We start from the raw sequence: 52,817 nt of genomic DNA on the forward strand, positions 1-52,817 counted from the left end.
TACAGGGCTTGACACGGGGGAGTGTTCCCAGTGCAGGAACGCTAGCCTATCCATGTTACCCTGTCATTATTAACATGAGACTGACACAGAGGAGTGTTCCCAGTGCAGGAACGCTAGCCTATCCATGTTACCCTGTCATTATTAACATGAGACTGACACAGAGGAGTGTTCCCAGTGCAGGAACGCTAGCCTATCCATGTTACCCTGTCATTATTAACATGAGACTGACACAGAGGAGTGTTCCCAGTGCAGGAACGCTAGCCTATCCATGTTACCCTGTCATTATTAACATGAGACTGACACAGAGGAGTGTTCCCAGTGCAGGAACGCTAGCCTATCCATGTTACCCTGTCATTATTAACATGAGACTGACACAGAGGAGTGTTCCCAGTGCAGGAACGCTAGCCTATCCATGTTACCCTGTCATTATTAACATGAGACTGACACAGAGGAGTGTTCCCAGTGCAGGAACGCTAGCCTATCCATGTTACCCTGTCATTATTAACATGAGACTGACACAGAGGAGTGTTCCCAGTGCAGGAACGCTAGCCTATCCATGTTACCCTGTCATTATTAACATGAGACTGACACAGAGGAGTGTTCCCAGTGCAGGAACGCTAGCCTATCCATGTTACCCTGTCATTATTAACATGAGACTGACACAGAGGAGTGTTCCCAGTGCAGGAACGCTAGCCTATCCATGTTACCCTGTCATTATTAACATGAGACTGACACAGAGGAGTGTTCCCAGTGCAGGAACGCTAGCCTATCCATGTTACCCTGTCATTATTAACATGAGACTGACACAGAGGAGTGTTCCCAGTGCAGGAACGCTAGCCTATCCATGTTACTCTGTCATTATTAACATGAGACTGGCACAGAGGAGTGTTCCCAGTGCAGGAACGCTAGCCTATCCATGTTACCCTGTCATTATTAACATGAGACTGACACGGGGGAGTGTTCCCAGTGCAGGAACGCTAGCCTATCCATGTTACCCTGTCATTATTAACATGAGACTGACACAGAGGAGTGTTCCCAGTGCAGGAACGCTAGCCTATCCATGTTACCCTGTCATTATTAACATGAGACTGACAGGAAACTGTTAGCCATTTGTCCATTGAAAACTGTTGGCCCAGTTAGCATGTATTAGCCTCATAAACTAGCTAAAAGTGTCGATACCGACCTTGCTGGAGACCAGTTTGACGTTCCCTGAGGCCAGAGCCACAGCCGTGTCAGCCATGACCTCAGCCTTGATGGAGCCCAGGCCTCCTGTAGCGCTGGTCTTGATGAAGCTGTCCAACACCACGTCCAGCAGGTCTGTTATCTGAGGGCAGAGGTCACAGGTCGCATACAATCTAAGTTGCATTCAGTGGGGCTAAACGTTAGGGACAGTTGAGAAATAAATACATTATGTAGAGTTGACAGGTCACAAAATCAGACACAAGGAACTGCCTTTCTCCCCACCGTGCTCACTTGCTCACCACCCCAAAAATATTTTCAAAAATGGGTTGAGTGTGAAAGATACTCTACCATGAGTCTACATGTTGTTTGTTTTCTATGGAGATAGCTATATTCAGATGCCTATATTGGAGTCATCTGAGACAAGCAACAAAACTTTTAGAACGTAGATAAATGATATTTAGGAAGAACACTTTCAACCCCAGAGTTGTCATTTCGATACCTTCAATAAAAAAATCTATAAAATGTTTATATTGACAAACACTGGCTATGATTCGGCATGTTGGATTCATAAACCATTTCCTGTGCCTATAAAAATGCAAAAGGTTCCACCCTATCTTCTACCTGACTGCCTCCCATCTCTGTCAGCCTACATTTCTGAGAAAGCCAACAGGTTTTATGGGCAGTTTTTATTGGGCTTGGAGACATTTAACAGTACATTAAGCAAACATGTGCCCTCTAAGATAAGAATGTTTGACTAAAAGGTAACTAAGTGTCAAACAACTGGTGTGTATGCATACGTGAGTGTTTGAGAGCGAGTGTGTGTGTGGTGACTCACCTGGCCGAGGCTGCCCCAGATCTTGGCTTGTATAGAGGGGTACATTTGCTTCTCGTTGATGGTCATGGTGATGAGCTTATCCAAGATGGCGCTGACACGCTGGCGTTTGGCGTCGTCATTGTGCTTACAGAACCTCACCAGGTTGAGCAGCCAGGGGGTCATGTATTCTAGACACAGGTGCTTCAGCTCTATACCTAAACACAGACACAGAATCAGAGGTTGGATAACACCAGCTCCTCTGTTGTTGCTACAGTGTTGAGGAACAGAGGTTGGATAACACCAGCTCCTCTGTTGTTGCTACAGTGTTGAGGAACAGAGGTTGGATAACACCAGCTCCTCTGTTGTTGCTACAGTGTTGAGGAACAGAGGTTTGATAACACCAGCTCCTCTGTTGTTGCTACAGTATTGAGGAACAGAGGTTGGATAACACCAGCTCCTCTGTTGTTGCTACAGTGTTGAGGAAAAGAGGTTGGATAACACCAGCTCCTCTGTTGTTGCTACAGTGTTGAGGAACAGAGGTTGGATAACACCAGCTCCTCTGTTGTTGCTACAGTGTTGAGGAACAGAGGTTGGATAACACCAGCTCCTCTGTTGTTGCTACAGTATTGAGGAACAGAGGTTGGATAACACCAGCTCCTCTGTTGTTGCTACAGTGTTGAGGAACAGAGGTTGGATAACACCAGCTCCTCTGTTGTTGCTACAGTGTTGAGGAACAGAGGTTGGAGTGTGGATGAATGACACCCACACTGAAAGCTCCAGAACCATGGCTCAATACACACTGATGGATAAGGCAATCAAACAGTTCCCCCACAAATGCATTTGTGTGTTGAGAGAAAGTAAGAGTTTCAGTCTGTAAAAGAGAAAGTGGGCGAGTGTATGTGACTGAGAAAAGTGAGAACGAGTAAGAGGGCATCTTCTGGAATGAATTTCAGTCAATGCATTTGTGAGTATGTGTGTTTCTGTGCATTTGTGTTCTAGACTCACTAGACTTGCTGAAGCCGGAGATGCACTCCTCCAGGAACTCCAGGGTGAGGTGTGGTTCGTTGGCGGCTAGCGTCTTGCTGATGGAGACTATAAAGAGAGTGTTGTTGGCAGGGATACACAGGCCTGAGGTCTCCAGCAGCTGGCCCTCGATCTTCAGGTTGAAGGTGCAGGTTAAGGCACACAGCAGGTTGTAGGCTGCAGACCTGTAGAGGGGACAGTTAGCTATTATATTCCATTTCCAATCAGGAAGTTGGTTGAAGAAGTTGTAAATCAATTGTTGTGTTTAGCTACTGCTCATATTTAAGAGATCACGCTACACCAAGACCTGCTCTGATTGACCCGTCCCCCCCGAGATATCAATGGGACTACATTTCCCAGAATCCACTAGAAGCTAGGGTGTTTAGCCATGTTGAATGTCTGACCTGAGGCTGGGGTCGGAGCTGCCCAGGTTGAGCAGGGCGAGGTTCAGCAGGGTACCCGGCACATCTTTGGGCCTGATCTTGGTGTGCTGGGGGATGGAGTCTGGCTGTGAGAGCTCCCAGCGCGTCCTGATGTGGATGATGGACTGGACGATGGCATCACACTCCTGGTGCATGAAGGTGAGGGGTGTGCCCTGGTTGGCCATGGTCAGGGTGAACTGGGTCTCGTCCACTAGGCAGATCTCCTCGATTTCAGAGGCATAGTACACATCATTGAGGAACACCGACTGACCCAGGACACGGGTACGCTCTGCTGATGTCACCTGGACGGCCGTGGAGCCCACCTGGGATAATAGGGAGGGTTGTTGTTGAGATAAGTGTGTACATGTCAACAATGACAACACAGACCAGTTGTCTCATGTTGCTACACAAAGCAGGACTCAACAGCCAATCAATTCAACCTACTTTCCCTTCGGCAACAAAATAATCTATATAAATTGAGTGAGGCCCAGAGAAGTAAAAAACGTGATTTTCCTGTGTTATATATAAACTCAGCAAAAAAATAAACAACCTCTCACTGTCAACTGCGTTTATTTTCAGCAAACTTAACATGTGTAAATATTTGTATGATCATATGATTCAACAACTGAAACGTAAACTGAACAAGTTCCACAGACATGTGACTAACAGAAATTGAATAATGTGTCCCTGAACAAATGGGGAGAGGTCAAAATCAAAAGTAACAGTCAATGCAGCTGGTGGCCACACCAGATACTAAATACTGCATTGCATCTCCTCATCATCATCATGGACTGCACCAGATTTGCCAGTTCTTGCTGTGAGATGTTACCCCACTCTTCCACCAAGGCACCTGCAAGTTCCCGGACATTTCTGGGGGGAATGGCCCTAGCCCTCACCCTCCGATCCAACAGGTCCCAGACGTGCTCAGTGGGATTGAGATCCGGGCTCTTCGCTGGCCATGGCAGAACACTGACATTCCTGTCTTGCAGGAAACCACGCACAGAATGAGCAGTATGGCTGGTGGCATTGTCATGCTGGAGGATCATGTTAGGATGACCCTGCAGGAAGGGTACCACATGAGGAAGGAGGATGTCTTCCCTGTAGCGCACAACATTGAGATTGCCTGCAATGACAACAAGCTCAGTCCGATGATGCTGTGACACACCGCCCCAGACTATGACGGACCCTCCACCTCCTTGCAGCATGCCTAAGGCACGTTCACGCAGATGAGCAGGGACCCTGGGCATCTTTCTTTTGGTGTCAGTAGAAAGGCCTCTTTAGCGTCCTAAGTTTTCATAACTGACCTTAATTGCCTACCGTCTGTAAGTTGTTAATGTCTTAACGACCGTTCCACAGGTGCATGTTAATGAATTGTTTATGGTTCACTGAACAAGCATGGGAAACAGTGTTTAAACTCTTTACAATAAAGATCTGTGAAGTTATTTGGATTTTTACAAATGATCTTTGAAAGACCAGGTCCTGAAAAGGGGCTGTTTCTTTTTTTTGCTGAGTTTATATAAATATGTATATTTCTACACTGAGGTTGGAATAACACTGTCAAATTGTGAAAATGATGAAGCCCTTTGAATGTAAGAGCTGTTTGAAAAGACTACCTGAAATTTCAGCCTGTTTTGGTGCGACAGAGATGTGACCTGTCCATGCTGTAAATGAGTTAATAGACCAACAATAATTTCAGTTGTTTTCCCCTGCCCACTTGGACCACTCCCAGACAGTTCTATCAAAATGAATGCTGAGAAGTTGCCCTTTGCTAAGATTTTTTTTTAAACAATATATATATATATATATTTTTTTTTTAAACTTTTACCCCTTTTCTTCCCAATTTCGTGGTATCCAATTGGTAGTTACAGTCTTGTCCCATCCCTGCACCTCCGGTTAGGACTCTGGAGAAGCGAAGGCCGAGAGCCATGCGTCCTCCGAAACACGACCCTATCAAGCTGCACTGCTTCTTGACATACTGCTTGCTTAACCCGGAAGCCAGCCTCACCAATGTGTCAGAGGAAACACAGTACAACTGGAGACCGAAGTCAGCTTGCAGGTGGTTAGCCCGCCACAAGGAGTCGCTAGAGCGTGATGGGACAAGGACATCCTGGTCGGCCAAACCCTCCCCTAACCCGGACGACAATGGGCCAATTGTGCGCCGCCTCATGGGTTTCCCGGTCACAGCTGGCTGTTACACAGCCTGTGTAGTGACGCTTCAAGCACTGCCATGCAGTGCCTTAGACCGCTGTGCCACTCGGGGGGCCCTTTTTGACCCTTTTAGTTAAAAACAATCACAGTAAGGTACTTAATTATTACCCAGAAATGATTTGATAGAGATTAAAATAAACAGCTCCATTGGACCTTTGAGTAAACAATTCTCCCTGTTCCCACGTGCCCTTCATACTACCCAGTTGTCCTTGTAGGCCAGTTTGAAAGTTAGGGTTACACAAGGACCACTGTGCTACTGACCTTGATGGAGACCTTGGTGTCCTTGTGGGCCAGTTTGAGGGCGTTGTGGAACACCTTTAGGTCCTCTTCCAGGGCCAGCGTGGCCGCTGGGAGTTTCTGCTGCTCTGCCTCTACGTGCTCCGCCAACCGTGCTGGCGAGTCGATGAACTGCACCCGCTTGCTGCCCTTCAGGCCTGTCAGCAGCCTCTCATGGTATTTGGTGTACTCCCTCACCCATGTGTTGCAGTTGTACACGTAGACCGCCGTCACGTTCTTGTATGCGAAGCCCGGGAACACAACAAACCACTTGGACAAGAAGTCTGTCTTGAAGCGGTTGCTGGGACCCACGTGGGTCAGGTCCACTATGATATCGTAGGGCTTGGCGTAGTAAGGCTTCAGGGTAAGCAGCACATGGTAGATTAGAAGATCTCCGTTGATCTGGCCTGTCTTAAACCTGCGGGAAGAGAAGGGAAAGAGAAGTTGAGGATAGGTCTGATGGAAGAGGAGGTGGTGGATGCTGAGGATAGGTCTGATGGAAGAGGAGGTGGTAGATGTTGAGGATAGGTCTGATGGAAGAGGAGGAGGTTAGAAGTTGAGGATAGGTCTGATGGAAGAGGAGGTGGTAGATGTTGAGGATAGGTCTGATGGAAGAGGTGGTGGTAGATGTTGAGGATAGGTCTGGTGGAAGAGGAGGTGGTAGAGGTTGAGGATAGGTCTGATGGAAGAGGAGGTGGTAGAGGTTAGGTCTGATGGAAGAGGAGGTGGTAGACGTTAGGTCTGATGGAAGAGGAGGTGGTAGAGGTTGAGGATAGGTCTGATGGAAGAGGAGGTGGTAGATGTTGAGGATAGGTCTGATGGAAGAGGAGGTGGTAGAGGTTGAGGATAGGTCTGATGGAAGAGGAGGTGGTTAGAAGTTAAGGATAGGTCTGATGGAAGAGGAGGTGGTTAGAAGTTAAGGATAGGTCTGATGGAAGAGGAGGTGGTAGAGGTAGAGGTTAGGTCTGATGGAAGAGGAGGTGGTAGAGGTTAGGTCTGATGGAAGAGGAGGTGGTAGAGGTTAGGTCTGATGGAAGAGGAGGTGGTAGAGGTTGAGGATAGGTCTAAAGGAAGAGGAGGTAGAAAGTGCACTTCTCTGCCAGTCAGGTCAACCTCTAAAAAGAAAGACCTTTACCGGTTAAATACATCCAAAAAGATTTAGATAGAACAGTCTGACGGTGGAGTCATACAGGTAAGAATAGAAATTCATCCCATTCTGAAAGCACTTCATACACAATGTTCGTTTTTGTTACAGGCTCGACTGAAATAGAGATCTTGGTCTCAGCATAACCATGTCAAAATAGCAACAACAAAAAAGTGAATCAACAGCAGTATTATACATGTCATTTACTGGTAGCTGGCAGTCTCAGACTGAATTGTAGGCCTAAACTACTTTACATACACCCTTCTCTGTCTCTTTCCTCTTGCAGCATATGAGACATCTGTATGCTGTAGCGGTGGAGGTCCAAGGAGCCTAGAAATAACTAAGTCAGAAAAAGACCCGAGGGGGGATAGGAAGTGTGTGCATCTCAAGAGGCTGGGTCGCAGCAGGTGCTTCCTCTGACAAACACTCACGACAGACCGCTCCTTATCATCTTCCTAGTCCAGTTAACCTTGTCACTCTCGCTCTTTCTCTCACACAGAAGCGCTCTAAGGCTGTGCCCTTGTCCAGGTAAGAGATGCCCATACAATCTCCAACATACATTGTATAAAAAAAAGGAATGACCAAATAATGTGTTTTTGTGATAAGATTCAGTTTATTTTAGTGGAAACGACAAAACCATGAAAACGACAAAACCATGATTTGTAAAAATGTTTACTAAAATAGGTCTAGCTTATTCTGACATATATTGTATGCATCACCTTCCTGAAAGGTATTGCATAGAACTAACTTGCTAGAAGTTATTATTTATGGTAAAGCAAGTGTATTGATCTACTTCAGTAACACATTGATTAATTCATTTTGAGTAAACTGTACTGTGACAGTGAGTGATAGACTTAACTGGGCTAGTTAGATATTGTTTAAATAAATCACGTCTTGTTTTATCAGGTTAAATGATAATGGCAGGGAGAAGTAATCTTTTTATAAATGAATAGATTTGCTAGACAGTTTTCCATTATTTTTTACCTCCCCACATTATAATTGGAAGAGAAAGTGTGAACTATAACATAGCCTATTGCTAGAAAGGTAACTCCAAACACATTTTCACTAATAGCAGCTGCTTATCTGGTTAAACAAAAGTCAGCCATGTGTTGGCAAAAATGTCCAAGTCAAGAAAGCCTACCAGCAGCTACGACTGGTACTCGCGGGTGCTTTTTCAAAGCCTATGTCATAGACTCCAATGAGTGTAATTTGCTCAATATTAGGAGTTGAGAAATAAAGTTATTAGAAAGAAGATATTCTCCTCTTTTTTACAGAACAAAAGAAAAAAAGAAAACGGCACCCTGCAGGAACTCTGCGGACCCCAAGCAAATGTAACTAACCATTTCTAGAATTATATTCCAACATTAACAAACCGTCACAATACAGAGACTGTTAACTGGCATGAACAACAAAAGCTATTCTCTTCCTATCCTACCATTTCAGAGAAACTGAAGAATGGAAGGCTCCAGAATCTCTCTCCATCTTCTCTTCTTCCTTCTGATTGGACAAGCTTCACACACCAGCATTACTCAGCCTCAGACCACTAATGCCATATATCCAACTGACATAACCTCAATTACCCAAGAGGAAAACGACACCTCCAGCTCTCCCACAAAGGCCACCACGGGCTGCCTCATCAAGCCCCAGTTGGGCTTCATAGTGGTGACCTGCGCCGGGGGCCTGGTCCTGTTTCTGCTCGTCTCTACTGTGGTCCTGGCCTCCCAGGTGTGCAGTCTTAGGCGCCAGGCCCGTGCCCCTCGCCCCGCCCGCAGTAACGTGGACCTGGTGAGTGGCGCGGGCTACTGGGACACGGAGCACTCTGAGGGGGGCATAGTGGGGCCCTGTGATACCAGTGTCATGTTGGAGGAGGTCCGTTTGGATGGAGAAGAGGATGAAGAGCAGGGGGAAGAAGAGAAGGAAGAAAGGGAGGAGGAGCAGGCAGAAGGGGTCAGAGGCCAAACAGAGGATGCGAGAACAACTGGCGAAATAGCCATGCAGATGCAGAGTTCCAGCTCCAGGGATTTGTGTCTGGAAATCCCCCAGGATCTAGAGAACATGCCCCTAGTGGTGTGAGTAGAGCATTGCATGCACTCCCTCTCCAGCCTCAGAGCTGAACTTCACTCAGGCATAGATATCAACAGGCCAGATCAGCTCCAGTCTTGTGCCTCAAGTCAAAACAAAGAGTATTTGTTATTTTTTTTATAAGTACTCCAGCTATATGTAATCAATTTTAGGAGCTTTTACATATTTGCTTTGTAAACTGCATTAATCTGATTTGGAATGATTTTGTCTCAAATGTATTTCTATAGAGAACATTTGAATAGGCTGTTGGGAGCAGCAAGACATTAATTTGAAATAATGTGCTACGAACAGCACACTACTGCCAACTGCCCAAGTTAATTACGCTTACAGCTTACTACGAAGGTTCAGGATCTTTGTCACTTATATTTTACATTTGAGTAATTTAGCAGACGCTCTTATCCAGAGTGACTTACAGGAGCAACTAGGATAAAGTACCTTGCTCAAGGGCATATTGACAAATTAAAAACAGTGACCTTTCGGTTACTGGCCCAAAGCTCTTAACTGCCAAATTCAATCATATTAGCAGTACACTATGCCAACTTGTCTTAATGGCAGAGGTACTGAGAATATTTGATTAACTAAGTGTAACAAAAGGGTATTAAGCTTACGTAGAAAGTATATTTTGTTGAAGATTGAAATGATAGAAACTCAACTCCAATATGTAATAGAATGGAAGCCCCCCCACCCATCTCTATTGACACTGTTGGCTAAAAGATTCCTTCTCAGCAAACAAGCACTCAAACATTGTCTACCATATATATAACTGAATGTGGTCGCTTCTCCCCAAGACATTAAATGTCAAACATTTTATAATATATGTTGTCCAATCTAAACTGTCTGTATTAAAAAAATATAATAATAAAACACTCAAATATGCCAACATGCTTGCTGGTCAGATGTGAGTTCAGTTAAAATGATTACTTTCCACCAACTTGATGTGAACTTCCTTTCCTTCATCTGAAGTGATTCCATGCACAAATACTATACCAAGGGTAAACTTTGAACATATTGTTGCCATCGGTGGCTGGGCACAGAGATAGCATTGGGCCTGCTAAGCCTACTTGTTACATCAATAAGTCTTCCCCTCAACCTTCATGTGTCAGTCGAGCAGTCACAGAACTCCTAACTCATTTGTTTCCACTCCTCTCTACTAAGTCTAACTTCTTTTCTCTTTTCTGTAAAAATACAATTTTTGTTTAAATGCCACAACCCAAATAAATTGAGGTTTTGTGAACAGGTGTGAATGAATGGCATTCTTGTTTTGAATCGATGGAGTAAGAACACAAGTGTTTAGACAACAGTTCAGAAACGGTGGACCGCAATAAATACAGGGGGTTGCATGAGTACAACGACAGCAGTGAATTTGATGTGAAATTATTCAATTACTGTAAACAAATATCCTGGCACTAGTTTAACAGGTTATATTATTATTAGGACCAAGTGTTTTAATATAGTTTATTACAGAAGTGGATGTCTATCAGGAAAATAGCCCCTTGGGTAGTTAAAAAAAACAATTGTTTAATTAATATATTAACAAAATCTGTGCCCTAGATTAGGTTGACTGAAGATGCTTTATGTTGACACAAACTTTACTGAAGAACAAAGACCTGATGAAGAACCAAGGGTAAAGTCATACATTGCAATAAGGGATACTAGCTTTCACCTGGATTCACCTTGTCAGTCTACAGTGCATTCAGAAAGTATTCATACTCCTTTTCCCACATTTTGTGTTACAGCCACAACTTAAAATAGATTAAATGTAGATATTTTGTCATTGGCCGACACAATACACCCCATTATGTCAAAGTGGAAATATTCTTGCAGATTTTTTAAAACAAATTAATTAAAAATGAAACGCTGAAATGTCTTGAGGCAATAACTATGGCAAAATGACCATGCAGATGCAGAGTTCCAGCTCCAGGGATTCGTGTCTGGAAGTACCACAGGATCTAGAGAACATGCCCCTAGTGGTGTGAGGAAAGTGAAAAGCTACCCCTTTGTTATGGAAAGCTTAAATAAGTTCAGGAGTAAAAAATTGCATAACAAGTCACATTATAAGATGCCTGGACTCACTCCTTGTGCAATAATAGTGTTTAACATGATTTTCGATTGACTACCTCATCTCTGTAGCCCACACATACAATTATCTGTACGGTCCCTCAGTCGAGCTGTGAATTTCAAAACACAGATTCAACCACAAAAACCAGGGAGGTTTTCCAATGCCTCAAAGAAGGGTACCTATTGGTACATGGATAAAAAATTTGAAAATTAGTTTATTAATTAGGCTTTGGATGGTGTATCAATACACCCAGTCACTACAAAGATAAAAGGTGTCCTTCCTAACTCAGTTGCCGGAGAGGAAGGAAAGTTTTCAAGGATTTTACCATGAGGCCAATGGTGACTTTAAAACAGTTATAGAGTTTAATGGATGTGATAGGAAAAAACTGAGGATGGATCAACATCATTGTAGTTACTCCACAATATTAACCTTATTGGCAGAGTGAAAAGAAGGAAGCAAAGAAGGAAGCAATTAACTTTTTTATCCTAAATACAAAGTGTTATGTTTGGGGCAAATCCAATACATGCATCCTGTTATGGGTATGCTTGTAATTGTTAAGGACTGAGGAGTTTTTCGGGACAAAAAAGCACTGGAATGTAGCTAAGCACAGGCAAAATCCTAGTCTGCTTTCCACCAGACACTGGGAGATGAATTCACCTCTCAGCAGGACAATAATCTAAAACGAGCCCAAATCTACATTGTAGTTGCTAACCAAGAAGACTGTGAATATTCCTGAGTGGCCGATCTTAGTTTGAACTTACATCTGCTAGAAAATCTATGGCAAGACTTGAACATGGTTGTCATGTAACGATCAACAACCAATTTGACAGAGCATTTCAAAATTGTAAAACAATTTTTTAAATAATAAAAAATGGGCAAATATTGTACAATCCAAGTGTGCAAAGCTCTTAGAAATGCATGGCTGTAACATAACAAAATCTAGAATAAGTCAAGAGGTACGAATACTTTCTGAAGGCACTGTATGTGATGGAAAGAGCAGGTGCCCTTAATGGTTTTGTACACTCAGTATATAAACCTGAGCACACAATAAAAAAAAATGTGGACTTTATATTGTTGGCATGTGAAAAAAAGGAGAGCAAAACTGAAGCATCAACCACAATGTACACAGAAAGACATGTTCAACAATTCAACTCAAAATAAACACTGTACAAACCACCGCTCGTCTTTGACAGAACCAATAGCAAAAAGACACCAAACAAACACAACGGTATAATTGAACTGAATGAGTGGTAGCGACAACTGAACAATTTCCCATGTAACATGCTTCAGCAGCAAGACAACAAGGTGGCCAACTACTTTCACACCATCATTGAAAAATGATAGTTAACTATTTATTCAACAGCAACTTCACAAAACACAACATTCAGTACCGCCAAACAAATTACAGTGCATTTGGAAAATTCAGACCCCTTTCTTTTTCCACATTATGTTACGTTACAGCCTAATTCTAAAATTGATAAAATACAATGCTTCCCTAATCAATCTACACACAATACCCCATAATGACAAAGCAAAAACAGATTTTTAGAAATGTTTGCAAATATATAAAAAATAAGATTAAAAAGGAAATACTTTATTTACGTAAATATTCAGACCCTTTGCGATGACACTGGAAGTCCTTTGATCATTCTTGAGATGGTTCAACAACTTGACTGGAGTGATAAATTTAATTGATTAGACATGATTTGGAAAAGCACACACCCGTCTATATAAGATCCCACAGTTGACAGTGCATGTCAGAGCAAAAACTAAGCCATGGGGTCGAAGGAATTGTACATAGAGATCAGAGACAGGATTGTGATGAGGCACAGATCTGGGGAAGGGTACCAAAACATTTCTGCAGCATTGAAGGCCTCAATTCTTAAATAGAAGAAGTTTGGAACCACAAAGAATCTTCCTAGAGCTGGCTGCCCAGCCACACTGAGCAAGTGGGGGAGAAGGGCCTTGGTCAAGGAGATGACCAAGAACCCAAAGGGCGCCAGAGTTCCTCCGTGGCGATTGGAGAATATTCCAGAAGGACAACTATCTCCACAGAACTTCACCAATTAGGTTTTCATGATAATGTGGCCAGATGGAAGCCACTCCTCAGTAAGGCAAGACAGCCCCCTTGGAGTTTGCCAAAAGGCACCTCAAGACTCTTAGACCATGAGAAACAAGATTCTCTGGTCTGATGAAACCAAGATTGAGCTCTTTGGCCAGAATGCCAAGCATCAAGTCTGGAGGTAACCTGGCACCATCCTGACAGAGAAGCATGGTGGTGGGAGCATCATTCCTTGAGGATGTTTTTCAGCGACAGGGACTGAGAGACTAGTCAGGATCGAGGCAAAGATGAACAGAGCAAAGTACAGAGAGATCCTTGATGAAAACCTGCTCCATAGAACTCAGGACCTCAGACTGGGGTGAAGGTTGACCTTCCAACAGTACAACGACCCTAAGCACACAGCCAAGACAACGCAGGAGTGGCTTCGGGACAAGTCTATGAATGTCCGTGAGTGGGCCCAGCCAGAGCTCAGACTTGAACCCGATCAATCATCTCTGGAGAGACCTGAAAAAGGCTATGCATCGACACTCCCTATCCAACCTGACAGAGCTTGACAGGATCTGCAGAGATGAATGGGAGAATCTCCCCAAATACAGGTGTGCCAAGCTTGTAGCTTCATACCCAAGAAGATGAGGCTGTAATCACTGCCTGTAAAGGGTCTGAATACTTATAAATTAGAGGTCGGCCGATACCGATTATTGGAGGACCAAAAAAAGCCGATACCGATTAAAATCGGCCAATTTTCTTTTATTTTATTTGTAATAATGACAATTACAACAATACTGAATGAACACTTATTTTAACTTAATATAATACATCAATAAAATCAATTTAGCCTCAAATAAATAATGAAACACGTTCAATTTGGTTTAAATAATGCAAAAACAAAGTGTTGGAGAAGAAAGTAAAAGTGCAATATGTGCACTTTAGTATTGCCAGTGTAACAGTATAGCTTCCGTCCCTCCAGTTAGCGCGCACTAACTAGCTAGCCATTTCACTTCGGTTACACCAGCCTCATCTCGGGAGTTGATAGGCTTGAAGTCATAAACAGCACAATGCTTGACGCACAACAAAGAGCTGCTGGCAAAACGCACAAAAGTGCTGTTTGAATGAATGTTTATGCGCCTGCATCTGCCTACCACCGCTCAGTCAGATACTTGTATGCACAGTCAGATTATATGCAACACAGGACACGCTAGATAATATCATCAACCATGTGTAGTAAACTAGTGATTATGATTGATTGTTTTTTATAAGAAGTTTAAATGCTAGCTAGCAACTTACCTTGGCTTACAGCATTCGCGTAACAGGCAGTCTCCTTGTGGAGTGCAACGAGAGAGAGGCAGGTCGTTATTGCGTTGGACTAGTTAACTGTAAGGTTCCAAGATTGGATCCCCCGAGCCGACAAGGTGAAAATCTGTCGTTCAGCCCCTTAACAAGGCAGTTAATCTCGTTAAGTTCTTAACCGACTTGCCAAGTTAAATAAAGGTATAAAAAAATAAAATATAAAAATCGGATAATCGGCGCCCAAAAATACAGATTGTTATGAAAACGGCCCTAATTAAAATCGGCCATTCCGATTAATCGGTCAACCTCTATTATAAAAACATAAACATACAGTTGAAGTCAGAAGTTTACATACACTTTAGCCAAATACATTTAAACTCAGTTTCACAATTCTTGACATTTAATCCTAGTAAAAATTCACTGTCTTAGGTCAGTTGGGATCACCACATTATTTTAAGAATTTGAAATGTCAGAATAATAGTAGAGAGAATGATTTATTTCAGAGTTTATTCCTTTCATCACATTCCCAGTGGGTCAGAAGTTTACATGCACTCAATTAGTATTTGGTAGCGTTGCCTTCAAATTGTTTAACTTGGGGCAAACGTTTTGGGTAGCCTTCCACAAGCTTCCCACAATATGTTGGGTTAATTTTGTCCCATTCCTCCTGACAGAGCTGGTGTAACTGAGTCAGGTTTATAGGCCTCCTTGCTCGCACACGCTGTTTCAGTTCCGCCCACAAATTTACTGTAGGATTGAGGTCATGGCTTTGTCATGGCCACTCCAATACTTTGAGTTTGTTGTCCTTAAGGCATTTTGCCACAACTTTGGAAGTATACTTGGGGTCATTGTCCATTTGGAAGACCCATTTGCACTAGACCCATTTGCATTATACTTGCGTACTATTGCAGATGAACGTGATAGCCTTCAGGCATTTGGAAATTGCTCCCAACGATGAACCAGACTTGTGGAGGCCTACAATTTTTTTTCTGTGGACTTTGCTGATTAGTTTTGATTTTCCCATAATGTCAAGCAAAGAGGTACTGAGTTTGAAGGTAGGCCTTGAAATACATCCACAGGTACACCTCCAATTGGCTCAGATGTCAATTAGCCTATCAGAAGCTTCTGAAGCCATGACATTTACTGGAATTATTCCAAGCTGTTTAAAGGCACTGTCAACTTAGTGTATGTAAACTTCTGACCCACTGGAATTGTGAAACAGTGAATTATAAGTGAAATAATCTGTCTGTAAACAATTGTTGGAAAAATGACATGCAAAGTTGATGTCCTAGCGGACTTGCAAAAACCATAGTTTGTTAACAAGAAATTTGTGGAGTGGTTGAAAAACGAGTTTTAATGACTCCAACCTAAGTGTATGTAAACTTCCGACTTCATAAAGTCAGCAAAAAAAGAAACGTCCCCTTTTCAGGACCCTGTCTTTCAAAGATAATTTTAAAAAATCCAAATAACTTCACAGGTCTTCATTGTAAAGTGTTTAAACACCGTTTCCCATGCTTGTTCAATGAACCATAAACAAGTAACATGCACCTGTGGAACGGTCATTAAGACACTAACAGCTTACAGACGGTAGGCAATTAATGTCACAGTTTTGAAAACTTAGGACACTAAAGAGGCCTTTCTACTGACACTGAAAAACACCAAAAGAAAGACGCCCAGGGCCCCTGCTCATCTGCGTGAATGTGCCTTAGGCATGCTGCAAGGAGGCATGAGGACTGCAGATGTGGCCAGGGCAATAAAGTGCAATGTCTGTACCAGGAACGCACAATCCCTCCATCAGTGCTCAGACTATCCGCAATAGGCTGAGAGAGGCTGGACTGAGGGCCTGTTGTAAGGCAGGTCCTCACCAGACATCACCGGCAACACCGTCGCCTATGGGCCCAAACCCACAGTCGCTGGACCAGACAGGACTGGCAAAAAGTGCTCTTCACTGGAGAGTCGCGGTTTTGTCTCACCAGGGATGACGGTTGGATTCTCGTTTATTGTAGAAGGAATGAACGTTACACCGAGGCCTGTCCTCTGGAGCAGGATCGATTTGGAGGTGGAGGGTCCGTCATGGTCTGGGGCGGTGTGTCACAGCATCATCGGACTGAGCTTGTTGTCATTGCAGGCAATCTCAACGCTGTGCATTACAGGGAAGACATCCTCTTCCCTCATGTGGTACCCTTCCTGCAGGCTCATCCTGACATCACCCTCCAGCATGACAATGCCACCAGCCATACTGCTCGTTCTGTGCGTGATTTCCTGCAAGACAGGAATGTCAGTGTTCTGCCATGGCCAGCGAAGAGCCCGGACCTCAATCCCATTGAGCCGTCTGGGACCTGCTGGATCTGAGAAATGTCCGGGAACTTGCAGGTGCCTTGGTGGAAGAGCGGGGCAACATCTCACAGCAAGAACTGGTGCAGTCCATGTTGAGGAGATGCACTGCAGTACTTAACGCAGCTGGTGGCCACACCAGATACTGACTGTTAGTTTTCATGTTGACCACCCCCCCTTTTTTCTGTGACACATTATTCCATTTTTGTTAGTTACATGTCTGTGGAACTTGTTCATTTTATGTCTCAGTTGTTAAATCTTGTTATGTTCATACAAATATTTACACATGTTAAGTCTGCTGAAAATAAACACAGTTGATAGTGAGGACGTTTCTTTTTTTTTTGCTAAGTTTACACACACACACACACACACACACACACACACACACACACATTTTATTTGCAAAACAAATCTAAAAACATGATTTTTCTTTGTCATTATGGGGTGTGCAAATTGATGAGGGGGAAAAAAAACAAATTAATACATTTTATAATAAGGCTGTAACGTAAAAAAAATGTGGAAAACGTCAAGGGGTCTATCCCAGAGTGCATATTAAAATTACAAGTGTACATTTGTTTTGCATGAAAACACCCACTGTGTATTTGTCTGTGTTAAAAAGAACAGGGTGTCATTTGTAATCAGACCTCAGTTTCACAGCTCTCACTTCCTGTCAAGTGAGGCAAGAGAAGGTTCTGTATAATACCAGACTAGGGCCTCGCAGCCTTATACAGCGGCTGCTTTCTGGGCTTCACGTACAGCAAACTAAGGGGACCTCTTCCAGCTGAGACACACCAACTCATATAGGCATTCTGCTTTTTGTGAACTTGGAGCAGGTTAATGAAGGCCAGGATTCTAGGGTTAAATCCTGCGTAGACTCTGGTGAGTACAACATACTTTAAGGGTGGGTGACGTAAATATAAAAGGGATATAGTGAGATCTGTTGCTCTAATGACGACATGTGTGATTTGCCAGAGAATGTGCAAGCAGTTGAAAACAAATACCTTTGAAACACATACTTTCAAAATAGTTGTTTGTGGGAGGTGTAATACACATTACACACACCATCACGAATGTTAGCTAATCAATAATGTTTAGACAAAGACATCCTAATGTGTAACATATGACCTTATATGGCCTTAATTCTTACAAAGAAATAAGACAAAAACAGAATATAGTTAGATTCCCCAGAAAACAGTCAAAAAATCTTCTGCGCCTACTTTGAATTGTAGTTTGAGGAAGGAAATGCCAAAAGTAGCCACGTTGCCCTTCATGGTGAAATGTTCCTTGTTTCCTCATGATAAATCATGCTTACAGATACAGTAATGACGCGTTTGCTTTTCTTCTTTTCATCAGTCAGTCATCAGGACACACCAGATTTCAGAGGATAACAGGAAACAGCAATGGAGGGAAAGAGTCTTGTTTTTGTGTTGTTTTTGTGGATGCTGCCACTGGGACTGAATAGCACAGTGACACTTCAGCCTAACAGCCACTCCACCGACTTCAGGAGCAGTGAGGTTACTGCAACTTCAGACAAAGTTTCACCTTTAGAAATGGCACAAGAGCACCTCAACAATGCACCAGATAAAGGAAACTATAGCACCGTAGCACCTTCAGTTGAGTTGAAGTTCACAGTGAAGAGTAAACCACAGACTCCAGATCAGGTGTCCACCAAATATATCAGCTCTTATCTGCCTGCAATCCACCCTTTGAGTACGACAACAAAGAAGAACTCCCAGTCACCTCAGGACCGCCAAACAACCAAATATAAAAACGACTCCACGGTGGAGATCACAGCAGATGGAGCCGAGGAAACTTCGCCCACTATGGGGAATCAGCCTCCGGTAAGCCGAGTTACACCCTCCGGCCAGGGCAAAGTAAGTCCAACAGCATCACCTAGACCTTCTGAGTTATCCTCTCAAACAACCTCACCGACAACAAATCAACCAACAGAGATCCAAACAGGGCCTGGTCCAACCAATCTTCCGATGTCGCAGTCCAACGACTCCACAGAGAGGATCCGATCCACGCCAACTGGTGTTGGATTTGGAGTGACACCGACTAGAGCCGAATTTACTTTGAACACAGGTAGGAAGGCTCAATTTCCCAGCACCCCCTCCCAGGCCCCAGTCACAAGCAGGAAATCAACCCCTTCACACCCCACTGAAAGAGGTCCAACAGGCCCATCTGAGCTGCCTAGCGCTGCCACTTTACCCGCCACCCTACCTCCCTCTATAGCCATGACCAAATCTTTAACCCGCATCTCCACTCCATGGACATCGACCCAGCCCGCCAAGACCCTTGCCACCACTGCAGCCTCTGTTACTGCTAGTATTGCCGTTACCAGCACCAAGGGCCAATCCCCACTAATGGTCCCCACTACAAAACATGCCGCTGCTGCCACCACCACCACGACAAAAAACAAACCAAAGCCACCTCCGTCAAAAACGGCAAACAAAGACAAGAGCAAAACAACGGGGAACCATGGCACAGTGGTGGCTGTACTGATTGGTGTGACACTGGTTCTGATGTTGGTCAGTTTTGGGGTCATCTTCGTGAGGAAGCGCAGACATCAGAGGATGCAGCTGCAGAACACAGCCTGGGCCGGCCCCTCTCCGTTTCTGGACAGTGGAGTCCAGTCTCGACTGGATAATAACGATAGCAGTGACGTCCACCTGAGGGGCTCCAATCGAATCTCCTTCTCTGGCTTCCTGTCTCAGCGACTCTCCAAGAGGCTGTCTCTGCTCCAGGGGACTGACGAGGAATTCCGGATGGGTGAGATTCCGACAGGAAGTACATTCGGAAGAGAGACTGTTTCAGATGATGTTCAACCGAGTAACGGGACTGCTGCAGTTCACAAAGAAAAGACCCAGATTGAGGTGGTGCAACCTCTGGACAACTCTTTATCTCCTCCTCCACCGACATCTTCAGAGACCACTGCCACAGCACACACCCATGACCATCAGCCTCCTACCTCCTTGCAGGTTGTTGATCTGGGGCCAGACAATGTTCCAAATTCCTCTCCCTCTCATACACCACCAGATATCCCAGAAGCTATTCCTCCACCACTGTTGGACGTTTACCTGGGTCCCCCCTCAGACCATGCCAGCCCCCCTCCACCAGAGAGCACAGACCTTCCAACCCCACCCCATGACCTGCCTTAACCAGTCTCCATGCAGATAGTAACACACAGGAAACCCATTCTCCTACCCCTCTACCCAACAAAGCAAACCTATCCCGCCAAAAAACAACTCAAACTGATGCTCATCAGTGTCCGCTTACTTCATCTATACCTCTTTCTGATGAAACATTACATGAATTGGACATTCAACTAGGCCTATAGCCAGTTTATTGTCAAAACCATTTCCCTATTTAACGGTAGAACTTTGACAGTGGCCACAATAATGTGATTTTTAACACATGATCCCTGTGGTCTTTCTTTGGTATTAAGACATCCAAATGTACACTGAGAAAGCTTTCCCAAATGTTTTGATTCATGTCAGATCCATATTCATTCAGCCTGACAAATCTGTAGCAGTGAGATTGATTTGATGCTACAACAATTGCTTTTTCTCCTGTGTACTTTTTGGAGGAAAACACAGTGACGTAAGGGCCTAAACATCAGCATCATACCCAGTGGTGAGATAATTCAGAGAAGGATGCACTGCTGAAGTAATGTAATTCTGTGTGAGCACACGTGGCAAGTAAACATTTCCAGTCACTGCAAAAAAAATGTTTTTTTTTTTAAAAATAAACATCGACCCAGGCTGAGACATGCATTGGGCAAAATGGTGAGAGAGGAAGTTCTAAAAGGAAATGAAACGAAGGGGTGAATTATATAATTAAACTGAGAAACGATAGATAGAAAGGGATAAAATGAATGTGAAAATTAGAGAAAGAGTGAGCAGGGAGTTAAGTCTCTCAGTGGGGCTGGCCCGACACCGTTAGTGAGTGCGTTACTGCAGTGTTGCAGTCACTCCTAGCGTATTTCAGAGCTGTACATCAGTACACTAACCGTAGAGAGAGCGGACAGGCCACAGAGACAGAAAGAGGGAAATGTCAGACCCACAAATAGCGCCTCAATGTCTCATCTGAAGAGAAACCACAGAAACAATAAGATGGGAGACGGAAAGCAACAACCACACACAATTATTTCCATCTACACATATTCTTACCGGTTGACAAATGAGAGTTGTGAAATGCTCATTGTTCATCAATCATGTATTTATGCAGTAAATCCGCTGACATGCAATACAACCGCCGATGTTAAATAGTGGTTTGTGTTTGTGTACTACATCAGCATCATACAGCGAGGCAGACTACAGGCTCATTTGTTTAGGCCAGGCTATATTTCACTACTGCGTGGTGATTGAGGAGAGAGCATCATCCGCCCACACCACAAGCCCTGCTGACCAGATGGCAGCCACGGCACCTGCTTTATCCCACCCTATAAAGAACGATGCCTGAAAGATACAGCCATCATAAATCCAAAACCCTCTCTGCCTTCCCTTCCCTCTCTCCACCCTCCCCACTACTCTAATTCACAGCTCATTCCAGACACATTCTCCAGCTGAGTACTAAAAGGGAAATGTTTCTATTGAAAAATGATTGCAGAACTCCCTGTGTTGATACTGCGGCAGATATGAAAGAAAAATGAGAGGTTGAGGGAGAAAGCAGCATGAGAAGTAGCTAAACTTGGGTAAGAGACTATTTTCAGTCCTGTTTCACTCTTACTGTTTTCACATCTGCAGTTCCAGGTCTTGACGTAGTTTTCAAACCACCAACTCAATCTATCATATCAATCTTTCTACAGAATCCATGCCATGTTCATCTCAACACAGGTCTATTCGTTCTACTATCATGACAAGCTATTGTAAGAGTATGATTTTTAGTATGACTACAAATCAGACTTTTATCAGTCCTTCCTTATCATTCTAAAACAATTGCATGTGCTGTGACTACAGTTGGTTTTCACACAAGTAGGTTGCAAGGTGGGAAACCTTTTGTTAAAACACCTTTTCACTCGTGCAAACACATGTGGTTTGTGTATCAATTCTCTTGATGCTTCAAATTATTAACAAACCTGTCAACATGACAGAATTATAGCAATCAGATCTTAGTCAATTTCAGAGAATGCATTTTTTTATTTAATGACCTGAGGCGAATAGCACACATTAGTTTCGCATCACAAACTCTCACAGCTTATTGGTTGAACTCCCGAAACTAACACAGCTGATTGGTGTTGCCATGCAGAGTTTCACACTTTTGACTGGTCTGGTGTTACCGTGCTAGCACCAGGCACTGCACTATGGAGGGACTTTCTTACTAGGTTGCATTTGCTGATACTTTTTCTGGAGAATTGTGATTACTGCCAGCAATTCATTCTGGCTCGTCGCTGAATGATGTTGCCAGCAGTAGCAGGGCAGCTTGCTTCGGCTGAAGTACAGAATTAAATATTCACTGCTTGCATACGGCTAGTTGCAGAACAGAGCAGTTCTGTGGTGCTAAGTTCTGAGTGCCTAGCACAATAAGCATGATGTTGTGTGTGTGTGTGTGTGTGTGTGCGCGCGTGTGTGCGTGTGTATTTCCATGAGAGAAGCCCCAAACCTATGTTTTATTGGCCAGACAATCTGCCAAACTATGACTCCTTCTCAGAGAGAGAGGAGAGGGAGAGTGGAAAGAGGATAGGAGAGAGAAGGGAGAGTGGAAAGAGGATAGGAGAGAGAAAGGAGAGATAAGGGAGAGTGGAAAGAGGATAGGAGAGAGAAGGGAGAGTGGAAAGAGGATAGGAGAGAGAAGGGAGAGTGGAAAGAGGATAGGAGAGAGAAGGGAGAGTGGAAAGAGGATAGGAGAGAGAAAGGAGAGGGAGAGTGGAAAGAGGATAGGAGAGAGAAAGGAGAGGGAGAGTGGAAAGAGGATAGGAGAGAGAAAGGAGAGGGAGAGTGGAAAGAGGATAGGAGAGAGAAAGGAGAGGGAGAGTGGAAAGAGGATAGGAGAGAGAAAGGAGAGGGAGAGTGGAAAGAGGATAGGAGAGAGAAAGGAGAGGGAGAGTGGAAAGAGGATAGGAGAGAGAAAGGAGAGGGAGAGTGGAAAGAGGATAGGAGAGAGAAAGGAGAGGGAGAGTGGACAGAGGATAGGAGAGAGAAAGGAGAGGGAGAGAGATAGGAGAGAGAAAGGAGGGAGAGTGGAAAGAGGATAGGAGAGAGAGAGAAAGGAGAGGGAGAGTGGAAAGAGGATAGGAGAGAGAGAGAAAGGAGAGGGAGAGTGGAAAGAGGATAGGAGAGAGAGAGAAAGGAGAGGGAGAGTAGGAGAGAGAAAGGAGAAAGGATAGGAGAGAGAGAAAGGAGAGGGAGAGGTAGGAGAGAGAGAGAAAGGAGAGGGAGAGTGGAAAGGATAGGAGAGAGAGAGAGGAAGGGAGAGTGGAAAGAAGATAGGAGAGAGAGAGAAAGGAGAGGGAGAGTGGAAAGAAGATAGGAGAGAGAGAAAGGAGAGGGAGAGTAGAAAGAGGATAGAGAGAGAGAGAAAGGAGAGGGAGAGTGGAAAGAGGATAGGAGAGAGAGAGAAAGGAGAGGGAGAGTGGAAAGAGGATAGGAGAGAGAGAGAAAGGAGAGAGTGGATAGGAGAGAGAGAAAGGAGAGGGAGAGTGGAAAGAGGATAGGAGAGAGAGAGAAAGGAGAGGGAGAGTGGAAAGAGGATAGGAGAGAGAGAGAAAGGAGAGGGAGAGTGGAAAGAGGATAGGAGAGAGAGAGAAAGGAGAGGGAGAGTGAAAAAAGGATAGGAGAGAGAGAGAAAGGAGAGGGAGAGTGGAAAAAGGATAGGAGAGAGAAAGGAGAGGGAGAGTGGAAAAAGGATAGGAGAGAGAAAGGAGAGGGAGAGTGGAAAGAGGATATGAGAGAGAGAGAAAGGAGAGGGAGAGTGGAAAGAGGATAGGAGAGAGAGAGAAAGGAGAGGGAGAGTGGAAAAAGGATAGGAGAGAGAAAGGAGAGGGAGAGTGGAAAAAGGATAGGAGAGAGAAAGGAGAGGGAGAGTGGAAAAAGGATAGGAGAGAGAAAGGAGAGGGAGAGTGGAAAAAGGATAGGAGAGAGAAAGGAGAAGGAGAGTGGAAAAAGGATAGGAGAGAGAAAGGAGAGGGAGAGTGGAAAGAGGATAGGAGAGAGAAAGCGGTAGACAGGACCACATAACTACTTTCACACAAGTCCTCTAAAACCAAACAGGGAACGGACATGTGAGCATAGAGAGTAATTCATGAAATGCGTTTTTCAAAACATCATTACAATCACCCCCCAGCAATACAAACCCACTTAAAACGAGGATTGTATTAACATGGCCGCAGCAACGTTGGCCGTAAAACAAAGCCACTAGTCACAGAACACCTATTCATGGATCAGCACATTTGCAAAAAGCTGTTCTTATTGCAGACTGCCAGGGTGCTTCCTGAAGGCAGCTGAAATGGAGGAAGACCAGGAGGATGGCGAGACAAAAACTGTACCGTTAATACAAAAACAGTGTTAATTTGCTGCTGAGAGCGGTGGAGGCAGCCAGTCGTTGTAGGTGCCAGTTGTGATGTGAGATAGCGCTGCCATCAGGGGGCAGTGTGTGTGTGTGTGTGTGTGTGTGTGTGTGTGTGTGTGTGTGTAATGCATCCCATAAGCGTTCAGCCAGAACAATGTCACCCTGCCAGATCTGTACAGTACTAAAGGGAATTCAGGGGAACTGTGTGTGTGTTAAAACACTGTGAGCATGAGTACAAAATGCTGTGAGAGCAAGAGAGAGTGCGAGAGTGAAGGGGAAATGGAACATACTGTGACTATGAGAATGTGAAAGTTGAACACACGAGGCACTAATGTCCAATGAACAGCCCACATTAGAATGAGTTAGCGTGTTTGTATGTACACTGAACAAAAATAGAAATGCAACATGCAAAATACCCCAGAAATGATCCATAAGCACAAAATGCTTCATTCTCTCAAATTTTGTGCACAAATTTGTTTATATCTCTGTTAGTGGGCATTTATCTTTTGTCAAGAGAATGACGTAGTCAGTGACATCACTTCTGGTTTAATAAAATAACATGGGACCTTTTCTTTGATGCAGAACTTACTCAGAAACATGTGTGCTATGTTCCTGAATGTCAACTTCTGTCTGCAACTGCACTAATAAAGGTTTTTTAATGATTTAATTAAAGATATTGTCATAATGCTAATTTCACATATGAGCCAATGATTGACAAGTACCAAGGAACGAACCCTAACAGGGTGAGCGGTTTGCTGATTTCAACGTTGTGAACGGAGTATCCCATGGTGGTGGTGGGGTTATGATATGGGCAGGCATAAGCTATGGACAAGGAACACAATTGTATTTTATCGGTGGCAATTTGAATGCACAGAGATACCGTGAGGAGATCCTGAGGCCCATTGTCGTGCCATTCATCCGCCGCCATCACCTCATGTTTCAGCATGATAATGCACGGCCCCAATTCGCAAGGATCTGACAAGTATCCATTCCTCCCTGGCCTGCATACTCACCAGTCATGTCACCCATTGAACATGTTGGGATGCTCTAGATCGACGTGTACGACAGCATGTTACAGTTACAGCAACTTCATACAGCCATTAAAGAGTGTGACAACATTCCACAGACCACAATTAACAGCCTGATCAACTCTGTGAAGGAGATGTGTCACATGGCATGAGGCAAATTGTGGTCACACCAGATACGGACTGGTTTTCTGATCCACACTCCTACCTTTTTTTAAGGTATCTGTGACCAACAGATGGATATCTGTATTCCCAGTCATGTGAAATACATAGATTATGGCCTAATTCATTTATTTCAAATGGACTGGTTTCCTAATATGAACTAACTCAGTAAAATCTTTGAAATTGTTGTTTATATTTTTGTTCAGTATACTGTATGTGTATAAAAAAGAGAAAGAGGGGAAGGGATAATGGAGAAATAATTGCTTTTATCAAGTGAGCGGGATCCTGATTCTGAAAAGATTTGAGTCAGCACAGTCTCCACACCCCCTGCTCTCCCCCGTCTCATCATCAGCAGAGGGGGCAGGCACTGTGCTGCAATCCTCCTCTCTCTCTCTCCTTCAGACCGCTCTTTCCCTGAGTGCATCAGGAGCCTGCAGAGGAGTTGTGGAGGATGACTGGCGCTATCAGGGGCACCCTGCTCTGGCATGCTTGGAGGATGCCACAAACCAGGAGAGGATTTTGAGACGGAGCGAGAGAGCCTGTCAACCACTGGCCAACGCCAACACAGCACGAGAGAGAGAGACAGCGAGAGGAGGGGGGAGGTCCACCTTTACCAGAGAAGGAAGAAGAGCAAGGGAGAAAAAATTAAGTGAGAGAGAGGAAGAATGTGAAAGAAAGGAAAAATACCAGCCAGCGCAAAAAACAGAGAGAGCCAAAAAAGAAAATGGTGCATGAATAATAAGGGCAACTTAACACCCCCCAGATTTGACTTGACAATCACTCTCTCCAGCCAGCTGCTCTGAAAAAAAGAGGGGGGAGCAAGTGAGAGGGCTGGCCGAGGGAAGGAGAGAGGACGAAAAGAGCAAGATGACGGAGTGAAGCGATGGAGAGGATCAGGTGAGTGACTAATGGCATGGAGAGAAAAACAGTAGGAGACGGGTGTACATGCTAACACATGTGCACAAGACTGGACACACACACACACACACACACACACACACACACACACACACACACACACACACACAGTGCTTCACAAAGCAGTGATGTATTTGATTCTGTACCACACTAGCTCAGTGGACTGCAGCAGGGTGATTTGTCTATGTCAGTCTATGGCTTCTCATTAAATCTCTCCAACGGTGCTGAAATCTCCATTAGATAGTACAGCTATCTCCATTAGATAGTACAGCTATTTATGGAGCAATGCAGTATATCATAACCTGATGAAGTTTCTAGAGCACTCAGCTTACTATGTAATGCAAAAAAAAAGCCACACTGATGTGTTTGGCAAGCTCTTCTTAATACAACCACACACTCACACACAGTCCCCAGATACTAAGTCATTTGTGCCAGAGGACAGGGTGAGAGAGGACAGGACACAATCATGTGTGTGTGTGTGTGCGTGTGTGTGTGGGATCGAGAGTGTGTGTGTGTGTGTGCCACTCTAAAGGAATTCACCCGGCTTTCACTGCAGTATTTCTAAGCTCCTACCCGCTGGCAAGGCTTCAAGCTTGCCGGCACACAGACTGACTGGGGCCCTTGTAAACCGCAACACAGCTATTAGATAGTAGTTTCCAAAACTCGGTTCTGTGGACTTCAAGGGATGCCCGTTTTGTTTTTCACCCTAGTACTACACAACTGATTCAAATAATCAAAGCTTGATGATTAGTTGATTATTTGAATCAGCTGTGTTGTGCTAAGGCAAAAACCAAAACGTGCACCTCTTGGGGTCCTGAGGACAGAGTTTACATTACAATGTTATAATGTCAGAGGGGTGTCAATGACGTGAATGGGAACTATATGGAGGAGAGGGGATGAAGGGGAGAGGGCTCTGGGTATAGTGAGGTTCAATCTACCCAGTTAGTTGTATAGTCACATTATGTGCTTGAAGTATGATAGATGGTTCACAGTCATGACTTTCTTACAGGCTGGATGCAGAACCAGTGTGGAGTGTTTTACTGCTGTCTCCTGGTGTTTATTACTGCCCCTCTCCCATCTGTGAGGCTGTTGCTATGCATCAAAGGCTATCTCAAAACAGCAGTAGCTCCAGACAAGGCTCTTATATCATTTCTACAGAGATTCCATTGTGGGGAAACTAGGCCGTTTATGAATAAGGGTGATACTGTAGCTAATACTCCACCAACTAAAGTTGTCTAGCAATCTGTTGGAATACTAGCATGCTAGCAGATACACATTGGCTTCCCGTCATTGCGCTATTGCTAGATAGCATTGGCTCTCGAAACTACTGCAACGCTAACTTTCTTCATACTGGACACAGAGGCATAAACATGGTATCCACTAGTTCATCTGACTCTAGGGAAGTGGATAAAGGGCCTCATTGCCAAAATCCCAAAGTATCCCTTTAAGCTCCTGGTAAATGCAGCTTGGAAAAGATAGCAAGGATTGGACTTAAATGAGCTATTGCTAATCAATATGCAAATGCTAATGGGGTCGGAAGCTAATTTAACTGTCAGTATTATTATTCTGCAGATGTGTGTGAATGAGTGATGGTCTTGACGAAGATCCATACAGGATCAAAACTGTGTCCTTCCGTTTGTGAGTATATAAATTGTGGAAAAAAGAAGTGTTGCAGATCTATGTCCTTGGGTACAGTCCAGTGTCTCCTCTCACTGTGTCTCTCCCTCTCTAAGAGCCCTCATTATGCTCCCCCACGCCCCGTTGGCCTGCCTCTTCCTGCTCCTCCTGTTGGGGGTGCTGGGGGGGCTGGTCCTGTCCATCTGCCCCGCCGTGTGCTCCTGCAGCCGGGGCCACCGTGTGGTGGACTGCTCCTCACGGCACCTCTCACAGCTGCCCCCAGGCCTGCAGCACAACATCCGCTTCCTCAACCTCTCACACAACAGGTAGGAAGACACTTCTTCCTTCTCATCATACTAGTCTTCGGCAGGTTGGGTCCTAACTTCTAAAATGAGAACTCCCCTCTCTCCCAACAGCCTTTGTGGTCTGGACGACCAGCTCAGCCACTACGCCCACCTGCGTACCCTGGACCTGTCCTATAACCTCCTGGGTCGCTTCCCCTCCGGCCTGCCCAGAGCCCTCTGGGACATCCGGGCCGCTGGCAACCAGCTCCGAGCCCTGGACAAGAACGACACGGCCTACCATTGGAACCTGCGGGTACTGGACCTGTCAGCCAACGAGCTGGAGAGGGTGGTCTTCATCAACAACACCCTACCCAGCCTACACGCCCTAAACTTGAGTCACAACCGGTTCTGGACCGTGCCCACCAACATGCCTCATAATCTAGAGATGGTGGATTTGGCCCACAACTACCTAGTTCAGATACTCCTGGGATCATTGGACCGGCTGCCCAGGCTGAGGAGGTTCTACCTGCATGCTAATCGCTTCTCCTGGGTGCCGGAGGGGGTATTTGACCGGTTGGAGGGGCTCGAGTTCTTGACACTTGGGGATAACCCTTGGGCTTGTGAAGAGGAGGAGAACATCACACGGCTCTTGCTCTGGGCCAAACACACCCGTGCCGCAGTGTTGGGCTGCCCCTGCTACACTAGGCCAACATGTGGGCAAGCCCATCTGGCCACTCCAGGAGGAGAGTGGCACTTTACGTCCCACACAGAGCCTCCGCTGGGGGCTGATGCCAGAGAGCTGGGCCGTGGAGGCCTCACACCGGATAGAGCTGCAGTCGTCACTTCTGGGTACTTGGCTAAGTCTGCGTTGTTGGAGCCTGGGACGCATGGAGACAGAGGGTCTGCCAACAGCTCGGGGGATCAGACATTGTTTGTGTTCATCTCCACCCCCTTGCACGGCCTCTCCACACGCACAAGCACTACAGGGCAGCCGCACTCTGCCGCCAAGAAGAAAAACACAGGAAGCACACAGAGCAGAAGCCACGGAGTCCACACACCAATCCAGTATTCTGTAGTCACCTGGAACCTTCTAGTCACGGTGACTGCCTTCAAAGCCTTCTAAACCCACCCGTTGTCAGTACTAGAGTCAAGTCTTTTGGAGAGGGCTAACCCTATGTACGTATGACCCAGAATGTAAAAGGGAGAAGTGTGTTATTGTTTTCATTTTAAAGAACAACTTTCAACTGTTACTGCCTAAATGTGTATCCTCTCTCATCTTCCAACCATTTGACCACCATCTACAGAGTGATGTTGTGCTGTATGGCTATATCTTTCAAACTTGTATACAAATAATATCTAGGCAAATGTATACACATACAGTGCATTTGGAAAGTATTCAGACCCCTTCCCTTTTTACACATTTTGTTACGTTTTAGCCTTATTATAAAAATGTATTAAATATCTTTTTTTCCTCATCAATCTACACAAAATACCCCATAATGACAAAGCAAAAACAGGTTTTTAGAAAAACAGAAATACCTTATTTACATAAGTTTTCAGACCCTTGGCTATGAGAATGGAAATTGAGCTCAGGTGCATCCTGTTTCCATTGATCGTCCTGGAGACTGGAATCTTACTGGGGTCAATTCAATTGATTGGACTATATAAGGTTGATCCAGATCAGTTGACAGTGCATGTCAGAAAAAAGAAAAAAAACATGAAGTCGAAGGAATTGTCAATAGAGCTCCGAGACAGGATTGTGTCGAGGCACAGATCTGGAGATGGGTACCCAAACATTTCTGCAGCATTGAAGGTCCCCAAAAACACAGTGGCCTCCATCATTCTTAAATGGAAGAAATTTGGAATCACCAAGACTCTCTGAAGCACTCGACCAATCAGGCTTTTATGGTAGAGTGGCCAGACGGAAGCCACTCCTCAGTAAAAAAGGGACATGAAAGCCCTCTGGGAGTTTACCATAAAGCACCTAAGGGACTCTTAGACCATGAGAAACAAGGTTCTCTGGTCTGATGGAACTAAGATTGCGTCACGTCTGGAGGAAACCTGGCACCATCCCTACGGAACATGGTGGTGGCAGTATCATGCTGTGGGGATGTTTTTCAGCAGCAGGAGACGAGTCAGGATCGAGGGAAAGATGGAGCAAAGTAAAGAGAGATCCTTGATGAAAACCTGCTCCAGAGCACTCAGGACCTCAGACTGGGGGGGGGGGGGGGGGGTTCACCTTCCAACAGGACAACGAACCTAACCGTACAGTCAAGACAACGAAGGAGTGGCTTCGGGACAAGTCTCTAGATGTCCTCAAGTGGCCCAGCCAGAGCCCGGATTTGAACCAGATCAAACATGTCAGAGACCTGAAAACAGATGTGCAGCAACACTCCCCATCCAACCTGACAGAGCTTGAGAGGATCTGCAGAGAGGAATCGGGAAAAACTCCCCAAATACAGGTGTGCCAAGCTTGTACCGTCAAACCCAAGAAGACTCAAGGCTGTAATCGCTTCCAAAGGTGCTTCAACAAAGTACTGAGTAAAGGGTCTGAATACTTACGTAAATGTGAGATCCACACAAACCGGTTTTTGCTTGCCTTGTCATTATGGGGTAGTGTGTGTAGAATGATGAAACAATTTAATACATTTTAGAATAAGGCTGTAAACTAACTAACTAAATGTGGAAAAAGTAAAAGGGGTCTGAATACATCTCGAATGCATTGTACATGACTAATAATACTCTATCGGTGCGGAAACATGAATGCTCTACTCTATGTAGTCTATACTGCTTGTCCGTTCTGATGACAGATGCTGCGTTTTCTGGTTACTATGATATAAAGAAAAGGAAAACATTTAGAACGCATTTAATGTACGTGTTGTTTGAAAGAGTCAGTGTATGACGTGAGAAATCATCTTTAAACCTTGGCATCAGCTTGGTTTGGGGGTTATCTTAGAGGGCCTGCAAGTTCTTAAAGTGGAATTGACAGATAATCTACTTTGCAGATATGAAACAGACAATCATAATGCCATTCAAAAATATACAATTCTTATTTTATGCAACAAAACCAACTTTATAACTAGTTTTGAAAATAGGTTCTATTTGACTCAATTCCATGACGTTGAGTAAGGCTTTGTTGGTAGAATAGACGGATGCAGTTCAATGCATGATTAATACAGCTAATTCTCTAATACATTTCTTGGTAGTCCAACAAATATTGCTATCAAGTTGTAAATCACACCTGGCCTGGTACATTGTTTGCTGCCTCCAGCCCAGCGGGATGCACCGTTTCAGTTTCAATAACTCAATATTTTAGACAAATGTACAGACGATTGTAACTAAGGCTGGGAACAGCTAGAGATGCAGGTGTCATTTGGATAGCTTGCAAGAAATGTGAATCACTTTGCTAGCTAGCTATGCTAAACTTGAACAACTGTTTTCCACAGTTAGCATATATCCTAGTTGTCAATCAAATGTATTTGGCATCGATCATGAAGATCAAATGGGAGGGCAGGCAGGCAAGTTCCCAAGGGTTGGGAAAGCATGCATTGGCAGGTAATCTGCAGAAGGACGAGCAGGCTACTATTCCCCATTGCTTATCAGTGCAAATTTGACGGCCAACTACTAAACAAGTTGAAGGGTTTATCTACTTTTCCCTTGTTACATGTTTAGCTCATCTTGCTTTTGCTAACATTAGTTGTTGATCTTGTTGATGTGCATAGGCAACTGAGGGAGATCAGGCCTACCTGTTGTTTGATCAATAGGACTCTAAAGTTTCCAAATGTAAGAGGACTCCCGTGGAACACAATATATACAAAATTATGTGGACACCCCTTGAAATTAGTGGATTCGGCTATTTCAGCCACACCCATTTCTGACAGGTGTATAAAACTGAGCCGACAGCCATGCAATCTCCATAGACAAACATTGGAAGTAGAATGGCCTTACTGAAGAGCTCAAACGTTCAACCTGGTTTTGTCACAGGAGGCCAGTTCATCAAATTTCTGCCTTGCTAGAGCTGCTCCGGTCATCTGCAAGTGATGTTATTGTGAAGAGGAAATGTCAAGGAGCAACAACATCTCAGTCGCGAAGTGGTAGGTCACACAAGCTCACAGAACAGGACTGCCGAGCTCTGAAGCGTGAAGCCCGTAAAAATTCTCTGGCCTTGATTGCAACACTCACTACCGAGTTCCAAACTGCCTGTGGAAGCAACGTCAGCACAAGAACTGTTCATCAGGAGCTTCATGAAATGGGTTTCCATGGCCAAGCAGCCACACACAAGCCTAAGATCAAAATGCACAATGCCAAGTGTCGGCTGGAATGGTGTAAAGCTCGCCGCCATTGGACTCTGAAGCAATGAAAACGCAGTCTCTGGAGTGATGTATCAGGCTTCACCATCTAGCAGTCCGACTGATGAATCTGGGTTTGGCGGATGCCAGGAGAACGCTACCTGCCGCAATGCATAGTGCCAACTGTACAGTTTGGTGTAGGAGGAATAATGGTCTGGGGCTATTTTTCATGGTTCGGGCTTGGCCCCTTACGATTCGATCACACCGACAGCATCATTGCAATTTTTGGTAAACCAGAAGTACATTCACTTCCAGTAGAACGCTGCGTGTGCCTTGCAGCATTGTGTTGCAGAGGCAGTTGCAGGGCGTTCTGTGTGGTGCATACGTTGGATTTATCGAACGCATGCGTCAAACTGTATGCATATACGGCTTGACAGAAATGGTAGCAGAAGGTGAATGTGGAACATTTGTAGCACACATATCCAGATAATCTGCATACTATTTTGCGCAATGACACTATCGGTGTGATCAGGGCATTAGTTCCAGTGAAGACAAATCTTAACGCTACAGCATATAATGCCATTCTAGACAATTCTGTACTACCAAATTTGTTGCAAAGGTTTGGTGAAGGCCTTTTACTGTTTCAGCATTACAATGCCCCTGCGCAAAAAGTGAGGTCCATATAAACTCAGCAAAAAAAGAAACGTCCTCTGACCGTCAATTGCGTTTATTTTCAGCAAACTTAACATGTGTAAATATTTGTATGAACATAATTCAACAACTGAGACGTAAACTGAACAAGTTCCACAGAAGTTCCACAGCCACCAGCTGCATTAACCTCTCTGGGATATGTGGGACGGTTGCGTCCCACCCTCGCCAACACCCAGTGAAAGTGCAGGGCGCCAAATTCAAAACAAAAATCTCATAATTTAAATTCCTCAAGCATTCAAGTATTTTACACAATTTTAAAGATAAAATTCTCATTAATCCAGCCACAGTGTCTGATTTCAAAAAGGCTTTACAGCGAAAGCACCACAAACGATTATGTTAGGTCATCACCAACTCACAGAAAAACACAGCCATTTTTCCAGCCAAAGAGATGAGTCACAAAAAGCACAAATAGAGATACAATTAATCACAAACCTTTGAGGATCGTCATCAGATTACACTCATAGGACTTCATGTTACACAATACATGTATGTTTTGTTCGATAAAGTGCATATTGATATCAAAAAATCTAAAATTTTATATTAGCGCGTTACGTTCAGTAGGTCTAAAACATGAAGTGATTTTGCAGAGAGCCACATCAATTTACAGAAATACTCATCATAAATGTTAATGAAAATACAAGTGTTATACATGGAATTAGAGATATACTTCTCCTTAACCTCCCTGCGCACGGAACCCGCTAGCGGGCTGAAATTCCACAACATACGGTGATCGCTACATAAATAGTCATATTAAACATTCATGAAAATACAAGTGTTTCACATGTATCGAAAGCCTAGAATCTTGCTAATCCAACTGCGTTGTCAGATTCAAAAAAGGATTTACTGCGAAAGAATACGATGTGATTATCTGAGCATAGAGCTCCATAAAAAACAACTATTTCAACCAGCACAGGCGCAACAACATCACAAACTGCAATAAAATAAATTGTTTACCTTTGACGATATTCGTCTGTTTGCAATTCCAATGCTCATTGTTACACAATTAATGATATTTTGTTTGATAAAATCTGTTTTTATAGCCTAACACGAAACATTTTGTGAACCGCTTGTGTAGTGAATTCCGTCTCATTCCATTTAAGACGACACATTCCAGGTAAATAACCCACACAGAACGTGACTTTTCCAGTCATGTTTGGTTTCACTGCAATCAACTGGTTTGTTTGTAACACAATCAAACCTGATGGGTCATTTCACGGGACGTATTGACAGAAAGAAACCGATTTGAAGACAACAAGTAATGACATCATTGTGCACCAATGATTTGCCCGCTGTTTCGTTGATTGACTGTCTTTTAACCCAATGACCACTGATCGTCTTGAAATCTAGCTGGGTAGATAGCCAATGAGCTGAGGTAAACGGCAATATGTAAATGGTTATGTGCTGGAAGACCAACCCATGTAGTAAGCTCCAGCGTAAAGAGAGTCATGCGCTATTGAATTTTCATACCGGAAGGAGAAACACATATTGCGCATTGCATTGTTTTGTGAACGCGCAGATCAAGTCTAGATATACAGATGAACACACAACTTTAGAATAAATTGATTGGGAAGGTGAGACAGAGATTGTTGGAGGACGCTTCATTTAGCGATTGTGGAGGAATATTTTTTGAAAGGGAGAGGACATCGTTTTGGACTGGTAAGTTCTTATCATGCTAATGCCCTTGTTTGAAATTAATAATATAAAATATTATTTGTGATTTTTATTTTAGAAGCAATATATAAACATTTAATGTCATGAAATGTGAGATGCGTGTCTGCCACCCCAACCCACATGAAATCACATCAATGGCCAAAGTGAAATGGAGACAGTAGATACAGCTGGTCTGTTGTAATATAATAAAGACAGTAGATCTAGCTGGTCTGTCATAATATAATACGGACAGTAGATCTAGCTGAAATGTCATAATATAAAAGAGACAGTAGATCTAGCAGGTAATAATAATATAATAATATATTCAACCTTCAACTCTCTATATATATCTGTTTATTATACCTGTTGATACAGGGCTCATATGTGAAACTATTCTAACTGAACATTTTCTTTCACAGTGACACTGACTCCGAATGGGAGTCTTATCCGGTGTCCTGTGTGAATTTAAGTATGCGCTCTCCAATTCTCTCTTTCTCTCTCTCGGAGGACCTGAGCCCTAGGACCATGCGTCAGGACTACCTGGCATGATGACACCTTGCTGTCCCCAGTCTACCTGGCCTTGCCGCTGTTCCAGTTTCAATTGTTCTGCCTGCGGCTATGGAACCCTAAAAACTGTTCATTTTTACTCTTGAGGTGCTGTCCTGTTGCACCCTCTACAACCACGGTGATCTCCACCCGGCACAGCCAGAAGAGGACTGGCCACCCCTCATAGCCTGGTTCATAGCCCCTCATAGAGGACTGAGGGTCTTCCAAATATTGAAAGTGTGTAAATAGTTATCCATGTTATTTTGTAAATGTGTATATATATATATATATATATATTTTTTTTTCAATCAATAATTATTTTTTTTCCAATTTTAATTATTATTATTTTTTTAATTTTTAAATGTATTTTTCTCAATTTTTTGGGGTGTTAGAATACCATTTTGGTATTTTGTTTATAGTTATTTGTTTCGAAATGTATACCTTCACCAATTTGGCCACTTGGGTAGATTTGGGCTACTTGTGTGGGACACCTGGGTGACTTCATGATAAATGTCATGTAGCACACTCCTTTTGGAAGTGATCATTCTGAAACTGTTGTAGTACTGTTGCCCTCTTATATTTTTCACTGAAATAGTCCCCATCATCCTATCTGAATGTTTGTTTTATCTTGTTCATTTTAAAGATGATACAAAAATAAAAAACATATGTTTTTTTCATTGTTTTATCTAAACCAGATCTATTGTGTGTTATTCTCCTACATTCAATTCACATTTATACAAACTTCAGAGTGTTTTCTTTCAAATGGTACCAAGAATATGCATATCCTTGGTTCTGTGCCTGAGCTACAGGCTGTTAGATTTGGGTATGTCTTCAGGCGGAAATTGCACAAAGTAGGGGGGGGGGGGGGGGCTGCAAGAGGTTATTAAGGCCTGATTGTTAGAGTGCTGCAGAGATGGTTGTTCTTCTGGAAGGTTCTCCCATCTCCACAGAGAAACTCTGGAGCTCTGTCCGAGGTACCATCGGGTTCTTGGTCACCTCCCTGACCAAAGCCCTTCTCCCACGATTGCTCAGTTTGGCCGGGCGGCCAGCTCTAGGAAGAGTCTTGGTGGTTCCAAACTTCTTCCATTTTATGAATGATGGATGCCACTGTGTTTTTGGGGACCTTCAATGCTGCAGAAATGTTTTGGTACCCTTCCCCAGATCTGTGCCTCGACACAATCCTGTCTCGAAGCTTTATGGACAATTCCTTCGACCTCATGGTTTGGTTTTTTCTCTGACATGCACTGTCAACTGTGGGACCTTATATAGACAGGTGTGGGCCTTTCCAAATCATGTCCAATCAAATGAATTTACCACAGGTGGACTGCAATCAAGTTGTAGAAACATCAAGGATAATCAATGGAAACAGGATGCACCGGAGGTCAATTTCGAGAATACTTACGTAAATAAAATATTAGTTTTTTATTTTTAATACATTTTCAAACATTTCTAAAAACCTATTTTTGCTGTGTCATTATGGGATATTGTGTGTCGATTGGTGAGGATGTTTTTATTTATTTAATCCATTTTAGAATAATGCTGTAACAATAAAATGTGGAAAAAGGGAAGAGGTCTGAATACTTTCCCAATGCACTGTATGTAGACAGCAACACTAACATACAGTACACTCCTTGGCCAGGTCTTACCTGCGAGCAATATAGTAGAAGACAGGGTTGCCATTCTTGGAGGTTCCAGCCTGGTAGAAGATGTTGAGGGTCTTCAGGGCTTTAAACTCGTCTTTTTCATGGACCTGGTGCCTAGAAATCAGGGACAAACGGACAATAGAATGCTTCTGAATCAACTCCACTCACCAACTGCTGGCATCCCGAGTGTCTTAGAACATTTTACAGACTAACTCTACACTAGGAGAGTGTTACCTGGTCATAAACTCCTCAAACTTGGAGCTGGTGAGGTTAAGGCTGGACCAGTGGGTGTCGGCAACAGGTTTGTGTTCGGGGGGCCCCAGATAGGCCAGAAGGGTGGCCATCTTGTCAAACGGCCGCCGGCCCACTGCCTTGTGGTCCCTATGGAATGGGAAGAGAGAGACCGCTGTCAGACTGAGGGCTATACTGGTAGTGCACATAACATGATGATTGGTGACTCATTGTGTGTGTGTGTGTGTGTGTGTGTGTGTGTGTGTGTGTGTGTGTGTGTGTGTGTGTGTGTTACTGACCTGTTGCTGGAGAGGTACTGTCCGATCCTCTCCTGGTTGTTCCACAGCAGCCTATGGAGGGCCAGAACGTTGCCATCACTGATGAAGGACAGGCTGTGGTTGACTGAGTCACTGGGAGGAGAGTCAGAAGCTATGTCCAAGAAGAACCTACAGGGCAATATAGAGGGATCACAGAGTGAATGTTAATTACAGAACTGGAAATCTATTACAAATATCTATAAAATATTAGAAAATGAGTCCAGGTACGTAATTCTCAGCTTCATAAGAGAAAGCCGAGACTCCGATAATTTCCTTCTTTTCAGGATACTGAGAGAGCAGTTTGTGATTTTTTGTCAGAAGTTTTGCTGGTATTAAAATTCTTCTGACTTACTATGTAAAAATCTACAGTTCAAGACGTCGTCACAAATCTGGTAACTGCGCCGTTGCTAACTAGCATAGCTGGTCCCATTGTTGCACAGAGTTATATAAGAATCCCGTTGTCATCTTCAACCTAACTTACCGCCTGGCTGCATCAAAGTTGCTTTTCACAAAGTCGTTAAAAGGCCTCATGTGCTCCTCTTTAGTAAACAACACGTGGTTGGCAATGCTCTGGAGGATCTGCGAACCAAACAGAGCGCAACTTAACTAAAATCAAAGGTAATAAATATAATATTTTTTACAATTATTTTATCAAACTATTTTGGTCAAAGCCACGACTGTCATTTTCACACAAGATGCTTATTTTTGGAAGATGGAATCTCCCAACCCATACCTTGGACATGAGCTTTAGTCCTCTCTCTATGCTGGGTGGGGGCTTCTCATCCAGGATGCCTGCCTCGTAGGGTGACACGATGGCAGGGTTGATGAAGCGCAGGAACATGGCACTGCCCACCGCCCCGATACTGTTCTGGGGGAAACGCTGGCTCACCACCTGAAGGAAAAGGTGGGCGGAAAAGGGGGAGGGAGGAGAGCAGGATGAGGAGTTGGAACAGAGTGGAGAGAAAACACGAAAGGAAATGAGAAAGTTTGATGCTTGTACGACATGACAGAGAAGATCTCACACCACCCTTCTCAAAGCCAGCCAGAGCACAAGCAAGAGAGAAAGAGTTAGAGAGAAAAGAGTGCAAGAGAGGGGGAGGGCGACAGAGGAAGAAGGAAAGAGCTAAGTACGGAAAAAAATGCCTCGTTATGGCGAGATCACAACTTATTTATCTCATGATCACTATAACAAAAGTTGTTAAAAATAAATAGACGTATTGATTTATCTATTTTTATTTAACCTTTAACTTGGCAATTCAGTTAAGAACCAATTCTTATTTACAATGACAACCTAGGAACAGTGATCAGGGGCAGAACGACAGATTTTTACCGTGTCAGCTTTGGGATTCGATCTAGCAACCTTTCGGTGACTGGCCCAACACTCTAACCACTATTGGCTGTGTGGCTGAGGCGGCAAAGCCCTCAGTGGAACAGTGCACAAGTTTTTATTGATTGCTACACTAAGCAATAATAAAACTCATGCTAACATCATGCTTTCATTTGTGTTTGGAGATCATTATCAGTGTGTTAGTTAGAATGTTAGCAAGCTAAATGTCCCTTACCTTAAGCTATGAGCTTGTGAGGAAGCTAAGCCCGGGTGGGGCATTTAAGCCCTCAACGATGTCTTACAGGATGCTCTAAATGTCCCTTACCTCCCTTACAATGCTGCTAACTTGCCTAGTCTTGTGAGCTAGCGAGTTAGCTCGGTAGTCTTGTTAGCTAGATTGTTTTTAGCTGGCATAACTGAAGTGTATGACATGCATAAGGAACACTTCACGTAAATATTATCCATTTAAACATTTACTGAGTGGGTGAGCTCCATTCCGAACAGGCTGATCAGATTTATTTTCAGCCTCAGAGCTTGATCTGATTCAACAGCAGCATCAGAGGCTGATAAATCAGGATTGTGCCTCGTAGGCTGTTTCATAGGTAAAGATCCTTGCAGGCAGATTAGCAGTCAGGCTGCTGCCTTGTAGGCTGTCTGCAAGGAGTCCACTGTGAATTTCAATATTATGCACAAAACATGAAGTGTCCCTTATAATTATACAAGTGTCAGTTATGCAAGCTAACAACCAACATGGGTAATAAGCTAGCTAACAAGACTACATAGCTAATTAGCATGCAATTGGCTGTGGTCTTGGGGAAGCATGCAGCCTGGAGACAGTGCTGCCTGTCAGGCATCATTGAAGTCTTACAAGCCCCATGAAGGCATTGCGATCAACACAGCCACAAGGCTCCTTAATGAGGTGGATGTGCATCTGAACAAAAATGAATGGGATGATGAATGGTACTTTTGATTATCTCTTAACCACATTCATATAGGGGGCGCTCTTTTAATTTTTGGATGAAAAACGTTCCCGTTTTAAACAAGATATTTTGTAACGAAAAGATGCTCGACTATGCATATAATTGACAGCTTTGGAAAGAAAACACTCTGACGTTTCCAAAACTGCAAAGATATTGTCTGTGAGTCCACAGAACTGATGTTACAGAAAAAACCCAGATAAAAATCCAATCAGGAAGTGCCGCATTTTTTGAAACCGCCTCATGGCAAAGACTCCTTATATGGCTGTGGAGGAGCTAGGAGTCAGCTTACGTTTTCCATGTTTTCCCCAAGGTGTCTGCAGCATTATGACGTATTTGTAGGCATATCATTGGAAGATTGACCATAAGAGACTACATCTGCTTGGTGTCCTGCGTCGCAATTATTGCGTAATCTCCAGCTGCAGTATTTTTCCGTTTGCTTTTGATGAGAAGCCAGCTGCCACGAATGATAGATTATCGAATAGATATGTGAAAAACACCTTGAGGATTGATTCTAAACGTTTGCCATGTTTCTGTAGACATTATGGAGCTAATTTGGAAAAACGTTTGCCGTTGTAAGTGACTGCATTTTCCGGTATTTTTCTTAGCCAAACGTGATGAACAAAACTGAGCTATTTCGTCTACACAAATAATCTTTTTGGAAAAAATTAACATTTGCTATCTAACTAAGAGTCTCATCATTGAAAACATACGAAGTTCTTCAAAGGTAAATTATTTTATTTGAATGCTTTTCTTGTTTTTGTGAAAATGTTGCCTGCTGAATGCTAGGCTTAATGCAATGCTAGGCTATCAATACTCTTACACAAATGCTTGTGTAGCTTTGGTTGAAAAGCATATTTTGAAAATCTGAGATGACAATGTTGTTAACAAAAGGCTAAGCTTGTGTTTCAATATATTTATTTCATTTGCGATTTTCATGAATAGGAAACGTTGCGTTATGGTAATGAGCTTGAGGCTATGATTACGCTCCCAGATACGGGATTGCTCGTCGCTAGAGCTTAATCTCGACAAAACATATTTTTTTTTTACCTTTATTTAACCAGCCAAGTCAGTTAAGAACAAATTCTTATTTTCAATGGCAGCCTAGGAACAGTGGGTTAACTGCCTGTTCAGGGGCAGAACGACAGATTTGTACCTCGTCAGCTCTGGGATTTGAACTTGCAACCTTTCGGTGACTAGTCCAACGCTCTAACCACTAGGCTACCCTACCACATGTAGTGATCAAGAGATAAGTTGTGATCTCGAACATAAGATAATTATTAGTTGTATTCCTATGTCTTCCTCTCTGGACTTGCGTAGCTAAGAGAGGACATTTTAAAATAAAGCTTTGATGGAAATTAAGCCTTTGAAAAATAAATGCCAGCAAGAGTGGACAAGCTTGATTTTAAAGTGGAACTGACTACATTTTATCAACATAAAATCTTATTAAAATGTGTTCATTTACACCCCCAGGATGAATGACAATACTTATTTTACATTTTCTGACAAGTGAGCACTTAGAAATGGTAATTTTCACGTTTTCATACAATGTTTGGGAATAACGTATAGTAGCGTACATGAAAATTATATAGCAATATAGAGTGGGAAAGCAGCCATGTGTTTGGAAAATTAATAGACACTGCAGTAAATAAAACCTAATATAAACATCGGTCTTGTCCAGGACCGGCGTCTAGGCAGACCGGTGCGCCATAGCCAATCAGAGCTACAGTAGGTCTATATGAAAAGAAGCCATTTTCCACAGAAGCCTGCCAACATTCACTTTGAACTGGACTGGGTGTTTACAGGCAGTAGCAACAGCGCAACTATAGAACGTTATTCGCCAAATGCCACAAAATACACCTGAATGGATTTCTGCAAATAAGTAAATACCATGGGCATCTTCTTACATTTGGGAACTTAGTTATACTAAGCAAACAACCATGAAAAGGCTTGCCCTCAGTTGCCTATGCACATAAACAACAAGATCGTCAATTTACGCTAGCCAGAGCGAGATGAGCTCAAATCTGAAGAGGGAACATTAGATAAATCCTCTCAAACTTGCTAATTGGCTGTCAAAATCGCACTGATAAACGATTGGGAATAGTAGCCTGTTCATCCTTCTGCAGCTTGCCTGCCAGTGCATTCTTGACCCAACCTACATTTTGACAACTGAATGGGAACCACACGCACTACCCTCTGTAGTGCCTTACGGTCAGAAGCCGAGCAGTTGCTATACCAGGCGGTGATGCAACCGGTCAGGATTACAGCTGTAGAACTTTGAGGATCTGGGTATCATTGCCAAATCTCTTCAGTCTCCTGAGGGGGAAAAGGTTTTGTCGTGCCCTCTTCACGACGGTCTTGGTGTGTTTGGACCATGACAGATCATTGGTGACAGATCATTGGTGATGTGGACACCAAGGAACTTGAAACTCGACTGGCTCCACTTCAGCCGGGTCGTTGTTTGTGGGGGCCTATTCGGCCCTCCTTTTCCTGTAGTCCGCGATCAGCTCCTTTGTCTTGCTCACATTGGGGGGGGGGGGGGGGGGGGGGGGGGGGTTGTTGTCCTGGCACCACATGGCCAGGTCTCTGACCTCCTCCCGATAGGCTCTCTCTTCGTTGTAGGTGATCAGGCTGTTGTGTCGTCAGCAAACGTAATGGTGTTGGAGTTGTGCTTGGCCACGCAGTTGTGGGTGAATGGAATACAGGAGGGGACTAAGCACGCACCCCTGCTAACTGTGGATAACAGTCGTTCATTTTCAGCATAGCTAGCAAAGCAATTCACATTTTTTGAAAATTAACTAAAAATGGCACCTGCATCTCTAGCTGTAGCCATCGAAAAACGATGAGTGGTAAAAGTCGGTCGCTCACCCCACTCTTCCAATGACATGACATCCTCCCAAGCAGCTAGCTAGCTAACGCTATGCTCTGTGTTTTAAGCTAAATAAATAGCTACATACATAAATAGGTATGCTAGCCCAGGGTGTCAAACTCAAATCAGCGCACGGCCATATTGACAAAACAACAAATTTGCGGGCCAGACATATCCTTTTTGCTTATACAAAAAACGACCCAAACTGGCCATTGTTTTCTCATAAAAAAATGTGTCCCTTTATAAATATCCACGTATGTACAGAGGATACTGTATATAGCATTTGAACATATCAAAACAAAGATATAAATCATATTTGTCCAACCTTCGCTGCTATGCTTGTAGATGTGCATAATATGCTGTGGAGTGTCTGTACACTTCCCCTCGGCTGAGCGCTGTAACCGGGGCACACGAAAGCAGCGCAATTGAAGTTAAATTCAATTGAAGTTAAATTGACTGATGCGAGACTCAGGCTATAATTTCATAAAGTAGATGACTCAAAAGTTTAATCATTTATACTCGCTTGTGTGTCCTATTGAGTTTGACACGTGCGCTAGCCTATTGGCCCCGTTATGGCAGACTTCTGATCATCGCCGTTGCTAGTTTGATTGTGTTGACATTCTCAGGCTTCGTTACAGTCGTCCATTTTTGTTCAAAATATTGAGTCATTGAAACATCTCGAATGGGTGGAGGCAGCAAACAATGTACCCGGCCAGATGTGATTTCCAACCTGATAGCAATATTTTTTGGACTACCAAGAAATGTATTGGTAATTTATATTAAATCCTGCAAAGAACTGCTTCCATCTATTCTGCCAACAATGCGTAAATCATGGACTTTTGAGTTAAATATAACCTATTTTTAACAGCTCTTATAAAGTTGGTTTTGGAACATAAATTGGGATTTTGATATTTTTGACTGATATGATTGCACTTTAAAGCGCGACAGAAAAAAGGGGTTAAAAATGACATTGAATTTCACCAGCCAGAAAACAACAGCGAATACATGGAGATATGACTCCCAGAGCAAAGCAGAAAAATGTCTCACAGGTGATCAGCCAGACACACAGTGTTTTACAGAGCAATAAATTATAACCATAGTCCACAAGACAGACACCAACATGCATGTCCACAAGACAGACACCAACATGCATGTACACAAGACAGACACCAACATGCATGTACACAAGACAGACACCAACATGCATGTACACAAGACAGACACCAACATGCATGTACACAAGACAGACAATCCTCACTTCACCTAGGCCTTTAGATTCAAATATTTGGTGCAAGTGCAATAAACCAATTTCAAATAGGCCCTATACAGTATATGGCCCAAATACAACAGACATAAAACCACCGCAATCACTAAGCAAGATGACTGTGTCATTGTAAATAAGAATTTGTTCTAAACCGGCTTGCCTAGTTAAATAAAAAGATTAACAAATGTAAAGAAAGAAATAAAAACACACACAATACTTTACTACGTAACATTCCACTGTATATGCACTGCAGCAACACAGAAAGAAGTGCACCATAGAAAACTGTCCCCCTGGTGATGTGTTTATGTCAACTGCAGCCAAATTCAGCCTCTAGAAACATTCTGAGAAACACTGTTCCACCCATTCCAATCCCAAAACCCATCTGGAGGAGAGAAAGAGAGGAACGCACGTGTCAAACTCATTTCACAGAGGGCCGAGTGTGTTGGTTTTCACTCCTCCCTTGTACTTGATTGACTAATTAAGATCAGTAATTAGTAAATAACTACCCTCACCTGGTTGTCTAGGTCTTAACTGAAAGGAAAAACCAAAAAGCCGCAGACACCAGGCCCTCCAGAGAATAAGTTTGACACCCCTGCTGTAACCGAATGCACTGGTTTCTTGGAGTTAATAGAAAATGGAAGCAAGTAAGTTGGCGCTACTATTTGTAGAATGTCTTTATTTTTTATTTTTTAATAAAAGGCAAAGTTATTTTTGTTTTTGAAAAGAAAAGGGGCTGAGGAAAAAGTTCTCTGAACTTACTGCTTCTTTGTTTAACTTTCTGTCTTTAACTGTGGCTTTAGTCAGTAGAGAGTGGCAAGTAGCCAACAGAACAGAGTAGAGCACAAACAGGTCACAGCACCACACACACAAGAGCATCCGCCGGCACAGCCCAACTACTGACCAGCATTGTGTGCGCGTGCTGATGTTTTTTTACAGGCAGATTTTCGCACAATGGTAGTAGTATAGGATTGTATCGAGCGAAGGGAGATCGATATGCGTCAGGTTCATGTTCTGTGCTATTTTGGTGTTGTGTCCAACAAAATAACATTAGTGGTTCCAAAGCACCCCGCCCCGCGTTCATCTCATTGAGATATCGAAACATTTGATGTGTTGCTTTAAGTCAGTATAGAGAGAAAGTCCGTTTTTGTGGAAGCAGAGGGGAGCGGTCTCGGCTCATCAGACATGCAGATGGAAACAGGAAATAGGCGAGTGGAGTGTGTGTCCATACAGAGGTGTTCTTTCATGGAAAAGTTAGGCTTAATGGAAACAGTGTGTGTGTAAACAGTTTGACAGTAGGGACACTAGCTGCTTTGTGGTGTCTTGATGTTGCTGTAGTCAGTTAATTCATCTGCATATGTTCCCCCTTTTCCAACCACCACCATTGAAGGGACAGTCCTTAATCTGTTCTGTCACAGTACATGAAGGGCGAACACATAGAAGAGGGCAGAGGACGTATAGCAGCAACGTTAGTGAAAAGTCAGAGAAAAGTAAGAAGGTTGTGCCTGTGTGTATTAGAGAGAGTGAGAGATGTGACCTAGTGCCATTATTAGCACAGTATGGAAGAAAGCCAGTGGCATGTAAGGGTGTAGGCGACAGTAACACACTCCACCCACCCAGAGAGCAGCGTGAGGCCAGAGGTGGGGAATGAACCTACTTGGTAGAGACAGTGACACACACTGCGTAGCTGTGGCGGGAACTCGCTGGAGGAGTTGATAATGGCCAGGAAGAACCGGTCTGTGATCTGAAGAAGGTTCCGCTGGTTCTCGTCAAGGTTCTCTGACTGTTCTAGTCTACAAAGAGGGAGGGAGGGTGGAGACGGGGAAGAGAGAGAGGAAGGGGAAAGTCCGACAACTGTCATTCACGATTGAAATAAAGTCAATCATTATGGTAAGAGATTTTAACAAAGTGTTAAGTACCTCAATGGACCGTAAAGGTAATCACTCTACAAACTATCACCACCATGCCCTTAAAGAAATCACAAATATTATGGACACATTAGAAATAGTGGCTATTTGGAGACTAAAAAACCCTGACCTAGTGAGATATACATGGAGGAGACTTGATCAAGCTAGTCGTCTTGACTACTTTGTATCTTTCTCTCGTGCATCAAAAGTTTTAAGTTTTAAATAGGAGACAGAATGCGATCGGATCATCTAATTGGCGTTCACAGAACTCTTATAGATTTTCCACGTAGACGGGATATTGGAAACTTAATCAAAGTTTACTGGAGGACAACTATTTTTAACTGAGAGAAAATCATTTATAACTGAATTTTCCCCTTAAATCCCCTTATTGTTTCAGATACCTTTAAAATGTACCTTCAGAGGTCATTCAATTCATTATTCATCAATAATGAAAAAGCAGTTTCTGGCTAGAGTCAAGACTAACAAGGGTATTCAATGAACTAACAGTACAGTTTTTTTTTTTTTTTGCAGAAACTCGTTACTGAAGACGGGAGTCATCTATGATTCTCCAAATAATATTTCAAAAGAGGAAGCTAATTATTTTAGGCAGACGTTCTCTTTTTCGTCTCATCTTCTCCCACTGAATGAAGATTACGGTAAGGAATTCTTTACAAATAATATAAAAAATAGAAAATTAACAAAATCAGATCAGTCCGAAGGCCAAATTACAGAGGAAGAACTTTGAGGCTTTTAAATCCTTTCAGTCTGGAAAAACCCCAGGGCTTGATAGCATACCGGTAGAGGTATGTCGAACCGTTTTTGAGATACAAAAAGCGCCATTGTTAGATTGTTTTAACTACTCCTATAGAAATGGTAGTATGTCAGGTACTCAGCAGGAAGGTCTGATTTCTATATTATTAAAACAAGTCCCAGATGGCAAATATAAAGACCCAGTATATCTAAAAAACTGGAGGCCCCTTGCACTTAAATGTTGTGATGCAAAAATACTAGCGAAATGCAATTAAATTTCGACAATTCTCCTATAAAATGGGTAAAAGAAATGTATAGCAACCCCAGGTGTAAAATAGTAAATAACGGCTACTTCTCAGAGAGTTTTGAATTGTCAAGAGGAGTTAAACAAGGGAGTCCGCTGTCAACATATCTATTCGTTATGGCCATCGAAATGCTAGCTATTAAAATCAGATCCAATAACAACAGAGGATTAGAAATCCAAGGCTTAAAAACAAAGGTGTCCATGTATGGCGATGACTCAAGTTTTATATCAAGTCCGCGAGCTAGATCCCTGCAATGTCTCATTGAAGATCTAGATAACTTTTCTGGACTAAAACCTAATTATGATAAATGTACAATATTACGTATTGGATCTTTAAAAATACAACTCTTACATTACCCTGCAGTTTACCTCTAAAATGGGCTGACAGTGAAGTAGACATATTTCGTATTCGTATCACAAAATATATAAATTAGCTCTCCGCAATGAATTTCTATAGAAAAAAATAGACAAGATCCTGCAACCATGGAGAGGTAAATAACTGTCTATTTATGAAGAAAAAAAAAACTGTCCAACTCCTTAGACATATCTCAGTTTACTCACTTATGGCGCTGCCTACTCCTGACGATTTGTTTTTTAAATCAGATGAGCAATTTTTTTTTTGCTATATCTGGGACACTAACTAGACAAAAACAAAAGTGCCCATCTACAGTGGGGCAAAAAAGTATTTAGTCAGCCACCAATTGTGCAAGTTCTCCCACTTAAATTACAGCCCCCCCCCCCCCCCCCCCCATCATTTTATCATGGGTACACTTCAACTATGACAGACAAAATGAGAGAAAAAAATCCTGAAAATCACATTGTAGGTTTTTAATGAATTTATTTGCAAATTATGGTGTAAAAATAAGTATTGTCACCTACAAACAAGCAAGATTTCTGGCTCTCACAGACCTGTAACAACTTCTTTAAGAGGCTCCTCTGTCCTCCACTCGTTACCTGTAATAGCACCTGTTTGAACTTGTTATAAGTATAAAAGACACCTGTCCACAACCTCAAACAGTCACACTCCAAACTCCACTATGGCCAAGACCAAAGAGCTGTCAAAGGACACCAGAAACAAAATTGTAGACCTGCACGAGGCTGAGAAGACTGAATCTGCAATAGGTAAGCAGCTTGGTTTGAAGAAATCAACTGTGGGAGCAATTATTAGGAAATGGAAGACATACAAGACCACTGATAATCTCCCTCAATCTGGGGCTCCACGCAAGATCTCACCCCGTGGGGTCAAAATGATCACAAAAATCCCAGAACCACACGGGGGGACCTAGTGAATGACCTGCAGAGAGCTGGGACCAAAGTAACAAAGCCTACCATCAGTAACACACTACGCCACTAGGGACTCAAATCCTGCAGTGCGAGACGTGGCCCTCTGCTTAAGCCAGTACATGTCCAGGCCCGTCTGAAGTTTGCTAGAGAGCATTTGGATGATCTAGAAGAAGAGTGGGAGAACGTCATATGGTCAGATGAAACCAAAATAAAACTTTTTGGTAAAAACGCAACTCGTCGTGTTTGGAGGACAAAGAATGCTGAGTTGCATCCAAAGAACACCATACCTACTGCGAAGCATGTGGGTGGAAACATCATGCTTTGGGGCTGTTTTTCTGCAAAGGGACCAGGACGACTGATCTGTGTAAAGGAAAGAATGAATGGGGCCATGTATCGTGAGATTTTGAGTGAAAACCTCCTTCCATCAGCAAGTGCATTGAAGATGAAACGTGGCTGGGTCTTTCAGCATGACAATGATCCCAAACACACCGCCCGGGCAACGAAGGAGTGGCTTCGTAAGAAGCATTTCAAGGTCCTGGAGTGGCCTAGCCAGTCTCCAGATCTCAACCCCCATAGAAAATCTTTGCAGGGAGTTGAAAGTCTGTGTTGCCCAGCAACAGCCCCAAAACATCACTGCTCTAGAGGAGATCTGCATGGAGGAATGGGCCAAAATACCAGCAACAGTGTGTGAAAACCTTGTCAAACGTTTTCTGTAAGTCTTCACCTCTGTCATTGCCAACAAAGGGTATATAACAAAGTATTGAGATAAACTTTTGTTATTGTCCAAATACTTATTTTCCACCATAATTTGCAAATAAATTCATAAAAAATCCTACAATGTGTTTTACTGGATTTTTTCTCATTTTGTCTGTCATAGTTGAAGTGTACCTATGATGAAAATTACAGGCCTCTCATCTTTTTAAGTGGGAGAACTTGCACAATTGGTGGCTGACTAAATACTTTTTTGCCCCACTGTATATAATGAATATGAATTGGGTGGGTTGAGATTATTAAATATAGTTGAAGTCGGAAGTTTATATACACTTAGGTTGGAGTCATTGAAACTCGTTTTTCAACCACTACACAAATTTCTTGTAAACAAACTATAGTTTTGACATATACGGTGTTCATGACAAGTAATTTTTCCAACAATTGTTTACAGACAAGATTATTTCACTTATAATTCACTGTATCACATTTCCAGTGGGTCAGAAGTTTACATACGCTAAGTTGACTGTGCCTTTAACCGCGAACGGTATGACAACTGCCAGTGAAAGCGCAGGGCGCCAAATTCAAAACAACATAAATCCCATAATTAAAATTCCTCAAACATACAATTATTTTACACCATTTTAAGAGATACACTTCTTGTTAATCCCACCAGTGTCCGATTTCAAAAAGGCTTTACAGCAAAAACAAAACAAACGGTTATGTTAGGTCAGAGCCAAGTCACAGAAAAACAGCCATCTTACCAGCCAAAGAGAGGAATCACAAAAAGCACAAATAGAGATACAATTAATCACTAACCTTTGATGATCTTCATCAGATGACACTCATAGGACTTCATGTTACACAATGCATGTATGTTTTGTTCGATAAAGTTCATATTTCTATCCAAAAATCTCAGTTTACATTGGCTCGTTACGTTCACTAGTTCCAAAACATCCGGTGATTTTGCAGAGAGCCACATCAATTTACAGAAATGCTACTAATTAACATTGATAAAAGATACAACTGTTATGCACGGAATTATAGATACATTTCTCCTTAAATGCAACCGCTGTGTCAGATTTCAAAAAAACTTTACGGAAAAAGCACACCATGCTATAATCTGAGTACGGCGCTCAGAGACCAAAACAACCCAAACAGATATACGCCATGTTGTGTAGTCAACAGAAGTCAGAAATAGCATTATAAATATTCACTTAACTTTGATGATCTTCATCAGAATGCACTCCCAGGAATCCCAGTTCCACAATAAATGTTTGTTTGTTCGATAATGTCCATCATTTATGTCCAAATACCTCCTTTTTGTTCGAGTGTTCAGCCCAGTAATCCAAATTCATGACGCGCGATCACTAGGAGCAGACGAAAAGTTCTGTTACAGTCCGTAGAAACATGTCAAACGATGTATAGAATCAATCTTTAGGATGTTTTTAACATAAATCTTCAATAATGTTCCAACCAGAGAATTCCTTTGTCTTCAGAAATGAAATGGAATTCAAGCTAAATCTCACGTTAACGTGCGTCACCAGCTCGTGGCTCTCTGGCAGACCTCTGACTCATTCCCCTCTCATTCGCCCCCACTTCACAGTAGAAGCATCACACAAGGTTCTAAAGACTGTAGACATCTAGTGGAAGCCTTAGGAAGTCCAATTTGACCCCATAGACACTGTATTCGATAGGCGAAAAACTACCCACTTCCTGGTTGGATTTTTTTCTTAGGTTTTTGCCTGCCATATGAGTTCTGTTGTACTCACAGACATCATTCAAACAGTTAGAAACTTCAGTGTTTTCTATCCAATACTACTAATAATATACATATATTAGCAACTGGGCCTGAGTAGCAGACAGTTTACTCTGGGCACCTTATTCATCCAAGCTACTCAATACTGTCCCCAGCCCAAAGAAGTTAAACAGCTTGGAAAATTCCAGAAAATTATGTCATGGCTTCAGAAGCTTCTGATAGGCTAATTGACATCATTTGAGGCAATTCGGGGTGTACCTGTGGATGTATTTCAAGACCTACCATCAAACTCAGTGCCTCTTTGCTTGACATCATGGGAAAATCAAAAGAAATCTGCCAAGACCTCAGAAAGAAAATTGTGGACCTCCACAAGTCTGGTTCATCCTTGGGAGCAATTTCCAAACGCCAAAAGGTACCACATTCATCTGTACAAACAATAGTACGCAAGTATAAACACCATGGGACCACGCAGCCGTCATACCGCTCAGGAAGAGACACGTTCGGTCTCCTAGAGATGAACGTACTTTGGTGCGAAAAGTGCAAATCAATCCCAGAACAACAGCAAAGGACCTTGTGAAGAAACGGGTACAAAAATATCTATATCCACAGTAAAACGAGTCCTACAGTGTCTTGCGAAAGTATTCGGCCCCCTTGAACTTTGCAACCTTTTGCCACATTTCAGGCTTCAAACATAAAGATATAAAACTGTATTTTTTGGTGAAGAATCAACAACAAGTGGGACACAATAATGAAGTGGAACGACATTTATTGGATATTTCAAACTTTTTTAACAAATCAAAAACTGAAAAATTGGGCGTGCAATTTGTTGTTGATTCTTCACAAAAAAATACAGTTTTATATCTTTATGTTTGAAGCCTGAAATGTGGCAAAAGGTCGCAAAGTTCAAGGGGGCCGAATACTTTCGCAAGGCACTGTATATCGACATAACCTGAAAGGCCGCTCAGCAAGGAAGAAGCCACTGCTCCAAAACCGCCATTAAAAAAAGCCAGACTACGGTTTGCAACTGCACATGGGGACAAAGATCGTACTTTTTGGAGAAATGTCCTCTGATCTGATGAAACAAAAATAGAACTGTTTGGCCATAATGACCATTGTTATGTTTGGAGGAAAAAGGGGGCTAGCTTGCGAGCCGAACAACACCATCCCAACCGTGAAGCACGGGGGTGGCAGCATCATGTTGTTGGGGTGCTTTGCTGCACGAGGGACTGGTGCACTTCACAAAATATATGGCATCATGAGGAGGAACATTGTGTGGATATATTGAAGCAACATCTCAAGACATCAGTGAGGAAGTTAAAGCTTGGTCGCAAATGGGTCTTCCAAATGGACAATGACCCCAAGCAGACTTCCAAAGTTGTGGGAAAATTGCTTAAAGACAACAAAGTCAAGGTATTGGAGTGGCCATCAAAGCCCTGACCTCAATCCTATAGAAAATTTGTGGGCAGAACTGAAAAAGTGTGTGCGAGCAAGGAGGTCTTCAAACCTGACTCGGTTACACCAGCTCTGTCAGGAGGAATGGGCCAAAATTCACCCAATTTATTGTGGGAAGCTTGTGGAAGGCTATCCAAAACGTTTGACCCAAGTTAAACAATTTGAAGGCAATGCTACCAAATACTAAATGAGTGTATGTAAACTTCTGACCCACTGGGAATGTGAAGAAATAAATAAAAGCTGAAATAAATCACTCTAGTATTATTCTGACATTTCACATTCTTAAAATAAAGTGGTGATCCTAACCTAAGTCAGGGAATTTTTACTAGGATTAAATGTCAGGAATTGTGAAAAACTGAGTTTAAATATATTTGGCTAAGGTGTATGTAAACTTCTGACTTCAATTGTATAAAAGCACTCAACTTTC

General features: G+C 43.1%; 4 protein-coding genes across 7 annotated transcripts; 3 read left to right on the forward strand and 1 right to left on the reverse strand.

Annotated features, from left to right (window-relative positions):
• Nucleotides 1-1,179: 1,179 nt before the first annotated feature.
• On the reverse strand, nt 1,180-48,634 carry LOC139398600 (neurofibromin-like; the record flags this gene model as incomplete). The annotated part of the gene is made up of 12 exons (XM_071144528.1): nt 1,180-1,324; nt 2,018-2,211; nt 3,002-3,204; nt 3,424-3,764; nt 5,911-6,343; nt 37,248-37,358; nt 37,479-37,625; nt 37,775-37,921; nt 38,274-38,371; nt 38,526-38,684; nt 45,884-46,019; nt 48,534-48,634. Coding segments are annotated over 12 exons (2,215 nt in total), but the record flags the coding sequence as incomplete, so codon positions are not given.
• LOC139398601 (uncharacterized) lies at nt 7,361-10,385 on the forward strand. 4 transcript variants are annotated; one of them, XM_071144530.1, is made up of 4 exons: nt 7,361-7,476; nt 7,569-7,597; nt 8,344-8,400; nt 8,513-10,385. In XM_071144530.1, exon 4 carries the CDS (start codon nt 8,525-8,527, stop codon nt 9,140-9,142), a length of 618 nt encoding a protein of 205 aa, XP_071000631.1. In that variant the 5' UTR covers nt 7,361-7,476; nt 7,569-7,597; nt 8,344-8,400; nt 8,513-8,524; the 3' UTR covers nt 9,143-10,385. The 4 variants fall into 4 exon arrangements, with proteins under 4 accessions (XP_071000631.1, XP_071000630.1, XP_071000633.1 ...); XM_071144529.1 differs by having other exon boundaries at nt 7,361-7,597; XM_071144532.1 differs by lacking the exon at nt 8,344-8,400.
• On the forward strand, nt 17,541-21,158 carry LOC139398602 (protein EVI2B-like). The gene is made up of 2 exons (XM_071144533.1): nt 17,541-17,769; nt 18,244-21,158. The coding sequence occupies exon 2, from the start codon at nt 18,291-18,293 to the stop codon at nt 20,049-20,051; it is 1,761 nt and encodes a 586-aa protein (XP_071000634.1). The 5' UTR covers nt 17,541-17,769; nt 18,244-18,290; the 3' UTR covers nt 20,052-21,158.
• On the forward strand, nt 27,674-29,528 carry LOC139398603 (oligodendrocyte-myelin glycoprotein-like). Its single transcript, XM_071144534.1, has 3 exons — nt 27,674-28,142; nt 28,238-28,447; nt 28,538-29,528. Exons 1-3 carry the CDS (start codon nt 28,087-28,089, stop codon nt 29,526-29,528), a joined length of 1,257 nt encoding a protein of 418 aa, XP_071000635.1. The 5' UTR covers nt 27,674-28,086.
• Nucleotides 48,635-52,817: the final 4,183 nt, after the last annotated feature.

This window comes from Oncorhynchus clarkii, unplaced genomic scaffold (genome assembly GCF_045791955.1).
Source record: "Oncorhynchus clarkii lewisi isolate Uvic-CL-2024 unplaced genomic scaffold, UVic_Ocla_1.0 unplaced_contig_13670_pilon_pilon, whole genome shotgun sequence".
Classification (NCBI taxonomy): Eukaryota; Metazoa; Chordata; class Actinopteri; order Salmoniformes; family Salmonidae; genus Oncorhynchus; species Oncorhynchus clarkii.

Coding starts and splice junctions, on each gene's coding strand:
- LOC139398601 (XM_071144529.1), top strand. CDS start 8,525: ATGGAAGGCTCCAGAATCTCTCTCCATCTTCTCTTCTTCCTTCTGATT.
- LOC139398602 (XM_071144533.1), top strand. CDS start 18,291: ATGGAGGGAAAGAGTCTTGTTTTTGTGTTGTTTTTGTGGATGCTGCCA.
- LOC139398603 (XM_071144534.1), top strand. CDS start 28,087: ATGAGTGATGGTCTTGACGAAGATCCATACAGGATCAAAACTGTGTCC. Junction 28,143..28,237: donor AAAACTGTGTCCTTCCGTTT/GTGAGTATATAA, acceptor TCCCTCTCTAAG/AGCCCTCATTATGCTCCCCC. Junction 28,448..28,537: donor CTCAACCTCTCACACAACAG/GTAGGAAGACAC, acceptor CTCTCCCAACAG/CCTTTGTGGTCTGGACGACC.